Here is a 71746-nt window from a genome sequence, read left to right as displayed (position 1 = left end):
AACTGAGAACGCTGCGAAGCATCTCTCCTGTCACCACTGGTAGTCTCTGGAGAGTCAACATAGTATATACCCTTTTATTAAAGCTATTCATTTTTACATTCTGCTCAACACAGCCTATTCGAGGGTCCAGAGAGGGGTGATATGCACAAGGGCCGTCTTTCAGATCAATATGGATCCTGACCGCCAAGGAGGTAAAAACCTGGAGACAATATAATATCAGTATCAATAGCGGATTTTACCTTTTCAAATAGACAGTATGGGGGGGGGTTAGAATTAAAGGTTACAAGGGAGGTGCTTCTCTTCAGAAACAGATTGAAAGGCTGCAATTACCCTGGTTTGTATCCCAAATGCCACCCTATTCCCTACATAGTGCACTACTTTTGTGGGGAGCCCTATGGACCCTGGTCAAAAGTAGTGCACTAAAGATGGAATAGGGTTCAATTTGGGATGTAAGCCCAGCTGTTCGGCGAAAACCTCCGCACATCATTATCTCTGGGTCTGAATAAACATAAACCCCGTTCCAACACCAGAAACAACTATCACTTTAAGTCCTGGTCACCCCAACCCACCTCAAATCCCCAAGTTAAGACTTACCTAGCAGGGTACCTCGATCACGAAGGAGGTTCCCCCGGGCCAAGGCTCGGCCATTGACGACCCCTGCAACTTTCACAAACATTTAAGTCATTTGGCAGACGCTCTTATCCAGAGCGACTTACAAATTGGTGAATTCACCTTATGACATCCAGTGGAACAGCCACTTTACAATAGTGCATCTAAATCATTTAAGGGGGGGTGAGAAGGATTACTTTCTCCTATCCTAGGTATTCCTTAAAGAGGTGGGGTTTCAGGTGTCTCCGGAAGGTGGTGATTGACTCCGCTGTCCTGGCGTCGTGAGGGAGTTTGTTCCACCATTAGGGGGCCAGAGCAGCGAACAGTTTTGACTGGGCTGAGCGGGAACTGTACTTCCTCAGTGGTAGGGAGGCGAGCAGGCCAGAGGTGGATGAACGCAGTGCCCTTGTTTGGGTGTAGGGCCTGATCAGAGCCTGGAGGTACTGCGGTGCCGTTCCCCTCACAGACATTTACATTACATTACATTTACGTCATTTGGCAGACGCTCTTATCCAGAGCGACTTACAAATTGGTGAATTCACCTTATGACATCCAGTGGAACAGCCACTTTACAATAGTGCATCTAAATCATTTAAGGGGGGGGTGAGAAGGATTACTTTATCCTATCCTAGGTATTCCTTAAAGAGGTGGGGTTTCAGGTGTCTCCGGAAGGTGGTGATTGACTCCGCTGTCCTGGCGTCGTGAGGGAGTTTGTTCCACCATTGGGGGCCAGAGCAGCGAACAGTTTTGACTGGGCTGAGCGGGAACTGTACTTCCTCAGTGGTAGGGAGGCAAGCAGGCCAGAGGTGGATGAACGCAGTGCCCTTGTTTGGGTGTAGGGCCTGATCAGAGCCTGGAGGTACTGCGGTGCCGTTCCCCTCACAGCTCCGTAGGCAAGCACCATGGTCTTGTAGCGGATGCGAGCTTCAACTGGAAGCCAGTGGAGAGAGCGGAGGAGCGGGGTGACGTGAGAGAACTTGGGAAGGTTGAACACCAGACGGGCTGCGGCGTTCTGGATGAGTTGTAGGGGTTTAATGGCACAGGCAGGGAGCCCAGCCAACAGCGAGTTGCAGTAATCCAGACGGGAGATGACAAGTGCCTGGATTAGGACCTGCGCCGCTTCCTGTGTGAGGCAGGGTCGTACTCTGCGGATGTTGTAGAGCATGAACCTACAGGAACGGGCCACCGCCTTGATGTTAGTTGAGAACGACAGGGTGTTGTCCAGGATCACGCCAAGGTTCTTAGCGCTCTGGGAGGAGGACACAATGGAGTTGTCAACCGTGATGGCGAGATCATGGAACGGGCAGTCCTTCCCCGGGAGGAAGAGCAGCTCTGTCTTGCCGAGGTTCAGCTTGAGGTGGTGATCCGTCATCCACACTGATATGTCTGCCAGACATGCAGAGATGCGATTCGCCACCTGGTCATCAGAAGGGGGAAAGGAGAAGATTAATTGTGTGTCGTCTGCATAGCAATGATAGGAGAGACCATGTGAGGTTATGACAGAGCCAAGTGACTTGGTGTATAGCGAGAATAGGAGAGGGCCTAGAACAGAGCCCTGGGGGACACCAGTGGTGAGAGCGCGTGGTGAGGAGACAGATTCTCGCCACGCCACCTGGTAGGAGCGACCTGTCAGGTAGGACGCAATCCAAGCGTGGGCCGCGCCGGAGATGCCCAACTCGGAGAGGGTGGAGAGGAGGATCTGATGGTTCACAGTATCGAAGGCAGCCGATAGGTCTAGAAGGATGAGAGCAGAGGAGAGAGAGTTAGCTTTAGCAGTGCGGAGCGCCTCCGTGATACAGAGAAGAGCAGTCTCAGTTGAATGACTAGTCTTGAAACCTGACTGATTTGGATCAAGAAGGTCATTCTGAGAGAGATAGCGGGAGAGCTGGCCAAGGACGGCACGTTCAAGAGTTTTGGAGAGAAAAGAAAGAAGGGATACTGGTCTGTAGTTTTTGACATCGGAGGGATCGAGTGTAGGTTTTTTCAGAAGGGGTGCAACTCTCGCTCTCTTGAAGATGGAAGGGTACGTCCCAGCGGTCAGGGATGAGTTGATGAGCGAGGTGAGGTAAGGGAGAAGGTCTCCGGAAATGGTCTGGAGAAGAGAGGAGGGGATAGGGTCAAGCGGGCAGGTTGTTGGGCGGCCGGCCGTCACAAGAAGCGAGATTTCATCTGGAGAGAGAGGGGAGAAAGAGGTCAGAGCACAGGGTAGGGCAGTGTGAGCAGGACCAGCGGTGTCGTTTGACTTAGCAAACGAGGATCGGATGTCGTCGACCTTCTTTTCAAAATGGTTGACGAAGTCATCTGCAGAGAGGGAGGAGGGGGAGGAGGATTCAGGAGGGAGGAGAAGGTGGCAAAGAGCTTCCTAGGGTTAGAGGCAGATGCTTGGAATTTAGAGTGGTAGAAAGTGGCTTTAGCAGCAGAGACAGAGGAGGAAAATGTAGAGAGGAGGGAGTGAAAGGATGCCAGGTCCGCAGGGAGGCGAGTTTTCCTTCATTTCCGCTCGGCTGCCCGGAGCCCTGTTCTGTGAGCTCGCAATGAGTCGTCGAGCCACGGAGCGGGAGGGGAGGACCGAGCCGGCCTGGAGGATAGGGGACATAGAGAGTCAAAGGATGCAGAAAGGGAAGAGAGGAGGGTTGAGGAGGCAGAATCAGGAGATAGGTTGGAGAAGGTTTGAGCAGAGGGAAGAGATGATAGGATGGAAGAGGAGAGAGTAGTGGGGGAGAGAGAGCGAAGGTTGGGACGGCGCGATACCATCCGAGTAGGGGCAGTGTGGGAAGTGTTGGATGAGAGCGAGAGGGAAAAGGATACAAGGTAGTGGTCGGAGACTTGGAGGGGAGTTGCAATGAGGTTAGTGGAAGAACAGCATCTAGTAAAGATGAGGTCGAGCGTATTGCCTGCCTTGTGAGTAGGGGGGGAAGGTGAGAGGGTGAGGTCAAAAGAGGAGAGGAGTGGAAAGAAGGAGTCAGAGAGGAATGAGTCAAAGGTAGACGTGGGGAGGTTAAAGTCGCCCAGGACTGTGAGAGGTGAGCCGTCCTCAGGAAAGGAGCGTATTAAGGCATCAAGCTCATTGATGAACTCTCCGAGGGAACCTGGAGGGCGATAAATGATAAGGATGTTAAGCTTGAAAGGGCTGGTAACTGTGACAGCATGGAATTCAAAGGAGGCGATAGACAGATGGGTAAGGGGAGAAAGAGAGAATGACCACATGGGAGAGATGAGGATCCCGGTGCCACCACCCCGCTGACCAGAAGCTCTCGGGGTGTGCGAGAACACGTGGGCGGACGAAGAGAGAGCAGTAGGAGTAGCAGTGTTATCTGTGGTGATCCATGTTTCCGTCAGTGCCAAGAAGTCGAGGGACTGGAGGGAGGCATAGGCTGAGATGAACTCTGCCTTGTTGGCCGCAGATCGGCAGTTCCAGAGGCTACCGGAGACCTGGAACTCCACGTGGTCGTGCGCGCTGGGACCACCAGATTAGGGTGGCCGCGGCCACGCGGTGTGGAGCGTTTGTATGGTCTGTGCAGAGAGGAGAGAACAGGGATAGATAGACACATAGTTGACAGGCTACAGAAGAGGCTACGCTAATGCAAAGGAGATTGGAATGACAAGTGGACTACACGTCTCGAATGTTCAGAAAGTTAAGCTTACGTAGCAAGAATCTTATTGACTAAAATGATTGAAATGATACAGTACTGCTGGAGTAGGCTAGCTGGCAGTGGCTGCGTTGTTGACACTACACTAATCAAGTCGTTCCGTTGAGTGTAATAGTTTCTACAGTGCTGCTATTCGGGGGCTAGCTGGCTAGCTAGCAGTGTTGATTACGTTACGTTACGTTAAAAGAACGACAATAGCTGGCTAGCTAACCTAGAAAATCGCTCTAGACTACACAATTGTCTTTGATACAAAGACGGCTATGTAGCTAGCTAGCTACGATCAAACAAATCAAACCGTTGTACTGTAATGAAGTGAAATGAAAATGTGATACTACCTGTGGAGCGAAGCGGAATGTTGACCGGGTTGTTGAAGTTCTATTCGGTAGACGTTGGCTAGCTGTTGGCTAGCTAGCTAGCAGTATCTCCTACGTTAAGGACGACAATTAGCTATTAGACCTGTGTGAAACCCAGCACATGCATTTCCCTATCTGTGTCTCAGATGGCACACTATTCCCTATATAGTGCACTACTTTTGGCCATGACCCTGGTTAAAAGTAGTGCACTATGAAGGGCATAGGGTGCCATCTGGTATGTAACCCCTGTGTTTATTCTCACAGGAGCCCATGCTGCTATTTTAGTCCAGCGTACATACACAGAGAGACAGACGCATGGATGGAGACAGAAACAAGGGCATGATTTTCTCCCTAAAAATACTATCTGGGGTTTAACAGCCTGCACTTATAGAGAGAGGAGACCTGTTAGCAGAGTCCATTTCTCAACAACATGTATTCATGAAACAACGGAGTTTCACAGATTCATACCACAAACACACAATTACTCAGAGACAGTCATGCTTATTGAGAAATTTTACTGTATACAAAAGGCATAAGCCCGAAAACACTATCCCCTGAAGGCAAACACCAGTCCAGACTTTACAAAACAAGTGATGCCTTGTCCGTCCCCTACACCCCTTGCACCTCGCAAACACACACACACACACACACACACACACACACACACACACACAAACGGACACAGACACACACACATAAACATGAACGGACACACGCACAGACACACACACACAAACGGACACATACACAGACACACACACACAAACATGAACGGACACACGCACAGACACACACACACACACACACGGACACATACACAGACACACACACACAAACATGAACGGACACACGCACAGATACACAGACACACACACCCAAACATGAACGGACACAGACACACAGACACGCACACACAAACATGAACGGACACAGACACACACAGACACACACAGACACAAGGCAGGCGTAAGAGGCAGAAAATACTCCCTATGTACTGATGTCATCCAGCTCCTTAAAACAGGGTAAGTGTAGCAGGAGAGAGTGAGGACAGGGTTAATGGGGGACCTACTATTGGCTGTACCACATGAAGCCTAAGCTCAGGGTATTGTTTTCCACCTCCCTCTACGGAAGCCCCCTGAAAGCACAGTGTCACAGTACAGAATGATCATGCCGCTGGAGGAGGGTTCGGCCAAGGGGGAGGAGTAGAAGGTGAATTGAGACTCGCCCCTCTTGCTGCCGGATGAGCTGTCATTCTACTCGGGAAGCACTTCCTTTTACACAGGTGGGGAGGAGGACATCTGTGAAACCACCCTGCATGGGTAGGGATGGGAGGGGAGCGCCCTAACCCTAACCCGAGTCACTGTTTCCACCCCAGTGGTGGTGTTGGTGAGAACACCAGACCATTAAATAAAACAGTGATTTTAGAGGTCCTGCTCTTCCCATCTTCTGCTCAATGGTTGGATATATTACAAGGCTGTTTCAGGGCTGCGTTTCAGAATACAACTTAGGAAGAAACCACATGGAATTAGTGGTGGGCAAGTTAGGTCCAAAAAACATTATTTTTTTTGGACCTCGTCAAACATGTATTGTGTTAAAGGTTTCATGACGCTTGTATCTAAAACCAAAGTAGATCTTTTTACGATTGTTCTATACATCAGTTGGGGTCTCTATAAGCTACAATATGAGGTCATAAACTTGTAGCTGTTTGGGCTAATAGGGTAAAAATGTTTGCCTTGGGTAAGTTGAGCCAATGGCCATGGGGCCTGGCCTGTGTTAAAAGTGTTTTAAAAAAGTACAAAGGAATTTGTTAGGTGTTAATTAGCCTGTGTTAAAGATGCTTAAAAATACACAAAAAAAATGATTATGATTGTGTTGAATTGTGTTTGGGAAATAAAGATAGACATGGTTTTAAAAACTTGGTAGTACAGCGTATATGGTATAGTATAGTGTAGTTTAATACGGTGTACTATAATATAATGTAGTAAAATATAGTGTAGTGTCGTATAATACATTGTAGTATAAGGTACGGTAGTATAATGTAGTGTGGTATAGTGTAGTATACTATAGTGTAGTGTAGTATAATGGTGGGCAGTGTAGTACAGTATAGTGTAAAATAATATAGCATAGCGTAGTATAATATAGTTTAGTATAATATAGTATAGTGTAGTATAGAATTGTGTAGTGTAATACAGTAGTGTAGTATAATATAGCATAGTGTTGTATAATGTAGTGTAGTGTAGTGTAGTATTATGTAGTGTAGCATAGTGTAGTATTATATAGTGTAGTGTGGTGTGGTATAGTATAATATAAGTATAGTGTAAAATAATATAGCATAGTGTTGTATAATGTAGTGTAGTGTAGTGTAGTATTATGTAGTGTAGCATAGTGTAGTTATATATAGTGTAGTGTGGTGTAGTATAGTATAATATAAGTATAGTGTAAAATAATATAGCATAGCGTAGTATAATATACTATGTTGCAGTATAAAATAGTTTAGTATAATATAGTATAGTGTAGTATAGAATTGTGTAGTATAATACAGTAGTGTAGTATAATATAGCATAGTGTTGTATAGTGTAGTGTAGTATAATATTATGTAGTGTAGCATAGTGTAGTATTATATAGTGTAGTGTGGTGTAGTATAGTATAATATAGTGTAGTGTACAGTCGTGGCCAAAAGTTTTGAGAATGACACAAATATTAATTTTCACCAAGTCTGCTGCCTCAGTTTGAATGATGGCAATTTGCATATACTCCAGAATGTTATGAAGAGTGATCAGATGAATTGCAATTAATTGCAAAGTCCCTCTTCCCATGCAAATTAACTGAATCCTCCAAAAAACATTTCCACTGCATTTCAGCCCTGCCACAAAAGGACCAGCTGACATCATGTCAGTGATTCTCGCGTTAACACAGGTGTGAGTGTTGACGATGACAAGGCTGGAGATCACTCTGTCATGCTGATTGAGTTTGAATAACAGACTGGAAGCTTCAAAAGGAGGGTGATGCTTGGAATCATTGTTCTTCCTCTGTCAATCATGGTTACCTGCAAGGAAACACGTGCCGTCATCATTGCTTTGCACAAAAAGGGCTTCACAGGCAAGGATATTGCTGTCAGTAAGATTGCACCTAAATCAAACATTTATCGGCTCATCAACAACTACAAGGAGAGCGGTTCAATTATTGTGAAGAAGGCTTCAGGGCGCCCAAGAAAGTCCAGCAAGCACCAGGACCGTCTCCTAAAGTTGATTCAGCTGCGGGATCGGGGCACCACCAGTACGGAGCTTGCTCAGGAATGTCAGCAGGAAGGTTTGAGTGCATCTGCACGCACAGTGAGGTGAAGACTTTTGGAGGATGGCCTGGTGTCAAGAAGGGCAGCAAATAAGCCACTTCTCTCCAGGAAAAACATCAGGGTCAGACTGATATTCTGCAAAGTCATTTTCTCTGATTTTCTCCCCTTTCCGATTGTTTGGGGCATCCAGAAAAAAAGCTTGTCCGGAGAAGACAAGGTGAGCGCTACCATCAGTCCTGTGTCATGCCAACAGTAAAGCATCCTGAGACCATTCATGTGTGGAGTTGCTTCTCAGCCAAGGGAGTGGGCACACACAATTTACAAAGAACACAGCCATGAATAAAGAATGGTACCAACACATCCTCCGAGAGCAACTTCTCCCAACCATCCAGGAACAGTTTGGTGACGAACAATGCCTTTTCCAGCATGATGGAGCACCTTGCCATAAGGCAAAAGTGATAACGAAACTCCCCAGACCTTAATCCCATTGAGAACTTGTGGTCAATCCTCAAGAGGCGGGTGGACAAACAAAAACCCACAAATTCTGACAAACTCCAGGGGTTGATTATGCAAGAATGGGCTGTTAATTGACAGCATGCCAGGGTGGATTGCAGAGGTCTTGAGAAAGAAGGGTCAACACTGCAAATAGACACTTTGCATCAACTTCATGCAATTGTCAATAAAAGCCTTTGACGCTTATGAAATGCTTGTAATTATACTTCAGTATTCCATCATCTGACAAAAATGGCCTCCCGGGTGGCGCAGTGGTCTAAGGCACTGCATTGAGGTGCTAGCTGTGCCACCAGAGATTCTGGGTTCGAGTCCAGGCTCTGTCGCAGCCGGCCGCGACCGGTAGGCCCATGGGGCAGCGCACAATTGGTCCAGTGTCGTTAGGGAGGGTTTGGCCGGCAGGGATATCCTTGTCTCATTGCGCACTAGCGACTCCTGTGGCAGGCTGGGTGCAGTGCATGCTGATCAGGTCGCCAGTTGTACAGTGTTTCCTCCAACACATTGGTGCAGTTGGCTTCCGGGTTGGATGGGCAGTGCGGATTGGCTGGGCTGTGTTTTGGAGGACGCATGGCTCTCAACCTTCACCTCTCCCGAATCCATACGGGAGTCGAAGCTTTGAGACAAGACTGTAACTACTACCAAGTGTATACATTGAAATTGGGGTAATTAAATAAATAACAAACATCTGACAAAAATATCTAAAGACACTGAAGCAGGAACCTTTGTGAAAATGTATATTTGTGTCATTCTCAAAACTTTTGGCCATGATAGTGTAGTATAATATAGTGCAGTACTGTATAGTGTAGTATAACATAGTGTAGAGTAGCGTCACAATGAGCTGCAGTGCCGTGTTAGATCACCCCTGGTGCTTGTTTCCTGAGTGTCCCTCCTCATTAATCACACAGGAGGCAGAAGAAGGGCACACACACACACAACATCTCTGTGGTTGAGTCAGCCAGTGAGAGAGGCAGGATCATATAACACAAGGTTGTTTTTCAGTTTGAGGAAGACAACTCCTTCTGGTCTCTGGCCCAGGGGCTTCAAGTCAAACAGGCCTCTCTTCCCCACACCTTACCTCTTCTGGCCTCTGGCCCAGGGGCTTCAAGTCAAACAGGCCTCTCTTCCCCACTCCTTACCTCTTCTGGCCTCTGGCCCAGGGGCTTCAAGTCAAACAGGCCTCTCTTCCCCACTCCTTACCTCTTCTGGCCTCTGGCCCAGGGGCTTCAAGTCAAACAGGCCTCTCTTCCCCACACCTCTTCTGGCCTCTCGCCCAGGGGCTTCAAGTCAAACAGGCCTCTCTTCCCCACTCCTTACCTCTTCTGGTCTCTGGCCCAGGGGCTTCAAGTCAAACAGGCCTCTCTTCCCCACTCCTTACCTCTTCTGGTCTCTGGCCCAGGGGCTTCAAGTCAAACAGGCCTCTCTTCCCCACACCTTACCTCTTCTGGCCTCTGGCCCAGGGGCTTCAAGTCAAACAGGCCTCTCTTCCCCACACCTTACCTCTTCTGGTCTCTGGCCCAGGGGCTTCAAGTCAAACAGGCCTCTCTTCCCCACTACCAACTTAAATACACATGTGCTGTGCTGTATAGAAGTCAAAAGGACTGGACTTCCAGAGTTCTCCCATGGATGTTGGGTAGTAGGGGAGAGTGGGGTACATTGAGCCATTTTGTACATTCAGCATCACTCCATCAAGGTAAATATAGTATTCTTTCTAACAAAGACATCTACATACTGTATTTTTCAGGACATTGTGTGTTCCTGTAAATAATGATAATTCATGCAAACATTACAAATTTGAAAACATTGCTCATCCGAAATAAGTGGTCTCTTGGTACACCCATAACATACATGTACACACTATACACCCATGATAACATACACACACATGATAACATACGCCCTATACACACACAACATACACACACGATAACATAAAACCATGTCTATCTTTGTTTCCTAAACACAATTCAACAATCAGAATAATTTTAATAATTGGTAATAATGGTATTTTAATACATTTTAAAGCATCTTTTAACATACTTTTTCCATTATACTCTGAGTCTTCTCTCTGGAACTTCACCAGCACCAGTCCCTGAGTCCTCTCTCTGCACCATCACAAGCTCCCGTCCCTGAGTCCTCTCTCTGCACCATCACCAGCTCCAGTCTGAGTCCTCTCTCTGCACCCTCCCTCGGCTCTAGTCAGTATCTAGAACAAATGACACCCTATTCCCTATACAGTGTACTACTTTTAAGGGGAGTGCACTATATAGGGAATAGGGTGCCATTTGAGACGTACTAAAAGGTACCCCCAGAGGCCAGAGAGCACAGCCAGCTTCAAGTTTTATTAGTCATATGTATAGGATACACATGGTATACATCATCCAGCAAAATGTTACCTTGCAGGTTCCTTCTGAACAATGCAACAATAATAAGAAATAAGAAGAGATAAGAAAACCAACACAAAGTAAATCCTCAGTAGAATTAACATTGTAATAACCCCACCCTCCAACAAAAACAAATTAAGTAAAAATCAACATGAGTAGGATTGCAATTTCCTGTTTCCAATTCCCATTTTTATTAAAGCTACTAACACATTGACCTAGCAAGTACCAGTATGCACTAAACATTTACAGTATGGTTTTCAGCATTACTGAAAAGTATGCAGGATAAATAGCTACTATGGTAGCACAAATGCAATTGTTTCAAGACAGTGGAAAACAACATTGCCACCAAATGGTCATCAGTAGTATTACAAAACTGGTATAACACTAAGCTGTACTGTAGGCCTACTCGGGCTCCAACCCTGTCATGAATACAGGAATTAAAAGCTTGGGGTCTGTCATTGTACAAGTCTAAGGTACATACATCTAGAATAGTGGTCTCGCTCTCTCTCCCCTCCCGGAGGACCTGAGCCCTAGGACCATGCCTCAGGACTACCTGACCTGATGACTCCTGGCTGTACCCCATTCCAACTGGTTGTTCGGCTGCTCTGCCTGCAGCTATGGAACCCTGACCTTGCCCCGGACCTGCTATTTCAACTCCCTCGGTCTCCATTTTGCTCTCTCACCTGCTGTCTCGACCTCTGAATGCTCAGCTATGAAAAGCCAACTGACTTTAACTCCTGACCTGTTGCACCCTCTATAACCACTGGTATTATTATCTGACCATCTATGAATGTTTCAACATCTTGAAGAATGATCTGGCCTTAGTGGCCATGTACTCTTATAACCTCCACCCGGCACAGCTAGAAGAGGACTGGCCACCTCTCAGAGCCTGGTTCCTCTCTACCCGGCACAGCTAGAAGAGGACTGGCCACCTCTCAGAGCCTGGTTCCTCTCTAGATTTCTTCCTCGGTTCCTGCATTTTCTAGGGAGTTTTTCCCAGCCACCATGTTTCTGTCTCTGCATTGCTTTGCTCTTTGGGGGTTTCAGCTGTGTATTTGTAAAGCACTTTGTGGCAAATTTTGATGTAAAAAGTGCATTATAAAATACATTTGATAGAGTTCATCTATGCAATTTCTAGAAGTTATTGTAAAACCTCACAGTCCATCACTCGCTGTGAGTCACCTAATAAAAATGGACATTGCCGTCACACAGAGTGACAAGTACAGATCGATTCAAACAGGAGTTGATTCTTTATTGAAAGAGCTCTCGTTGGACACCGGTAAGAACAGAGTTGTCTCAGTGTTCTACGTGACATCTCTCCATGCTTCTCAAATGGCACCCTATTCCCTATATAATGCACTACTATTGACCTGCACTATATAGGGAGCCATTTAGGATACGCCCTGCAGCTGAAGCGAGGAAAGCTAGAAGCCACAGTTACATTTTAAACCACATGGATCCATGTTAAATGTTCAGGTGGGCGTATTTTGAAGTTGTACCCTTGTCACAACTTGAGGAAATAGCTTGTAGGAAAGAAATAATAGCATTTAAAAAGAGAAGTCAAAAGAGAAGTCATTGCTAAAAATGTGGAACCTCAACACAGGTCATAGGTCTAAACCGGCCTGTTATACAAAGCTGAAAGTTCTTACAGATAATGAAATATCAGTAAAATGCTAGTCCCCGGTTACAATGTCACTTCTACTGCCCACTCAGAAAATGTAAAACACTATTTTATGAACGATGCACAATTCAGTCACAAAGTCCTTCTTGTGAGACGTCCTGTTCTACTGAAAGAACAAGACCAAACTAAATCCATAAAGCATCTCAGTATAGGAGTGCTGATCTAGGATCAGTTGACACATCTTAATCATATAATTCAAAAAAGGTAAAACTGATCTCAGGTCAGCACTCCTACTCAGACGCTTTACGGGCCCTGGCTATGACCATTGGTACTCTGCATCGACTGCCCTGGGGATTTACCTTAGCCTCTTTTCAAACCAGGAAAATAGGTTAATGACCTCGAGTTCAAACTCTTAGGGACAGTTTCCTGGAGACCAATTAAGCATAGTCCTGGAGAATGTACATTGAAATAGCTTTTCATTCCAGGATTAGGCTTAAAATCGGCATCCAGGAAATTTCAGTTAAACTTCAAAAAGCAGTCTCTCTCTCTCTCACACACACACACCTCTACCCCCACCCCCCTCCCCCCACCCCCTCTCTCGCCCTCTCACACAGAGAGAGTAAAGCAGGAGCCAGAAAACTAAGGAGCAGAAGTAGGGTTAAAATAACATCACCTGTCACGCATCCCAAATGGCTCCCTGTTCCCTATATAAATGCACTACTTTTGACCGGAGCTATATAGGTCTTGTTCAACAGTAGTAAACTATATAGGGGATAGAGTGCCATTTGTGACCAGGATATTGAAGAACCCCCATAATAACTGTAGTTGTAAAGACAGCATGCATTGTTTCTGACTGACCTGACAGCACATTAATAAACTATTTCCAATTAATATGGAAGAACATCTCACACAGAGATGAACACAAGATACAACTCTCACATACATTCCACTGCCAGCTTTACAAAGGGGTGGATATTAGCTTTACAGCAGTGATCAACAAAACAAGGTTATTAACATTTTACACCACAATATCTTTGTATCATGCTGGGGTTGTGAACGCAGCCCTGTTCTGGCCAAACAAGGGGCGTCTTCACAACTCCAAAACAGTTCAAACCTTAATGATCCATACTGATCAAAGTCCACCTCCAGGGAGGTTTAGTAAGCACTACAATCTTTTTATAAAGTGGAGTGGAGACTTCCTCAAAACAAGGCAGGCAGCAAATAGCAGTTCCCTTCTACCAGAGATGAAAGCAACAACTGTACAACTCAACATCTTGGTGTCGACCAAACAGAAACATACAAAGGGCCAGAAGAGATTTGATCTTAGTTGCATGTAGAAAAGCATTATGAAGTTCAAGGGTGGGCGGATACCAGGTCTGTCAAGGAAGACTTGGATGAAAACAAACAATACGCTTTCTGAGGTAAAAAATAAAATAATAAAATAAAAAGTGGAAGAGGAGAAACAGAAATATACAGATGGAAGATATACACTGAGTGGACAAAACATTAAGAACACCTGCTTATTCCACAACATAGACTGACCAGGTGAATAAAAGTGAAAGCCATGATCCCTTATTGATGTTACCTGTTAAATCCACTTCAATCAGTGCAGACGAAGGGGAGGAGACAGGTTAAAGGATGTTTAAGCCTCGAGACAACTGAGACATGGATTGTGTGTGTGCCATTCAGAGGGTGAAAGGGGCAAGACAAAAGATTTAAGTGCCTTTGAATGGGGTATGGTAGTCGGTGCCAGGCGCACCGGTTTATGTCAAGAACTGCAACGCTGCTGGGTTTTCCAGCTCAACAGTTTCCTGTGTGTATCAAGAATGGTCCACCACCCAAAGGACATCCAGCCAACCTGACACAACTGTGGGAAGCATTGGAGTCAACATGGGCCAACATCTCTGTGGAACGCTTTCAACACCTTATAGAGTTCACACTCTGACCAATTGAGGCTGTTCTGAGGTCAAAAGAGGGTGAAACTCAATATTGGGAAGGTGTTCCTAATGTTTTGGACACACAGTGTACAATGAAATAATGATCAAGAGCTGTATATAATTTGTTGAACAGGGATTAATGAGGAATACAATAAAAACCTAAGAAATGCATAAGACACAAAGTGGTAAAATGATCCTGTTCTCGTGCCCGCCATACCATCAGTTAAACGCCACCCAAACACCATCTGAAGGGATTTGTTTCATTAGTCCATTGCTGACAAAGTCACAAAAGGTTTTGCCTGTCAGCACTCAAGTTTTCAAGATATGCAACTTTCAAAATACAGCAATCATCCCCACTTGATGCAGTTGGTATCATATGAGACAAAATGCATCTCACGGGGATGATTTCTGGATTTTGAAAGTTACACATATTTTGGGACTATGTCAACAATGGACTAAAATTGGGGAGGAATTTTCCTTGAAACCTCACCTAACCACCCAATTGATCCGTTTCAAAAGAACAAGGATGAACACGTTTGTGTTCATTAGGGAAAATTTTTGTAAAAATATTTACCAACGGAGAATGAAAAAGGAGCATGTCAAATTGGACATGGATAAACCCTTCCTGTTCCAGTCTGTTTACCTTCATTTGATGCCTAAAGAACATGATAATGGTGTTGGGAGTGTGCAGTAGCACCTCCAGTCCAGGGGAGGGTGCTGGTGGTGAGAGCAGAGCGGTCAGAATACGGGGCACTCCTGGTGAAGCTGAAGGGAGAAGAAGCAGGGCGTTGATTTGGCTCTGTAAGCTGTCTGCTGTAAACTCTACTACTGCTCAGGACCAGGTCCCGTGTCCATAAAGCACAGAAGAATGGGAGTGCTGATCTGGGATCAGTTCCACCTGTCCATGTCATCTTAGTTATCATGATCTAAAACTCAGAGATCAGTACTCCTATTCTGAGGCACTTTATGAAAATGAGCTTAGGCCCCAAACCAGGCCCCCTCCCCTTCCTAGCTGTTTGAAGGGGCATCTTCAGTTCCTCTCCAGACCTCTAGGAGTCCTCATCCTGGTCCTCGCGGTTGCCCACCACCCTTTTTCGTAGCACCTCCTCTGGACGCCCCTCGGGAGACGCTCTCCTCCTCCTCCAGACATCGTCCTGTTCTCCATCTTCATCGTCCTCATCATCCTCTTCTCCGTCCGCCTCCTGCTCCTCCTCCAGCTGCTGAATCAGTCTGGCTTGTTCCATTGTCTGTTTCTCTGGAATGGGACAATAAAGACTATATGAATAACGGGACAATAAAGACTATATGAATAACAGGACAATAAAGACTATATGAATAACGGGACAATAAAGACTATATGAATAACAGGACAATAAAGACTATATGAATAACAGGACAATAAAGACTATATGAATAACGGGACAATATGAATAACAGGACAATAAAGACTATATGAATAACAGGACAATAAAGACTATATGAATAACAGGACAATATGAATAACAGGACAATAAAGACTATATGAATAACAGGACAATAAAGACTATATGAATAACAGGACAATATGAATAACAGGACAATAAAGACTATATGAATAACGGGACAATAAAGACTATATGAATAACGGGACAATATAAATAACAGGACAATAAAGACTATATGAATAACAGGACAATAAAGACTATATGAATAACAGGACAATATGAATAACGGGACAATATGAATAACGGGACAATATGAATAACAGGACAATATGAATAACAGGACAATATGAATAACAGGACTATATGAATAACGGGACAATAAAGACTATATGAATAACGGGACAATAAAGACTATATGAATAACAGGACAATAAAGACTATATGAATAACGGGACAATAAAGACTATATGAATAACGGGACAATATGAATAACAGGACAATAAAGACTATATGAATAACAGGACAATAAAGACTATATGAATAACAGGACAATAAAGACTATATGAATAACGGGACAATAAAGACTATATGAATAACAGGACAATAAAGACTATATGAATAACAGGACAATAAAGACTATATGAATAACAGGACAATATGAATAACGGGACAATAAAGACTATATGAATAACAGGACAATAAAGACTATATAAATAACAGGACAATAAAGACTATATGAATAACAGGACAATAAAGACTATATAAATAACAGGACAATAAAGACTATATGAATAACAGGACAATAAAGACTATATAAATAACAGGACAATAAAGACTATATGAATAACAGGACAATAAAGACTATATGAATAACAGGACAATAACAAAGTCATTATATTACATGCTGTACCCTCCATGCCACTGCTCCTACACTAAAAACAACTGTCCACAACTAAAGAATAGAAAAAAGACATGTCTGTTCTCTGTAAAGACAGATGATAAAAGATGACCATAATCTTCTACATCCGCTCCAAGAGCTCAGCACATAACACAGTGCTACTCAGCACATTTCACAAAGTTACATTTGCAAGGACGTGGATTCTCTGTCATCTCATACTCACTCTGGTAGTAGTTTGGGGAGTTAAATCGTCGTGATGGGAAGACAAAATCTGCAATGAACACCAGTATCTGGAAGAGAAGGCACAAGAGAAGTTGTCTCGGTTGGTGAGGAGAGCAGATGTTACTGTAAAATATTGGGATCTCTCTCTTTCTTTGCCTCCAGTAACTTCCACAGCCTGTCGTTTTTCCAACAAAATACAAAATGAGATGCATTTGCTCCATTGTTTACATGTGTCTTGGTGGTCCACTATGTGAGGGCACGCACATAATACTAAACAATAACACTTTTTATATGACCGGACGCCTTTCACGACACCTTACTTTAAAAAGTACATTAAAATCAAAAGTGTAAGATAAATCAAATCCTAGCTCAATTTAAAATCAAACAAAGACACATCACATAGGGACTGAACATCAAGGAGTGTGACTAACGTACCAGTCCCAGGACGAGGCCAGAGAAGAGAGTGGCCAGTCCAAAGATGACATATGAGCCCCACACTGGAATCCCCAAATGCTCTATCAGGTAGTTATGGCAACGCTGGAGGGGAGAGAACAAGTATTCAACTGTCAGTTTCAATGTCTTTGCAATTTTTTTACAAACAAGCGAAGGATTAAAAATATGCTTGAAATGAAAACTAAACATTAGAAGATAGAGTAACTACAATATAGACTATATACACGGAGTGTACAAAACATTAAGGACAGCTGTTTTTTCTGTGACATAGACTGACCAGGTGAAAGGTGTGATCCCGTATTGATGTCACCTGTTAAATCCACTTAATAATAATAATATAATATATCCCATTTAGCAGACGCTTTTGTCCAAAGCGACTTACAAGTCGGCTGGGGCCACTACTTTTGTAGATGAAGGGGAGGAGACAGGTTAAATAAGGATTTTTAAGCCTTGAGACAATTGAGACATGGATTGTGTGTGTTCGATTTAGAGGGTGAATGGGCAAGACAAAATATGCAAGTGCCTTTGAACGGGGTGGGGCAGCAGGTGTCTTTGAACAGGGTGGGGCAGCAGGTGTCTTTGAACAGGGTGGGGCAGCAGATGTCTGAACGGGGTGGGGCAGCAGGTGTCTTTGAACAGGGTGGGGCAGCAGGTGTCTTTGAACAGGGTGGGGCAGCAGGTGTCTTTGAACAGGGTGGGGCAGCAGGTGTCTTTGAACAGGGTGGGGCAGCAGATGTCTGAACAGGGTGGGGCAGCAGGTGTCTTTGAACAGGGTGGGGCAGCAGGTGTCTTTGAACAGGGTGGGGCAGCAGGTGTCTTTGAACAGGGTGGGGCAGCAGGTGTCTTTGAACAGGGTGGGGCAGCAGGTGTCTTTGAACGGGGTGGGGCAGCAGATGTCTGAACGGGGTGGGGCAGCAGGTGTCTTTGAACAGGGTGGGGCAGCAGATGTCTGAACGGGGTGGGGCAGCAGGTGTCTTTGAACAGGGTGGGGCAGCAGGTGTCTTTGAACAGGGTGGGGCAGCAGGTGTCTTTGAACAGGGTGGGGCAGCAGGTGTCTTTGAACAGGGTGGGGCAGCAGGTGTCTTTGAACGGGGTGGGGCAGCAGGTGTCTGAACGGGGTGGGGCAGCAGATGTCTGAACGGGGTGGGGCAGCAGGTGTCTTTGAACAGGGTGGGGCAGCAGGTGTCTTTGAACAGGGTGGGGCAGCAGATGTCTGAACAGGGTGGGGCAGCAGGTGTCTTTGAACAGGGTGGGGCAGCAGGTGTCTTTGAACAGGGTGGGGCAGCAGATGTCTGAACAGGGTGGGGAAGCAGGTGTCTTTGAACAGGGTGGGGCAGCAGGTGTCTTTGAACAGGGTGGGGCAGCAGGTGTCTTTGAACAGGGTGGGGCAGCAGGTGTCTTTGAACAGGGTGGGGCAGCAGGTGTCTTTGAACAGGGTGGGGCAGCAGGTGTCTTTGAACAGGGTGGGGCAGCAGGTGTCTTTGAACAGGGTGGGGCAGCAGGTGTCTTTGAACAGGGTGGGGCAGCAGGTGTCTTTGAACAGGGTGGGGCAGCAGGTGTCTTTGAACAGGGTGGGGCAGCAGGTGTCTTTGAACAGGGTGGGGCAGCAGGTGTCTTTGAACAGGGTGGGGCAGCAGGTGTCTTTGAACAGGGTGGGGCAGCAGGTGTCTTTGAACAGGGTGGGGCAGCAGGTGTCTTTGAACAGGGTGGGGCAGCAGGTGTCTTTGAACAGGGTGGGGCAGCAGGTGTCTTTGAACAGGGTGGGGCAGCAGGTGTCTTTGAACAGGGTGGGGCAGCAGGTGTCTTTGAACAGGGTGGGGCAGCAGGTGTCTTTGAACAGGGTGGGGCAGCAGGTGTCTTTGAACAGGGTGGGGCAGCAGGTGTCTTTGAACAGGGTGGGGCAGCAGGTGTCTTTGAACAGGGTGGGGCAGCAGATGTCTTTGAACAGGGTGGGGCAGCAGATGTCTTTGAACAGGGTGGGGCAGCAGATGTCTTTGAACAGGGTGGGGCAGCAGATGTCTGAACGGGGTGGGGCAGCAGATGTCTGAACGGGGTGGGGCAGCAGGTGTCTTTGAACAGGGTGGGGCAGCAGGTGTCTTTGAACAGGGTGGGGCAGCAGATGTCTGAACGGGGTGGGGCAGCAGATGTCTGAACGGGGTGGGGCAGCAGATGTCTGAACGGGGTGGGGCAGCAGATGTCTGAACGGGGTGGGGCAGCAGATGTCTGAACGGGGTGGGGCAGCAGATGTCTGAACGGGGTGGGGCAGCAGATGTCTGAACGGGGTGGGGCAGCAGATGTCTGAACGGGGTGGGGCAGCAGATGTCTGAACGGGGTGGGGCAGCAGATGTCTGAACGGGGTGGGGCAGCAGATGTCTGAACGGGGTGGGGCAGCAGATGTCTGAACGGGGTGGGGCAGCAGATGTCTGAACGGGGTGGGGCAGCAGGTGTCTTTGAACAGGGTGGGGCAGCAGGTGTCTTTGAACAGGGTGGGGCAGCAGGTGTCTTTGAACAGGGTGGGGCAGCAGGTGTCTTTGAACAGGGTGGGGCAGCAGGTGTCTTTGAACAGGGTGGGGCAGCAGGTGTCTTTGAACAGGGTGGGGCAGCAGGTGTCTTTGAACAGGGTGGGGCAGCAGGTGTCTTTGAACAGGGTGGGGCAGCAGGTGTCTTTGAACAGGGTGGGGCAGCAGGTGTCTTTGAACAGGGTGGGGCAGCAGGTGTCTTTGAACAGGGTGGGGCAGCAGGTGTCTTTGAACAGGGTGGGGCAGCAGGTGTCTTTGAACAGGGTGGGGCAGCAGGTGTCTTTGAACAGGGTGGGGCAGCAGGTGTCTTTGAACAGGGTATGGTAGTAGATGCCAGACGCACCGATTTGTGTCAAGAACTGCAAAGCTGCTGTTTTTTATTTATTACACTCAACAGTTTCCCATGTGCATCAAGAATGATCCACCACCCAAAGGACATCCAGCCAACTTAACACAACTGTGGGAAGCATTGGAGTCAACATGGGCCAACATTCCTGTGGAACACTTTCAACACCGTGTAGAGTGCATGTCCCCACGAATTGAGGCTGTTCCGAGGGCAAAGTTTAAGGTGAGATTTGAATGGAGAAACCTGATCTGACACACGTATGGAATGTTCTCTCTGCATGGTGTTCTGAAAAATATGGTACATCTTTGGCGTTGTAGGAAAGATACATCGTAAAAAAAACAAAAAATAAAAAAAACTCTGTAAGCCCAAATTCCATCGCTATCGGGAAACCGGGCCCTGGTCAAAGTTCAAAGGTAGTGCACTACATAAGGAGCCATTTGGGATGCAGACAGTGTTAGTGTGGTGTTGGTGTGTGGTGTCTGACAGCTCAGTGAAGGCAAAAGCAGCACTCACCCTAATGAACATTGACAGCTTGAAGAGAGCGGACATTGTGTTCATCCTTCAGGGAGAGAAAAGGGAAAAACACCTTTTAGACATTTTCATTTAGATAATTTAAGAATTACCAGCTAACCTGGTTAAAGTGTCAAACTATCATGGTCCAAACACACCAAGAAAGTTGTGAAGACGGTACAACAACACATTTTCCCCCTCAGAAGACTGAAAAGTTGTCATCGTCGGCCCCAGATCTGCACCATTGAGAGCATCCTGACCGGGTGCATCACCGCCTGGTATGGCAACTGCTCGGCATCCGACTGTAAGGCGCTACAGAGGGTAGTGCGTACGGCCAGTACATCACTGGGAACAAGCATCCTGCATCCAGGTGTCAGAGGAAGGCCCAGAAAAATTGCCAAAGACTCAGGTCATCCAAGTCAGACTGTTCGCTCTGCTAACACACGGAAAGTGGTACCGGAGCACCAAGTCTAGGTCTAAAAGGCTCCTTAACAGCTTCTACCCCAAACCATAAGACTGCTGAAAAACTGATCAGGTCGCCACCCGGACTATTGCCCCCCCCCTTTGTTTTTACACTGCTGCAACTCGCTGTGTATTATCTATGCAGTTACTTTACCCCTACCTACATGTACAAATTACCTCTAACCTATACCTCCGCACATTGATTTGGTAACGGTACCCCTGTATATAGTCTCATTATTGTTATTTTATTGTGTTACTTTATTTAGTAAATATTTTCTTAACTCCGTTTTCACCTGCATTGTTGGTTAAGGGCTTGCGAGTAAGCATTTCCCTATGAGGTCTACACCTGTTGTATTCAGAGCATGTGACAAATAAAATGTGATTTGAAGGGTCGGAGTGGCTGACAGGCACCCTATTCCTTATAGTCCTACCTTTGACCAGGGCTCTGATGAAAAGTATTGCATTATGCAGGGAATAGGGTGCCATTTGGGGAATACAGACTTGGGTGTGTTGGTTGTATGTTTAAACACAAAACGAAGAGGCTGAGTAACTAGTGTAACGTTTGGATATGTCCTGTTGTCCTGAAGTGTAGTGTTTGGATATGTCCTGAAGTGTAGTGTTTGGATATGTCCTGAAGTGTAGTGTTTGGATATGTCCTGAAGTGTAGTGTTTGGATATGTCCTGAAGTGTAGTGTTTGGATATGTCCTGAAGTGTAGTGTTTGGATATGTCCTGAAGTGTAGTGTTTGGATATGTCCTGTTGTCCTGAAGTGTAGCGTTTGGATATGTCCTGTTGTCCTGAAGTGTAGTGTTTGGATATGTCCTGAAGTGTAGTGTTTGGATATGTCCTGAAGTGTAGTGTTTGGATATGTCCTGAAGTGTAGTGTTTGGATATGTCCTGAAGTGTAGTGTTTGGATATGTCCTGTTGTCCTGTAGTGTAGCGTTTGGATATGTCCTGTTGTCCTGAAGTGTAGTGTTTGGATATGTCCTGAAGTGTAGCGTTTGGATATGTCCTGTTGTCCTGTAGTGTAGTGTTTGGATATGTCCTGTTGTCCTGAAGTGTAGCGTTTGGATATGTCCTGTTGTCCTGAAGTGTAGTGTTTGGATATGTCCTGAAGTGTAGCGGTTGGATATGTCCTGTTGTCCTGAAGTGTAGTGTTTGGATATGTCCTGTAGTGTAGCGTTTGGATATGTCCTGTTGTCCTGAAGTGTAGTGTTTGGATATGTCCTGTAGTGTAGCGTTTGGATATGTCCTGAAGTGTAGTGTTTGGATATGTCCTGTTGTCCTGTAGTGTAGCGGTTGGATATGTCCTGTTGTCCTGAAGTGTAGTGTTTGGATATGTCCTGTTGTCCTGAAGTGTAGTGTTTGGATATGTCCTGTAGTGTAGTGTTTGGATATGTCCTGTTGTCCTGAAGTGTAGCGGTTGGATATGTCCTGTTGTCCTGAAGTGTAGTGTTTGGATATGTCCTGTTGTCCTGAAGTGTAGTGTTTGGATATGTCCTGTAGTGTAGCGTTTGGATATGTCCTGTTGTCCTGAAGTGTAGTGTTTGGATATGTCCTGTAGTCCTGAAGTGTAGTGTTTGGATATGTCCTGAAGTGTAGTGTTTGGATATGTCCTGTTGTCCTGTAGTGTAGCGGTTGGATATGTCCTGTTGTCCTGTAGTGTAGTGTTTGGATATGTCCTGAAGTGTAGTGTTTGGATATGTCCTGTTGTCCTGTAGTGTAGCGGTTGGATATGTCCTGTTGTCCTGAAGTGTAGCGTTTGGATATGTCCTGTTGTCCTGTAGTGTAGCGGTTGGATATGTCCTGTAGTGTAGCGGTTGGATATGTCCTGTTGTCCTGTAGTGTAGTGTTTGGATATGTTTTTATTTATTTTTAATTTCACCTTAATTTAACCAGGTAAGCTAGTTGAGAACAAGTTCTCATTTGTAACTGCGACCTGGCCAAGATAAAGAAAAGCAGTTCGACACATACAACAACACAGAGTTACACATGGAATAAACAAAACATACAGTCAATAATACAGTAGGAAAAAAAAGAAAACAAAGTGTTTATACAGTGAGTGCAAATAAGGTCAAATAAGGGAGTTAAGGCAATAAATAGGCCATGGTGGCGAAGTAATTACAATATAGCAATTAAACACTGGAATGGTAGATGTGCAAGAGATGGATGTGCAAGTAGAGATACTGTGGTGCAAAAGGAGCAACATAAATACAGTATGGGGATGAGGTAGATAGATGGGCTGTATACAGATGGGCGGCAGGGTAGCCTAGTGGTTAGAGCGGTTAGAGCGTTGGACTGGTAACCGAAAGGTTGCAAGTTCAAATCCCCGAGCTGACAAGGTACAAATCTGTCGTTCTGCCCCTGAACAGGCAGTTAACCCACTGTTCCCAGGCCGTCATTGAAAATAAGAATTTGTTCTTAACTGCCTTGCCTAGTAAAATAAAGGTTAAAAAAAAATAAAAAAAATGAACAGGTGCAGTGATCTGTGAGCTTCTCTGACAGCTGGTTCTTAAAGCTAGTGAGGAGATGGGAATCTCCAGCTTCAGTGATGTTCGGAGTGATAAGAAGAATACGCTTGGTTAGGAGTAAAAACAGGTTGTGGTTTTAGAGACGACTACACATGGAAGTGGACTGCAGCTATTTATTCACTGTTATCTACTTCTTTAAAACATACTGGCTACATTCAGACTCAGTCACTACATGTTGTAAATCAGGGATAGGTAACTGGTGACCCACAGGCCCCTTTGTAGGGCCACGCATAAAAAAAACACACACACACACACACATATACATACATACATACATATACAGTGCCTTGCGAAAGTATTCAGCCCCCTTGAACTTTGCGACCTTTTGCCACATTTCAGGCTTCAAACATAAAGATATAAAACTGTATTTTTTTGTGAAGAATCAACAACATGTGGGACACAATCATGAAGTGGAACGACATTTATTGGATATTTCAAACTTTTTTAACAAATCAAAAACTGAACAATTGGGCGTGCAAAATTATTCAGCCCCTTTACTTTCAGTGCAGCAAACTCTCTCCAGAAGTTCAGTGAGGATCTCTGAATGATCCAATGTTGACATAAATGACTAATGATGATAAATACAATCCACCTGTGTGTAATCAAGTCTCCGTATAAATGCACCTGCACTGTGATAGTCTCAGAGGTCCGTTAACAGCGCAGAGAGTATCATGAAGAACAAGGAACACACCAGGCAGGTCCGAGATACTGTTGTGAAGAAGTTTAAAGCCGGATTTGGATACAAAAAGATTTCCCAAGCTTTAAACATCCCAAGGAGCACTGTGCAAGCGATAATATTGAAATGAGTATCAGACCACTGCAAATCTACCAAGACCTGGCCATCCCTCTAAACTTTCAGCTCATACAAGGAGAAGACTGATCAGAGATGCAGCCAAGAGGCCCATGATCACTCTGGATGAACTGCAGAGATCTACAGCTGAGGTGGGAGACTCTGTCCATAGGACAACAATCACTTGTATATTGCACAAATCTGGCCTTTATGGAAGTGGCAAGAAGAAAGCCATTTCTTAAAGATATCCATAAAAAAGTGTCATTTAAAGTTTGCCACAAGCCACCTGGGAGACACACCAAACATGTGGAAGAAGGTGCTCTGGTCAGATGAAACCAAAATTGAACTTTTTGGCAACAATGCAAAACATTATGTTTGGCGTAAAAGCAACACAGCTCATCACCCTGAACACACACCATCCCCACTGTCAAACATGGTGGTGGCAGCATCATGGTATGGGCCTGCTTTTCTTCAGCAGGGACAGGGAAGATGGTTAAAATTGATGGGAAGATGGATGGAGCCAAATACAGGACCATTCTGGAAGAAAACCCGATGGAGTCTGCAAAAGACCTGAGACTGGGACGGAGATTTGTCTTCCAACAAGACAATGATCCAAAACATAAAGCAAAATCTACAATGGAATGGTTCAAAAATAAACATATCCAGGTGTTAGAATGGCCAAGTCAAAGTCCAGACCTGAATCCAATCGAGAATCTGTGGAAAGAACTGAAAACTGCTGTTCACAAATGCTCTCCATCCAACCTCACTGAGCTCGAGCTGTTTTGAAAGGAGGAATGGGAAAAAAATTCAGTCTCTCGATGTGCAAAACTGATAGAGACATACCCCAAGCGACTTACAGCTGTAATCGCAGCAAAAGGTGGCGCTACAAAGTATTAACTTAAAGGGGCTGAATAATTTTGCACGCCCAATTGTTCAGTTTTTGATTTGTTAAAAAAGTTTGAAATATCGAATAAATGTCGTTCCACTTCATGATTGTGTCCCACTTGTTGTTGATTCTTCACAAAATAATACAGTTTTATATCTTTATGTTTGAAGCCTGAAATGTGGCAAAAGGTCGCAAAGTTCAAGGGGGCCGAATACTTTCGCAAGGCACTGTATATATATATATATATATATATCACCTTACTGTTAAGAGTTAGAATAGTAACTCTGTTGGGCATCAGCAGTTTTGCCCTTGAAAGCCCATGTCAGCAAAAAGACATTTGGGGGGGTAAGTTAGCTGGCCTATCTAAACTCATATTAATCATGGTCAAATTACAGACCGGGGAACCCCCATTGATTTTGTTTGTCACTCTCACCCAGTTATCATATTAAAAACGGCAAACATCTCTCTCCACTCCATGGCAAAATGTCGGAGGGGGGGGCTCTGACTGCATGTGTGGGTATGGATGTGGGTAAGCAGACCCGCGAGCCACTGCGGCCCCAACCCCATTAAAGTTGCCCATCCCTGTTAAAGTCTTAAGAGGCCTGGCTGAGGGTAAAATGTCACAAATATCCCAACTTCAATTCATCATTTCTCAACAATCCTTTCAGACAGAAAAGTAAATAAACATCCTTCCTTCAAAAGGACCTTTTCATGCATTACATTTCAGTATTTTTTCCCCTCCAGTTTCACACATTAAGGCCCTGTATTGAGAGGAGACTCACATCAATCACTCAATCAATCAATTATGAATCCACTCACATGAAGGAAGATGGTCCAAACCAGGAAGACACGGGCTCAATGCCCTGCCACTTCTTCTCATCAATAAAGCTTAGCAAGTCATCTTTGGTGCGAGCCCCCTGGTACCTCCTGAAAACACCATCCTTACAGCTGACACACACACACACACGGTGTCATCATAGAGATCTATCACAATTAAAGCCAAATTAAGAAGCCAATATTGTGGCATTAAGCACAACAAAGAAACAGTTAGATTATTTGCCCATTGTGCCACTAAGCAATAATTGGGTCATATATTTACAGTTCTTCTACCATTGACAGACAAGGTTTTATAGCGACATATAAGGCTAGTGTCTAAACTGGGTCTAGAATCATAACAGTAGCAACAACAACAAAAAGAACATGCTAGAAAGACACTTCCTCTTCCTGACAAAGTCTGAAGCTAAAGTATATAACAGCATCTCACATTCCAGTGAGGGTTACTGGTTAAAATGTGGTTGTAAGATTATCACATTTCCTGATTAGTCTATGATGGGATGATGGGTGGTGGTTGAGTTTTGTTAGCCTGCGTCTGTGAGACGAACAGGATGTGAGACATTGCTTGAGGCACTAGAGAGAGAACTTACTGGTAGATGGTCGGAAGTGAAGTGATGATGAATCGCCCGCTCAAACCTAAGGCGTGGGTGGGTGGGGGGGGGGGGGGGGGGTGGCAGGAGGAGAGAGCAGAATGTTAGTGAATATGCCTAAATATATCTCTGAATGAGTCCAATATCATCATGTTCTTGACTGATATTACAAAGGGTCTACAAAAACATGATAGACCTAACAAAGTATATGAAATGGTAATAGTGGACTATAGCTGGATCAGATAACATGCGTCGTCTCAACTACAAAACATAGAGGACCTCTCCCCTTCTCATTCCTCTGAAAGCAGTAGAGTGCAGCTGGCCCAAGAGACAGTGATCTTTGGTCTGTTAAGCATTTTACCCACTAAAGGTTAAGGTTTGGATTGGAGAAGCTAGGAAGATCTGTACCATGGGAAACTTCGCGAAACGTGAGAAGGGAAATTATTCATGGGCAGTCAGGAAGCCAGGGATATATACATAACGTACCAGGCTGTTCAGTAACGTCCACCTTCGCTATGTTGACGCCCATGTCCTCACCCCAGTCGGCAAACTCATTCCACACGGGCTGGAGCTGTTGGCACGCCGGACACCACGGGGCAAAACTGCCGGGGACGAGTGAGGTGGGGCCAAACATTGGCATGACAATAACATTAACGTTAGATACCGTTTTTCAACAACAGAAATATCTGACACGGCTATCCAAGATTCAATGACAGCAGGTGTCAACATGTTATGACATGTTATCCATACAACTAACGTTAGCTACCTAACAAAAACACTCAGTAGTCCAGCAGCCTAGCTATCTTTCCAACTCCACCATGCCATGGTCTGTCACATCATTTGAGATTAATCTGAAAGCGTTGATTTTTAGATTGTTAGCTGCAAGCCTATGAAACAGTGTAACGTTAGTTTATTATCTTAGATAGATAGCTTGCTATCTAGCTAGGTGTGGCGTGGTAATCAACAAGCGCCGATTCAAGACTAGAGAACGACCTATTGCAAAGTAACGTTAGCTGTATGTATTGCCAGCCTAACTAATCAGTTAGTTTACCATGCTTGCTACCTAGCTAGATGGACTTACAATTCAATCATCCATTCCCCTGCCAAGATGTCTTCCCAGTTTCCGTCCGTGATTTCTTTGAGGCTGCTCGGTTTGGCCAAGGATGGATGCGACGTCAGGTAAATAAGCAAAACGAGTGAACATGTCAAGAGATTAGATTTTGATCGCCACGGTAAAGAACATAACATAGCGTCGCCAATTTCGTGATCCAGCAAAGGCGCCATGTTTAGGTCAACTAATCTACCGTTTCTACTTCCGTTTACCGAGTTACCTCTGAAACCGCCCTTCTCAGCAGTTTTTTAAACAACTGTAAAATATACTGCTCACATTGACAGCTCTCTAATGTCACAGAAAAACACACAATGGGTGGTATTTTATTTTCTAGTTTAGCAATTTAGCAATACAAAATATGTGTTTATCGCATCTTCCGTTGCGGCTTTTGGCACGCAAATGAAATGTACCATTCAAGACCGCAACGTTTTGCAACGTCTTGAAATAATCAGTTTCTGCATTATGTTTACCACCATTTTTTATTTTATTTTTATTAATAACAAATCAATACATAAAGCACATGAGGGAACACAAGCATACATAGATTACAAACAATAGACAATCGAGCTAGGGGGTACAATATCACATTACAATTACACAAGGACCTTAAGGGACATGCATATACTTACAATTCTAACAGCTTTTTTGTTAGTAGAGCATTTAACCGTCTTAAAATACAGTTCAATTTATTTTTGTAGGGTACGAAAATTTGGTTTTCTGTTTGTAAATTTACATTTGTGTATATGAAATTTGGCCCAAAAAATAATGAAATGAATTGCATGTAAAGAATCCAAACAGTACATCTCTCCACAATAGTGTAAAATCTTCATAAATGTGTTCAATTATAAACCTACTGATGTCTTGCCACAGTTTTCTTACATGCATACAATGCCAAAAAAGATGCACAACTGTTTCTGGGTGGTCATTACAAAAGGAGCAATTTGAGTTGATGTTTTCCTTTAACTTCTTCATATAGTGGTTGGCAGGATAATATTTATGAATAATTTTAAAGGAAACTTCCTTAATTTTGTTAACAAGTAGGTATGTGTGTGGCAACATCCAAACTTTTTTCCAACAGACATTATCAATAAATCCACTCCAATAAGGCATGACATAAGGTATAGATACAACATCCTGCTGAAACAAGGATCGTATCGCTCTGTTGTTGAATGGACCAAAAGAGAAACAAATCTTTCCTACTGATGAGTCAACAGGGTCAACAGAAGGTAGGCTCCGAGGGTCAGTTTATGTTTACCACCAGAAAGTGGTACTGTGACCCATAAAGTGTTTGTGTGTGTGATGCGGTTTGAATAGAGAAAACAATGCATTAAAAATACCTAAAACTATCATTTTTGTGCAATTCATATCAATAGGCTACATTAGGTTTTTCTTTCATAATTTTTTATCTGATGTTAGTGCGTCACCTATGCCTAAACTTTAGGGCCTAACTACATTAGCCAAATACATGCCAATTGCAAATGGTTTTTGGAATTTGGGCAGAACAATTTAGTCGATCCACTGAGGCAAAAAAGACAATGGGAAAGGGGGATGTTTATTATCTATTTCAGTTGGTTTGGCAATGTAAACATGTTTTCCATGTCAATAAAGCCATTTGAATTGAATTTGATATTAAAGCCACGTTCAACTGCTATTCGGAACAAGGAAACTCTGAAATGTTCTACTTGTTAACTGGTTGTAGTTATTATACACGTGTCGGTTCGAGTTTCTTAGTTCCGAGTGAATGCGGCATTAGCTATAATAAAACAACAATGCAAATTCGCATAAATTAAAACAATGCGAACCATAGTAGTTGTAATGTGCATAAACTGAGTTTAGGAGACGTTACAACAATTTACAAGATGAGGATGAGTAACTACAAACCAATACAATACACCAGTTTGAAGACTGATCCCTCCCGGGGACCAACCCTTCAGTACCTTGGTTAGTCACGTGACAAATAAACTGCCGCAATATTCTGGGGGCGGGGACTTTGTTCAAATTCAAGCGTCCAATCAATGGAGAGTTTCTGACAAAGTCACTATAATCAACCAATCAAACGCCACATCGAAGATTACTGGAGATTTTGAATTCTCAGCAGCATTTTGTCTTTCGGAGCGAAATTTCAAGAACAAGAATCACCGCTTTTAGGTGAGTTCAGATTTCTACCTACAACTTTTGTTTGCAACAGGTTGGTAAAGCAGATAGTTAAATTGGGCCCAATATTTATTTTGAACAGTTTTGGTAGTTGCAAATACTACTCTCTGTTCGTCCGTTGTGGTTTTTACTTTGTTTACATTCGATATGAAAAGAGGTCTAGCTAGCGCTAAATTAGGCGAACGGTAGTTTGATTAGCTAGCGTTAGCTATCTAAGCTACAGTGCATAAACGCAGAGAAATAATATATTTGATAAAAGGCAGTAGAGGTATGCCTTATTTATAACCAAGACATATGATTCTAAACGAGTAAGTTGCAGAGAGTTTGAGATTTCTTTTAGTTTTTGATAGTTCATGATTCTCCACTAACGAAAGTACGCGATACATTTGATAAAAATGATTGCTAAATATCACATCCATAAAAATATTTTTTTTTTGGGGGGGGGGGGGGCATCTTCAGTATTTTTTTTTTTAAGGTGTACCTAAATAATTACTTTGCCACATTGAATAGTATGAATAAGGTATTGAATCAATTGATACTCTTAAGCTTTTCCCCAAAATGTTTTATGTAAATATCCCTGTATGTGTTTAACGTTATCTGTTTGATGTGTTGTGTAAAAACAATTGAAAGATTTTTAGATTTGCTTTGTAAAACATTCGAATTTGTATCCTTCAAAATTTATGGAATTTCAGTAACCCCCCCCCCAAAAAAAAAATAGTATTAGAAAACTTGCACTCATTCGTCCCAGGACAGAAAGGAATGAACTTGCTAATAGTTAGTTATACACTGACAAACCTGTCAGATAAACTTTGTCACTAGTTGCCCTATAAATGTGACAAATTCAGGATCATTTTATATGCACTTGGATATTGTATTTTTTATTTATTTATCATCAATAAAATCAAATACATATCTGAATTGTGAAATTCAATATAAAAGTTTATGAATCTGGTGTACAATTTAGTGCTATGTCACTCGCACTGCCTCCATTCAAATATGCATAGCTAGCTAACGTTAGTTTTGGTACTTCTCCCCTCCCAGGATATGCCGTTTGAGGCTTGACGTAGCTAGCTACAGATATTGAAGCAGTATGAGCTGGGTAGTGGACGAGTGGAAAGATGGTCTTTCAGGTAAAGCCCTGCAGAAGATACAAGAGATTGAGGGACAGCTGGACAAGCTGAAGAAGGAGAGGAATCAGAAACAGTTCCAGCTCGACTCACTGGAGGCTGCTCTACAAAAACAGAAACAAAAGGTTGGTGACTTAAGTTATGGTGTTGAATTCCAAAACGTTAACAATACTTTATCCTAGGGGAATTTCTGTTTTTACATTCAGTTTGTGTGTTAGACATTCAAAGTTGTGTGTTCTCCAGGTTGACAGTGAGAAGAGTGAGGCGTCTGCCATTAAGAGGGAGAACCAGGCCTTAGTAGAGTCATGTGACGCCGTGGAGAAGGCCCGTCAGAAGGCGACCCATGACCTGGGGGTCAAAGTGCAACAGGTCAGCAACCTGGAGGGTCAGCTCAGCACCAGCAAGAGGACCATAGAACGACTGGAGCAGGAACTCAAGAAGTGAGTCGCTTGCTCAGTACTACTGTACACTAGGGCTGTACGAGAAATCCGTTGGCTTTGTGCACATACTGGAGATGCTTAGGTAGCCTAGGAATAGGATGGTTACAACATGGTAATAATAACACTGTATTCCTCTCTACAGATATAAGAATGAAAAGGACCGTTCTCAGCCCTCCCACTCCTCTGATCGACAGTCCTACAGCACTCCTCAGAAGACCTTTGCCACTCCTGTTGCTACCCCCAGCTACAGACAGCATGGTAGAGTACCACAATATGGCCCACTTACATTCTGTGCAATTGGCTCATTCATACCCCCCTCCACTCCCCTGTAACTAATCCCCAGGTTGTTGCTGTAAATGAGAATGTGTTCTCAGTCAACTTACCTGGTAAAAATGTATCACGGTGCAGTTGTAGCCATAGTTAGAGTCCATTTAAATTCAGAAAGTAAACCAAATTCTGATTTTGCTTATGTAAAAAGTGCTTTATAAATACGTTTGATTTCAATTCCAAATCGAAAACAATTGGAGGGAATTTCAGTGTACTTCTTGAATGGACTGGAATTGAAAGGAAATTGACCCGAACCCTGGTAGCCGCCTCCATAACTAGTATCATCTGTCTATTTTAAGTGCATGGTTGTGGTGTGAACAGTTTCTCTCCCTCCCAGACTCCAGGCTGGAGGACCTTCAGGAGAGATACAACCAGGAGGTGGAAGAGAGGAAGAGACTGGAAGCCGAACTGAAAATCACACAGGTCAAAGTGAGTTGAAATGCTCAGTAGCACAACCACACAGTCAGATGCAGTGCAGGGACTACATTTGGAGTGGTTTTGTTAGCATGATAATCCACTATGACACTCTGGAACTGAAAGGGGCGGCAGGGTAGCCTAGTGGTTAGAGCGTTGGACTAGTAACCGAAAGGTTGCAAGTTCGAATCCCCGAGCTGACAAGGTACAAATCTGTCGTTCTGCCCCTGAACAGGCAGTTAACCCACTGTTCCTAGGCCGTCATTGAAAATAAGAATTTGTTCTTAACTGACTTGCCTGGTTAAATAAAGGTAAAAAAAAGGTCCCTGTTTCAATTACAGGAGTCTTTTGATGTGCCTTTGAGCAAACCTTAATTTGATCCATGGGTGCCGTACTACTATGACTGACCTTGTAAAGCAACACATTTCACTGCACCTATCTAGTGTATGTGACAATAAAACATCTATACCTGTTGAAAACTAGTCAAACAAATCAAAGCGTTGTTGTTGCTTTGAAGTAGCATAACATATGGTATATACAGATGCGGTTAAAAGTATCGGCACCCTTGCATCATTCACTATTTCTTCTGAAATGGTTTTAAATGGCAAACACTTGGTGTTTAGAGGTGTTATTGTTTGATTTGCAACTGCACAGGACCCAGAAGAACAAATCTAAACTGACACTGTTATTTTTCACTTTAAACTTTATAGTTCACTTTTTAAAGTTATAGTTAGTTTGGTTGGAGGCTGATTCTCATTTGTGTAATTTAATTCACCTGTAGTGCAGGTGCCTATAGGTAAAAATAGCAATTAAACACACTCTTTTTTTAAATAAAATTGCAGGGGTGCCAATAAATTTGACCACATCTGGATGGTGTAATACCAGCCCCTCCAGGACTTTTCCGTTATATCTGTGGGCAAAAATGTTTGATTTTGCTATTGCAGTTCTTAGACTTTGCATGGCAATTTACTATGATTTTTTTATCCAATTTTCCCAAAACTACGCTGACGCATTTTATGTGGTTAAAGTGCAGCGATAAGCTAAAATTGCGATCCCTCCTTTTTGTAATGTTGTGAGCAGACCGTTTTATGCTGTGATATTGCAGTGATTTGTCCAATTTGCAAACCCTCGTAATATGCAGGGAATTGTTGATTTTGCACACAGAAGAGTTGCAATTGCAAAATCCTGGAGGGACTTTAATACGATGCATGCTTCTGTCTCGTCTTCTAGCTGTTGAACCAGTCGTCCGTCAGTCATAAGGACATTGCCACCCGGCAACAAGCAGGCTCCTCCATATTCCCATGGCAACAGCAAGACAAGGGCCGCCAGTCCCAGGGCACCATTGAAACACCCCTGGCTAGGAGGGCAGGGGGTGGGACATCCGCTGGCAGCTTCCTGTGGAACACGGAGGATACACCAATCAAATCCACCCAGCGAATCAGCACATCTGTATCCCAGTTTGATTCTGATGGCTCCTCTCAGCAGATGGAACAGCTGAGGATGCTGAATCAAGGTTAGGCCACGCCCTGTTATACTAATACTATCCTTTAGGCCACGCCCTGTTAAACTAATACTACCCATGAGAACACGCCCTGTTATACTAATACTATCCTTTACAAACCCTGTCAGTAGGCACATTTGTGAGAAAACGTGTTGTAACGGAATGAATTCAATGTTCTGACTGGGAAAATTCCGGTGGTTTCTCAATGTTTGGTCCTGTTTTTTAATGTCCTGTCAGAGCTGAAGAGTAAAGTGTCTGAGCTGGAGCAGCATCTGCAGTCACAGGAGAAGGACGTGAGGATGCAGAGCGGCAGGCTCCAGGAGCTTGAAGGCCAGCTGGACCAGGCTAGGAGAGACCTGACCGACAGAGACAAGACCCTGGGCAAGAGCAGAGATGAACTAAGCAAGGCTACCACTCAGCACGAACAAGCGGTCGCCAAGGTAGGGCATATATGGCATATTCAAAAAATACAATAATTTGCTAATGCATTCCTGTTGTGTTTCTGAGGGCTGTTTTGAACACAATAAAATGTATGAATCATTACTGTATCTCCTCCCAGTGTGTGTCAATGGAGCAAAAATTGAAACAGGTCTCTGAAGAGATGTCCTGCCAGAGGCACAACGCTGAGAGCTGCAGACGAGCTCTGGAACAGAAGGTCAAGGACCAGGAGAAGGAGAGCCAGAAGGTTTGCTCGCTTTGTCCTCTGTTCTTTCAGACTCTGTAGTTAAAATTAATACTGAGAATCCACCTGTGGCAACTTCAATCTCTGTTACCCATGCTGTTTTTTTGTGTGGAACAGCTGTTGCTGAAGGGAGGTGTATAAATTTATGTTTTCCTGTGTTTGTGTGTAGGAGCTGTCCCACCTCCAGAGCAGCCACCACTCCCTAGAGCAGCAGTTTAACCAGATCAAGACCAAGCTGAACCAGGAGATACAGCAAGCCAAGAAAGACCACAACATCCTGCAGGCTGAGATGGACAAGGTAATGGAATACGTTGTGATTATGGCCTGGAGTTATTCATTTCTACATGTCACTGACAACCACTCAAAGTTCACTTCCTGTTACCAAGTATGTCACTTCCCTCCCTGCCAGGTGTCATGCCAGAGGAGCCAGCTGGAGAGAGACCAGGAGGAGCAGAAACAGAAGCTGCTGAGGTCAGAACAGAGCCAACAGGCCAGCCAAAACAAGGAGCAGGACCTCAGGAAGAAATTTGAGGTGGGCCATGATTCATGGAATTTCTCTTTAAACCTGTTGTGTATTCTTCTGTAATGTGTTCATTTGTGGAAAAATGTGCTGGACTAAATAAAATAAAAACACAATGAAACCACACACACACCAAAAAACTACTGTTTTAATATACGCACACAATGTTTCACCCCTAGCCTGGGTGGTCTTTAAGGACATTGGATGTCCTCCATCTTGGAACCAGAAGTAATCTGATTGTTGTGTGTTTAACTTGTGCAGGAGCTGCAGAGAGAGAAGAACACTGTGAGCGCCCAGCTGGACCAGGGTAGCAAGAGGCTCTCTCAGCTGGAGGAGGAGAGGAAGGGCTCCGAGCAGAACCTCAAACGCACCCAGAGCATGCTGGATGACTTCAGAGGTATGTTGTTGGGTTTTGTTTAACCTTTATTTGTCCAGGTACTCATTGATATAAAATCTCTTGTTAAAGTGAGGCTTTGTGTGTGGTTTCCAAACCTATCTATTATGATCTAGCAATGTAAATGTAATGTTTTAAATCCTGTTTGATGTGGAATGAGCTCATTTTCATTCCATGCCTTGTCATGTCATATCTCTGGTTTTGGCTTCCCCACAATACATGTTGTCTGTTGTTCAACAGCCAAAAATGAAGCCCAGTCCGAAGAGCTGAAAGTACTTGTCACTAAACTGGAAAGCCAGACCAGATCGTCAGCCCAAGATCTAGAGAACCTAAAGAAAACGCTCACAGACTCAGAGACCAAGAATGACAAGACTCAGAGTGAACTCAATACCCAAAAACAGGAAGTGGAACAGATCACAAACAAACACAGCGCTCTGGAGAAGGAGATCCAGGAACTGAAAACAACCCTGACCACCACTCAGGGCGAGTTTGTGCAGCTGAAGAAAGAGAACGAGACACTTCAGGGATGGAAAACGGAGAAGGAGACGCTCGTTAACGAGACTGAGGCTGTGCAGCAAGGCTTAGTTGACAAAATCGCCGAGCTGGAGAAGAGTCTGGGCTCGTTGAATGACGATAAAATAGGTCTACAGGAGCAGCTGAAGACTCTGGAGGCTGAGAAGGCTTGTCTATCAGGGCAGATCGACTCCCTGAAGGGAGAACTCCTCAACAAGTGTACCGACCTGGAGGAGAAGGGACGCATGTACGAAGAGCTCCAGAAACAGCTGGAGGAGTCTGACCAGAAACACTTAAAAAACCTGGAAAACGTTGGGTTGCAGATGACCCAGCTTGAGGGACAAGTGAAGGATCTGGAGTCCAGGTTGCAGGTGGAGACTGGCAGGGCGGAGCGGGCCGAAATGTTTCACACTGAGCTCCAGGAGCAGTACCAGGCGGCCTGCGACCTGGCCCGGTCCAAAGATGCTCTGGTGGAGTTAGGCCAGAGCGATGTAGCCCAGCTCAGAGAGAGTCTGGCTCAGACCACAGCCCTACAGGAGGAACAACTGGCCAGATTTACCCAGGAGAAGACCTCCCTCCTGAAGGAGTGTGAGGAAAGCGTAGCATTGAAGGCCGACGAGGTTGAGCACGCCAAGCTGAGTCTGGTTAAGATTCAGCAGGAGCTGCCGTTCCTCCAGGACCAGGTGTCTTCACTGGAGTCCAACCTGAAGATCCAGAAAAGTTTGGGTGTTAAACTACAGGCCCAGTATGACAACATTGTCAATACTAAAGAGGATCTTGTGGAGAAGCTTTCCGAGGCAGAAAAGAGAGGGGAAAGTCTTCAGGGTGAAGTCGATAGCCTCTCAGAGCAGGCGAAGACTGTTGGCTCTCTACAGGAGCGCTGTGATACTCTGACAGCTGCGGCACAGGAGTCCATAAGCGCTCTGCAGAACATGACCGAGACCCTGACCCAGACTGAAACAGAGCTGCACATACTGAGAGACGTGGTTGAAAAACTAGAGGCTCAGGTGAACGAAGCTGAGACCAAGGCCTCAGGTCTTGAGAGGGAAAAGGCAGAGATGTCAGAGAAAGTAGAGAAAATCCAGAGGGAAGCTGAAGAGGTTTCTGTGAAGTATCAAAGCCTTCGGGACTCCCAGGAAGAGGAGAGGAATGGTTTGCTGAAGCAGATCTCTACATTGAAGTACATACTCACTGAGAATGATGCTGCTTCCACCCAGCTGTCTTCTGACCTGAATAACTCCCTGGAAGCTCTGCAGAAGACACACTCGGCTGCCGTGGAGCTCAACTCCAACCTGGAGAGCAGCCTGGTGGAGAAAACAAACCTAATCTCTTCTCAGGAGATGCAAGTCAAAGAGCTCTCAGAGAGACTCCATAAGGAGGCTGAGATCCATGTCACAGAGCTGGAGACTTACCTCCAGAAACAAAGAGGCCTGAAGGAGCAGCTTGAGATTGTAAAGAGCCAGCTGGAGAGTAAAAGCCAGGAGGGAGCTGAGGCTAAGGAGAAGTGGGAGAGGGCCTCAATAGAACTGTCTAAGCTGAGAGAAGATTTGTCTTCTGCCAGAAACAGTGTCGATGAGAAAGGCCGTAAGATCAAGAGTCTGAAAGAGAGGTTGAACCAGGCTGAGTCTGAACAAGACAAAGCTACCGACGCCCTGAAAGAGAAGGTCATCAGCATGAACAAGATCAAGGTCCAGCTGGAGATGCTTCAGATGGACCTGGAGGACAACGAGGCCTGCATGAACACCTTTGACACCCAGATAGAGGAGCTTAAAGGAACTGTGGAGGAACTCAGAGGAACCGTGGCCTCTCTGAACGAGAGACTGGAGGAGAGCGTGACGCAAAGGTCCACCTTGGAGACCGAGCTGGGCTCTGTCAAAGAGCAGCTGTCAGAGAAGAGCTGTGAAGTCACCCAGGTGACAGCAACTCTTGAAGACACTCGCCAGCAGATGCAGGCTGCCTTGTCCACAGCAGGTTTAGTGGAATCACTCCAGACCACTGTTGATGGGCTGATGGAGACACTGGAGGAGGAGGTTAGAAAACATGGCCAACTGGAGATGGACATCATTCAGCTCACTGAGGAGAAGGAGCAGTTGACCGTGGAGAAGGAGCAGTTGACCGTGGAGAAGGAGCAGTTGACCGTGGAGAAGGAGCAGTTGACCGTGGAGAAGGAGCAGTTGACCGTGGAGAAGGAGCAGTTGACCGTGGAGAAGGAGCAGTTGACCGTGGAGAAGGAGCAGTTGACCGTGGAGAAGGAGCAGTTGACCGTGGAGAAGGAGCAGTTGACCGTGGAGAAGGAGCAGTTGACCGTGGAGAAGGAGCAGTTGACCGTGGAGAAGGAGCAGTTGACCGTGGAGAAGGAGCAGGTGACCGTGGAGAAGGAGCAACTTGAGGCTGACTTGCAGAGGCACAGTCTGAACGCTGGGGATGAGAGAGACGCGGTCAAACAGGAGAATAAGTGTCTCCAGCGTACGCTACAGAGCCTGACGGAGAACTACGAGGCTGTTCAGTCTGCGTTTGAGAGAGCGACCCGGCAGAGCGAGGACGAGACCAGAGAGAGGATCGGAACGTTTGAGAGGGAACAAACCGAGCTCCAGCAGAGACTGAGCGGACTGCAGGGTGAACTAGTCCTGTTCAAGGAGCACTATGACAGCCTGATGACTCAGGTAAATCAATAAAGTGGGAGAGCTAATTGTGTATGTGATTTTGTTTTTTAGTGTTTATTTTACAAGGCAGGTCAAATTCTTATTTACAACAATGGCCTGTATTGTATAGGTCCTTGGAAGTAAAATGTGTTTAGTAAATGTATTCTGATTATTATGACAGGCATGCCAGCAGCAGTCTCTCATAGAGCAGCTTCAGACCAAGAGAGACAAGAAGGTCTCTGCAGGAGAGGCGGACGGACCGACTTCCAGACAGACGTCAGGCTCCTTCTTCAACGTCAGCTTCCCCTTAAAAGAAGATACCGTGGAGATGAAACCCACAGGTTTGTTGATGATATGATAAGATATTGAATTTCTAGTAGTTATGCTTTCCATTTAATGTTAATATAATATATGCTTCGGGTTCACAAGGATTTACTTTATTTCATTGATCTCGTCAGCTGAGCAATCAGATGACCTCCACAACTCTGAGGTACCTCAACAGACAGGAAGTGTCGGCAACAATGAGCCAGCTGAAGAGTTCAGTGACTGCATGGATAAAGTCCCTGTAGAGCAGCAGAAGGCGCTCAGTAAAAGCCTAGATGATGATGATGATGTGACCCTCTGCGGTGAACATGTAGCAGTCTCTGAAGCTCCTCGTGACCAGGACCAGTTGGCCCAGAGCAGGGAGGTGGTCAGAAAGCTAGAGGAGGAGCTACAGACCCTCCACTCCCAGCTTGACCTCGCTACCTCTGAGATGACTCTCAGGAAGGAGCTGTGCTCTGAGCTGGAGGTCAAAGTTGAAGAGTTAGAGGTGAAGGTCCAACAGATGGAGAAAGAGATGTGTGGTGCCGCGGAGAAGATTAGCGCTGCCGTAGTGGAGAGACGGACGCTAGGTTGGTTTTTAACTAAACACTATCTCTCCTTTGTTGCTCGCCCCTTCCATAATATAAACAAACGCCATACTGTTGTACTTGTCTTTCTTGCACTAACACTTACTAGCACTCATTTGGCTTATCGCTGCTTTTGTGTCGAAGGTTTTATATTCTCAATAACGGTGAAATGTGGTTGTCTTACCAACCTTAGTTTCATGCAGTAACTGTAAGTTCCTCAGGTTGCTGTTTTCAATCTTTTGTCCTGTGTTTTATGTTTACTCTCAAGGGTGTTTTAATGATGACAATGACATGTATTTATTATTATCAGGTGACCAGATCTCAGAGTTGACAAAAGAAGCAGAGTCCCTGAGACTGGCGCTGCAGACCTCTAAATGTCAGCTCTCTGATGTCATGGAGATGCTAGAGACGCTGGAGATGGCCAAAGGTAAGGACCAGAAACCCAAATTGTGGACCTCTAATTTAATCTTTGTAATATGCCTCATTTTAATAGTGTTTGCATCTAATTGGTTTAATTTTTGTGCTTTAGGCTAATGTATAGAAAGTGAAAAGCTTTTTACTTTATTTATGAATGAATGAAGATCTGATTCTTCCATCCTGAAGGTGGTTGGAGCGAGAGGTTTTTCCAGGTGGAAAGCGAACTGAAGAGGGTTCGTTCTGAGAAGGCCAATCTGGAGAAACACATCCTCTCCATGGAGGCTGATTTGGAGTGCTTGACGGAGCAGAAAGTCACGCTGGAGAGGGAGATGGAGGCTAGCCGCAAAGCTAAATGTGACCTGGCCCAGCAGCTGGCCACCCTCACCTCAGAGAACGGACAACTCAGACAGGAGATAGTGTCCTGCAGCGAGGATAGGAATGAGCTGGAACAGTCAGTGGCACAGTGGAGGGATAAGGCAGAGAGTCTGGAGAAGACAAACGTGGATACTAGAGAGGTTATTAACATCTTAGAGGAAGATATCAGAAATGGGAAGAGGGAATCTGATGTGACTTCTGCTAACCTGGAGAGTCTGCAGATGGAGAGAGGTCAGCTGGTGCTGCAGTGTCAGGCGCTAGAGAAGACCATCGCCCTGCAGAGCGGAGAGAAGAACAACCTGATTAACCAACTGAACAGCTTCAAAGATAACCAGAGCTCTGCGAGCAAAAACACTGAGTCCATGGCCTCTAAGATCCAGTCTCTGGAAGGGGAGATATCTAGACTAGCCCAGTCTCTGGAGTCTTCTCTGCTAGAGAAAGGAGAGATAGCCTCACGCCTCAACTCAACCCAGGAGGAGGTGGCCCAAATGAGGTCGGGCATCGAGAGGCTCCGGGTCCGCATAGAGTCCGACGAGAGAAAGAAAAAACACATGAGCGAACTGCTGAAGGCTGCCCAGAGGAAAGCAGATGCTCTTCAGGATCAGCTCGACAAACAGGAGAGGGAGAGGGAAGACGCTGACCAAAACCTAGAGGAGGCTGTGCTTCAAGCCGAGACGGCCACGGCCCAACTTGAAGAGTTGGAGGAAGAGAAGAAGGAACTGGCCAGTAAGATTGAGGAGATGACCACCGAACTGGACAGCCTGAGAAATGAGAAGGAGAGGCTTGAGGAATTGCTCTCTCTGAAGAACGCAGAGATTGAGGAGATGAAGGCAGCAAACCGAGCTGCCACTGAAGAACTGGAGAAAGGGATGAGAGAGGCGGAGGACAAACAGAGGGCAATGGTGGAAGAGTTACAGGCCCAACTTGGCTCTGTGAGCTCTGAGCTGCAGAAATGCAGAGAAGGCCTGGAGGGACAGAAGGAGAGAATGCGGTCTCTAACGGAGGAATGGGAGAAAGAGCGGGAGAGGCTGCAGTACTTAGTAGGTGAATGGAAGACTGAGGGGGAGAGGCTGAAGAAAGAGGTGGATCGACTGCAGGCTTTGGAGATCGAGCGGGAGAAGGAGAGAGATGCTGACTCTGAGACTGCAGGAGGACCTGGAGGCACAGCAGAGAGAGATGGGGGACATTCGAGAGAACAACAACACCCTGCAGCAAGAGATGGAGAAGCTGCAGGCACTACTGTCGGAGCGGGAGCAGAAAGAACAGGCTCAATCTGCAGAGAGACTAGAACTACAGCAGCAGTCAGAAAGCTACAAGGTCAGTCGTTTTCTATAGTCCTATTGATATCATGTAGAATAGCCTATATTCTTAGTATTTGGGGTTTTCATTCATCCATACGAGACTGGAATGATCTTGGTACTTAGTACTTTTCAACCACGGTTAACGTGTTGGAAACAAATGTGTTAAACTGTGCCGGTCTTCTGGTTCAGCAATGCAGTGTGTCAGTCACACTATGTATGTCCTCTTTCTAACACACTACGGACTCCTCCCTAGTTATCCCTGGAGGAGGTCACCTCGGAGAAGGAGGTGCTGAAGGCACAGCAGGAGGAGGAGGTTGCAGCCATTAGGGGTGAGCTGACCTCGGAGCAGGAGGTGCTGAGGGGACAGTTGGCTGCAGCGGAGGAGGAGGTCAGAGGTCATCTGTCAGAGCTGAGCAGTCTGAGAACCAGAATGGAGGAGCTCAGCACTACCATCATACAGCAGGACAGCAGCAAACGGGTATACAGCCCTTGTCACATTGTTGCTTTACGGTCTGGAAATTCATTGCATTAAATTAGGAGTGAAAAACACTTGAAAATGTATTACTTTTTAATGTGTTTTATCTGTGAGTGATTGTTATGGTAACTAATATTTTTTTTTATCTGTGTCCTGTCTGGAAGGTATCGGAGCTGAGCTCCAGAGTGGCCCGTCTGACTAAGGAGAGGGACTCAGCCCTCGGTAAGGTTAACCTGTGGATGAACTCCTGTAAACAGTTGGAGAAGGAGCGGGAGGCTCTTGTACTGGAGACCCAGAAACTACAGGCCAGCCAGACATCAGGTACCATTATCTACTACATTACCATCAATGATAAATATCATTGATATATGAAAACAGTAGGGGCCCCAGAATTGAACCCTGGGGAACCCCACATGAATACTTACATTATTTGAAACAAGTGGTGGAAAAAGTACCCAATTTGTAAAACTTGAGTAAAAGTGAAGATACCTTAGTAGAACATTTCTCAAGTAAAAGTCACCCAGTAAAACACTACTTGAGTAAAAGTATTTGGTTTTAAATATACTTAAGTATATTTTAGCAATTACATTTACTTTTGATACTCAAGTGCTGAAAGTAAATGTATAAATCATTTCAAATTCCTTATATTGCAAACCAGATGGCACCATTTTTAAATGTATTTTATTTACGGGTAGCCAGGGGCACACTCAGACATAATTTACAGTGCATTTGGCAGAGATACAAAAATTTGCCGTTTTGAATCCAAAATAGGTGACCTCCATGGTTCGTGTAGATCCGATGCGAAAGTTTAGTGGGGGGGCCTTTGGATCAGTACTGGCTGTAAGCGAAAGAGTGATGCGCGTTTGGAGCGATACTGTCTGTGTCCAAGGCTCAGCCAATCGTTCACATCACAATGCAACACGCGACTGAAGAGAGAAGAGACAACCAATTCGCTAGTTACAGCATCAGCTTTGTAAAGACGAAGAGTAGAAAGGCAGTTTGTCAGTAAACAGCAGCGCGTCCCCTGAACCATAACCCAAGAGGTAACGGTAGATGAGAAGCCTGACCAGGGGTGAGAAGGTGATGAAGCGTACTTCATGAGCTGTAACTGAAAAACAACTGGCATTTGGAAAGTTTGAGGTGGGCGAGAAAGTGTGGTGGTACAAGTATTGTTAAGTAACGTTATCTTGCTAGCTTGATCAAATTATCCGTTAGCTAGCCAGAGAAATGTTGAGCAACATTAGCCAACTTAAGTGAACAAATAATTGTGTTTATGGTGTGAAAAAATGTGCAGGCTAATAACATCAGACAGCTAACGCCAGCTAGCTAACGTTAGTAACCTAACCAATTCGCTATAGTGTTAACTGGTTTACGACTCCTTGCGTTACTGGACTCTGGTAATCTGTGTGAAATGTTAACTGGTTTACGAACTAACTAATATCTGTGAACTAATGTTTTCCCTCTACAGTATGTGGTTAATTTTCAGAATGAGAGAGTTTGGTGAAAATAAGGCGTTTGTTGTTTAAACAAGTGGATTCAGGGATCAAGTGTCGCTGGGCCTGGCTTAAGCTGGGTAAAAAGGGCTATGACAGGTGTACTCTGCCTGAATAAGATCAATTATGCCAATAAAGGCACATTGCTCTGCTGGCACATTGTAGAACAGATATCCACAGGCAGAAAGTGTAATAATGTGCAGTTTAGTCCGAAGACATTTTGCTTTTGTTGTGTTGAACTTGACAGTAACACTTGTGAGTGAAGGGGGATTATAAAATGATTTACTCAGCGTACATTATTTTTGCACACATGTAGCCTTGTGCCCTTGATCGACGTCTACTATAGTGGCCAGTATAATAGAGCAAAAATAGAATGCCTGTTTGTTTCATTATATTTCTACTTTAAGATGGGGGTTTTTCTTTCCCAAGTACAATATTTAGATTGTGTGTGTGTGTGTGTGTGTGTGTGGTCACAAGTGTTCTATTATAAAGGCTGTCATGGCTAACTGCAATATTAGTGTATCGTTCTTTCTCATTTGCGGTAAAGTCTAGGCAACAAATAAGTATATAAAAAATGTTTTTTAAAAACTACATCAGTATTCAGACCTTTTGCTATGAGATGCGAAATTGAGCTCAGGTGTATCCTGTTTCCATTTTTTTTTTTTTTTTACCGGGCAGAACGACAGATTTGTACCTTGTCAGCTCGGGGGTTTGAACTTGCAACCTTCCGGTTACTAGTCCAACGCTCTAAACACTAGGCTACCCTGCCACCCCCCATTGATCAACCTTGAGATGTTTCTACAACTTGGAGTCCCCCTGTGGTAAAATCAATTGATTGGACATGATTTGGAAAGGCACACACCTGTCTATATAAGGTCCCACAATTGACAGTGCATGTCAGCGCAAAAACCAAGCCATGAGGTCAAAGGAATTGTCCATAGAGCTCCGAGACAGGATTGCGTTGAGGCACATCTAGGGAAGGGTACCAACAAGAACACAGTGGCCTCGATCATTCTTAAATGGAAGAAGTTTGGAACCACCAAGACTTCCTAGAGCTGGCCGCCCAGCCAAACTGAGCAATCGGGGGAGAAGGACCTTGGTCAGGGAGGTGACCAAGAAGCCGATGGTCACTCTGACAGAGCTTCAGAGTTCCTCTGTGGAGATTGTTGTCCTTCTGGAAGGTTCTCCCATCTCTGCAGCACTCGCTTTAAGTTTGCCACCTAAAGGACTCTGACCATGAGAAACAAGATTCTCTGGTCTGATGAAGCCAAGATTGAACTCTTTGGCCTGAATGCCAAGCGTCACGTCTGGAGGAAACCCGGTACCATCCCTATGGTGAAGCATGGTGTTGGCAACATCATGCTGTGGGGATGTTTTTCAGAGGCAGGGACTGGGAGACTAGTTAGGATAAAGGAAAAGCTGAACGGAGCAAAGTACAGAGATCCTTGATGAAAACCTGCTCCAGAGCACTCGACTATCCCCATCCAACCTGACAGAGCTTGAGAGGATCTGCAGAAAATAATTGGAGAAACCCCTCAAATACAGGTGTGCCAAGCTTTGTAGCGACATACCCAAGACTCGAGGCTGGTCTGGGTCTGAATATTTATGTAAATGTGATATTTCAGGGTTTTTTAACACGTTTGCAAAAATTCCAAATCCTGTTTTTGCTCTGTCATTATGGGGTGTGTGTGTGTGTGTGTGGATTGATGAGGAAAAATATACATTTCATCCATTTTAGTATAATACTGTAGCATAACAATGTGTAAAAAGTCAAGGGGTCTGAATACTTTCCGAATGCACTGTACAAACTAAGCACTTCTGTTTGGTGAGTCCTCCAGACCAGAGACAATGGGGATGACCCAGGGATGTTCTCTTGATAAGTGCATGAATTTAATTTTCCTGTCCCGCAAGCCATTCAAAATGCAAGTTGTACTTTTGGGTGTCAGGGAAAATGCATGGAGTTAAAAGTACATTGTTTTCTTTAGGGATGTAGTGAAGTAACAGTAATTTGGTCAAAAATATAAATAGTAAAGTACAGATATCCCAAAAAACTACATAAGTTAAAAAATACTTTAAAGTACTACTTAAGTACTTTACACCACTGTCTGAAAATACTTCAGATTGTGGAACATCATATTAGATTTAATTGACAGGGACAATGCACATTAATCATAATTTTAGTAAATGTTGCTAAAAACAGATTTAAAAAAATGTTTCTCCCTTTTTTTTCTCCATGTAAAACACAAACCCATTTTTATGTAAAACCTCCCTGTCGTTCCAGCAGGTGAAGAGAGCAGTGATGAGGTACAGAAGAGGAGCTCTGAGGAGGTGCAGGCTGAACTCAAAGAGTTGAAGAAAGCTCTAGAGGAGAGGAGTGAGGAGGTGCAGGAGCTCAGCAAGACTCTAGCAGAGAGAAGCAGGGAGTTGGAGGCGCAGAAGAGGAGCAGTGAGTCTGAACTGGAGGAGCTTACTGAAGCCTTGGAGGAGAGGAGCAGGGAGGTGGACGAGAGCATGGATAAATACTGCAGCCTGATGGTCCGTGTCCACAAGCTGGAGGAGACCAACGACACGCTGGAAACACGCCTAGAGCGCCTTGTCACGCAGACCACTAGCAGCACGGCTAACAACGCTAGCAACACGGCTAACAATGCTAGCAATAAAACACCCAGGCGAAAGTCAGGCAGGAGGTCAGCCTCCAGGGCACAGGAAGCACTCATACCGTTGGGTCCCGCAGAGACAGACTCTGAGAACATGGTGCCTGCTGGTCAGGGTCAGGGGTCGTTGGGGAAGAGGGGTTGTGGTGTTCTAGCAGCTAGTGACAACAGCAACACTCCATTTAAAGCCCAGGAGGCCCTGCTGAACACTGCCAAGAGGATCAAAGCAACAGCAACCACGCCCAAACCAGGAAGTAGACAGGAAGAGGAGGAGTTTAGGCCAGAGGGACTTCCTGAGCTGGTGCAGAGAGGTGAGACCTGGGAACATGGATTCCAACAATAACTTTGTTCTTATTGAAGCACAATAAACCTGAGCTACTACTATTAGCCTCATGTTCGGTTTGTCTCATGTCTCTCTCAGGGTTTGCTGATATCCCTCTAGGAGAGGCCAGTCCCTTCATCATGAGGAGAACCGCAGTGCAGCGCTGTAGCCCTCGTCTGGCCGCCGCACGACACACTGCCGCCACCCCCTCTGTAACCCCCCAACACAAGGTGAGTTACACACACACAAGACGGAGCACCTGCGGATTGTCACATGTAGCCAGAAACACAGCCCCACACTACACATGAGACACACACACACACACACACACACACACACACACACAGGGGGCAGCAGAGTCCTGAAGGTGAGACCCACACTGCAGTTAAATTACAGTGGGTCATTGTTCAGCAGAGATTGATATAAGCCATGGGAGAGATGGAGGGTAGAGAACAGACTTGTCACTGAAAGAAGGTGAGAGATGGTTGTATTCAGTCAGTCAGCCGGATGTGACCCTAGCCTGGGTCACATCTGCAATGGGGACCCTCTTTCCTCGACATAGAAAATCACTCTTGACTACAGCTCGCTGGAGACCTGATAACATACACATTCACTCACACACGTCAGTAGCTACGTTTCCATCCAATTGGTGACCAGATTTTTTGAAAGATGCCACCATGTCAAATGAACAAATTGTCTGCATTTTATAGAATTGTACTGGCATTTCCATCAGCCTGTTGTGACTTCTATTTGTGAGACGGCTTCCTCTCTCATGCCTATTCAGGAATGGCACTTAAAAGAACACCCTCTCCATAACTTCAGTCTAATGAAAGATCACATCCATATTGGGCACATATTACCTTGTGGTGAAGCCTCCCTGTGGTAGTTGCAGAGCACAGGAGGTTGGTGGCACCTTCAATGGGAAGGACGGCCTTGTGGTAATGAGTGGAATGGTATCAAATGCATCGAACTCGTGGTTTCCATGTGTCTGATGCCATTCCATTTGCTCTGTTCCAGCCATTATTATGATCCGTCCTCCCCTCTGCAACCTCCAGTATCGCAGAGGAACTTTGTTATGCTGTAACTAGTTTGTCATACCACCAGGTACCTTAGAAGCCGGGGGGGGTGGACCACTTCACTTTAGGAAGACGGGGGGGTGGACCATTTCACTTTAGGAAGACTGGGAGTGTCCACTCATGTCTCTGTCCATAACATGACCATTTAAAACCCTTTCCTCCTCTTGCAGGTGCTGGAGCCCCTGTCCCTTCAGAGCCCTGTCGGCATGGCAACTCTGTCTGACAGCCCTGGTGGGAAAGGCCTGTGTGTTAGTCCCACCTCCAGTGGCGAGGAGAGGCGTGGCCATCGGTCCCTGAGCACACGGAAGACTCCGGAACAGAGGGAGAAACGCAAAGAGGCCATGATGACAGCATCACGCCAAGAGGAGAACTGCCAAGTGCAGTAACATAGCAACTAACTAACCTGTACAAAGCCAGTAACACCCCAAACCAATGTGATGACAGAATACTGGAGGCAGAATGTCTGTAAACTTCATTACTAATGTAATTTATCTGTCTGCTGGCTGTGGTACAGGTGAAATGCCATTCTCCAATGTAAGCTGTAGATATTAAATGTTTCTGTGTTTTTGCTCTGAACCTGTTTTATACTTTCTATTCCTCCCTATTTACTACTACTGTTAATAGCACAACAATAAACGTTTTGTTTTAATCTGTTATAGGGCTGGTTTTCCAGACCCAAATGAATCCTACTGGACTAGAAAGCATGCTCGATGGAGAATCTCCATGCCATTGGAACTTAATGTGTGTCTGTAGAAACTATCCCATAAAGTCGTATAAGATAAAACTCCAATACCTAGTTCTGTAGCGTTACGGGTCTTTTCTGTGTCAATAACTAATAATTCCACTTCAGCTCATTGGTTGTTCATAATGATATAACTGCTGTTTTACTAAACATTGTGATCACATTTGCTTGACTGCGTCTCTTTTAACCCATGGTCTGTACATGTGATTTCATTTTGCTTTATCATACGTGCTATTTTCTCACTCTTGGTTGTATTCAGTCAGACGGCGACTAGTCTGTCGACACACACACCTCGACTCTTACCTCTCACACACACACACAGCTCAGGAACTCAATAATCCTGTGTTTTGAAGCCACAGGGAGAGAGATCTCACTGCACAAAATACCCCTGTATCAAGATCTGACACATTCTGATACATCATATTTCAATGTGTATCTGTGTCCAACTCACACGACGTATCAAAATGCTTCGGCCCACGTTGATGCATCCTGTCAATCACCAATCATATTTGTTGACACATCCAAACATCTCAAGTATGCATTTGATCCCTTATTGACTAATTGTAACGGTGCTCGTTGCTGTCACCATGAAAATCCCCCCCCACTCTCCCAAAAAAAACAAATGTTACAGTGGAACCCAGACCTACAGACCAGGGCTTTTGATAATCAAACTTAATACAGGGTCTAAAAAGTGTGAATGAAATGTCCCCCTGTGGGGGCAGTATTGTACAAGTTTTCTATTTAAACAGGGAAGTTTATACCTTAATTTCAAATCTTGTCAGTCAAATTTCAAGATGTAATTTATAGGCCTGCGGTACTTGCTGCAGCAGACACTACAAAGAACTATCATTTATAACCCAACAAACAAACGTAATATGGTGACGAATATTTTATTTGTTTACAGTAACAAAAACCACAAACCTTGTTTCACAAATCAGTGTAACTCCAGCACTCACAAATAAAGAATGAAAAATATATCACCTCCACCCTACTCGAAACCCGAGACCCACTCCAATTTGCTTACCGCCCCAATAGGTCCACAAACGACGCAACCACACTGCACACTGCCCTAACCCATCTGGACAAGAGGAATACCTATGTGAGAATGCTGTTCATCGACTACAGCTCAGCATTTAACAACATAGTACCCTCCAAGCTCGAGACCCTGGGTCTCGACCCCGCCCTGTGACCGGCCGCCCCCCAGGTGGTGAGTGTAGGTAACAACATCTCAACTCCGCTGATCCTCAGCACTGGGGCCCCAAAAGCGTTCGTTCTCAGCCCTCTCCTGTACTCCCTGTTCACCCACGACTGCGTGGCCATGCACGCCTCCAACTCAATCATCAAATTTGCAGACGACATTACAGTGGTAGGCTTGATTACCAACAACGACGAGACGGCCTACAGGGAGGAGGTGAGGGCCCTCAGAATGTGGTGCCAGGAAAATAACCTCATACTCAACGTCAACAAAACAAAGGAGATGATCGTGGACTTCAGGAAACAGCAGAGGGAGCACCCCCCTATCCACATCGATGGGACAATAGTGGAGAGGGTAGTAAGTTTTACGTTCCTCGGCATACACATCACGAACAAACTGAATTGGTCCTGCAACACAGACCGCTTGGTGAAGAAGGCACAGCAGCGGTTAATCGTTGGGGCGGCAAGTGGTTAGAGCATTGGACTAGTAACTGGAAGGTTGCAAGTTCAAATCCCCGAGCTGACAAGGTACAAATCTGTTGTTCTGCCGCTGAACAAGGCAGTTAAGCCACTGTTCCTAGGCCATCATTGAAAATAAGAATTTGTTCTTAACTGACTTGCCTAGTTAAATAAAAGTAAAATAAATAATTAATTACTACATTGTCGGAACTAGAAGCACAAGCATTTCGCTACACTCGCATTAACATCTGCTAACCATGTGTATGTGACAAATAAGAGTTGAGTTGAAAATAGCTGTGCAGCAGCAGATAGTTGGACACATTTTCAGTACTAGCCTCGCATGAACAGTGCTAGCCTCACATGAACAGTGCTAGCCTCACATGAACAGTACTAGCCTCACATGAACAGTGCTAGCCTCACATGAACAGTACTAGCCTGGTCTGAACAGTGCTAGCCTCACATGAACAGTACTAGCCTGGTCTGAACAGTGCTAGCCTCACATGAACAGTACTAGCCTGGTCTGAACAGTACTAGCCTGGTCTGAACAGTGCTAGCCTCACATGAACAGTACTAGCCTTGCATGAACAGTACTAGCCTCACATGAACAGTACTAGCCTCAGGCTAGCTGGATTATAAAATGAATGGGTTTATTTGAAATCCCTGTTATAAAATATGCATGAAATGCATCCTCCAATAGCAATGTCTGCCTGTGCCCACACATATTGTCTCAAGAAATTGTTATATTTTTAATACCCTCAAACACCAAATTAGGCCATCATCACTGTCAATCATGAATGATAATTCTTCAAGTTTTACCGGTGGAACTACATCTGCATAGCAATCATTTGATTGATCTCAATCAGTTTCATGGGAACAACCAATGGATTTGGATTTTCTTGAATTACTGTTTCGTGGAAGAATTAGAGTAGAGGATGTTAACCAACTATTAGCCTTTATTGTATTTTGTTTAAATCAAAGCATATATCCTGCTTGGAGTTTTGGCGCATGATAAATTGTGTTTTACTATTCATTTTCAGCTAAACAGACTAAAATCTTATTTGAAATTAGGAGGTATTTTTGGTCTACCTGTAACTTTATAAGCCTACACTGCTATGTGTTTATGTTCAGTTCTGTAATGGAAAATACTAATTCATTGTTATGTGATCATGTGAGATATTGATTCAGCTTTCATCTAACTTTACTAAATGAGCACCATTGTGGGAAGTGATAATCTTCTATTTGTAATGATAGGTGATGATTAGGGCTATTAGGTGTAGACAACAGGTCTGAATGAGTGGAACTACTGGGTGTAAAGACAACAGGTCTTAATGAGTAGGACTACTGGGTGTAAAGACAACAGGTCTTAATGAGTAGGACTACTGGGTGTACAACAGGTCTTAATGAGTAGGACCACTGGGTGTAAAGACAACAGGTCATAATGAGTAGGACTACTGGGTGTAAAGACAACAGGTCTTAATGAGTAGGACTACTGGGTGTAAAGACAACAGGTCTTAATGAGTAGGACTACTGGGTTTAAAGACAACAGGTCTTAATGAGTAGGACCACTGGGTGTAAAGACAACAGGTCATAATGAGTAGGACTACTGGGTGTAAAGACAACAGGTCTTAATGAGTAGGACTACTGGGTGTAAAGACAACAGGTCTTAATGAGTAGGACTACTGGGTTTAAAGACAACAGGTCTTAATGAGTATGACTACTGGGTGTAAAGACAACAGGTCTTGATGAGGGTTGTTTTAAGGGATTGGACCGCCCTTTGTGACTCTAAAAGGACAGCCTTGATTTGATTAGCTTGAGCACATGATTAGAATATACCCTATTACAGAATAAAATATTAACAGGGGTGAACTATCAATTCATGTAATTTATTTGCATAGATTTAATGCATGTATTCATGCATATCAATAATCTAGAACCTAAATGCATTATTACATCCAACTTGGCCCAATTCACATTTCCAATTTCCCACCCTGACATAGCCTACCAAGCTACAATGGGCCCTGCGTCTCCAAAGCAATGACAGCAGGCTCTCTTTGCGGTGGACACTGGTTTGGGTGCCCTCGGTAGAACAGTGTCTCTGTTACCAAGTGGTCACATATCGTTCTGGGTTCCACTGCACAACAGCAGGTCGGTGGAGTTTTATGAACATCAAGGCAGACACTGTGAAAACGATTGTTTCCCCAACAGGCCTCTGCAGTGCACACATGTGGCCTACAGTTCTTCGTCATTAGCCAGAGAGTAGACAGGGAAGAAACCACCATCTACCTACCCCTAGACTGCTGTAGTCTACATATTTATTTGGTTTGTAATTGTCATTTTCATGGAATTCTTGTGGGGATGAAATATATTTGATTTAGTATTGATCTAAATAAATGTTCCTTGTATTCTCAAATGGAAACAAGCGAGGGCGCTCAGGCTCTCTCAGCACTACATATGCTTACTTGTGAAGCGAGGGCAACTGCACTGCATTATTTAATCAATAAAGATTGCAGCACCCTCACCCCCAAGCTACTTCCAGTGGCTATGTGCCCGGTGCCCCGAGCCTCGGGCTAGTGGGCTAGATCCTACTACCCCGGTCTGAACAGTTCTAGCCTCGGGCTAGTGGGCTAGATCCTACTACCCCGGTCTGAACAGTTCTTGCCTCAGGCTAGTGGGCTAGATCCTACTACCCCGGTCTGAACAGTTCTTGCCTCAGGCTAGTGGGCTAGATCCTATTACCCCGGTCTGAACAGTTCTTGCCTCAGGCTAGTGGGCTAGATCCTACTACCCCGGTCTGAACAGTTCTTGCCTCAGGCTAGTGGGCTAGATCCTATTACCCCGGTCTGAACAGTTCTTGCCTCAGGCTAGTGGGCTAGATCCTATTACCCCGGTCTGAACAGTTCTTGCCTCAGGCTAGTGGGCTAGATCCTACTTGCCCCGTCTGAACAGATCTAGCCTCGGGCTAGTGGGCTAGATTAATATCCATATTATATCCCCCTCTGTTGTTGTTCTCTCTGTCTACTGTGTTGTTCTGTTGTTGTTCTCTCTATCCATTGGATTAGACAGTAAATAGATTTGTTCTACTGTAAATGGGTTGGCTGTGCTGAAAAGATATTTTAGCCCTGTGTGTGTGTGTGTGTGTGTGTGTGTGTGTGTGTGTGTGTGTGTGTGTGTGTGTGCGTGCGTGCGTGCGTGCGTGCGTGCGTGCGTGCGTGTGTGTGTGCTTCTCTATTCAACCTGGAGTGTCATTACATGTATAAAGAAAATCTGTATTCAGAGGGTTTATTGCAGTATTTGGGCCTATTGTTTGATAATTACCTCAAGTCAATGTATTGATCCCTCAGCCTCCCGAGTCTAGCTTTTTGTAAACAGAACTACTGCTATATGAGCAGAATTAGATTCATTTATTGATTGATGACTGTTTGACTATACGCCACAATGGAAAGGCTGTCAGTATAACTGAAGTTGTAGGGTTCTCCATTGACCTAGACCCTGTCTTCTCAGTCTAGGCTTAAAAACAGACGCCTCACAAGTCCTCAACTGGCAGCTTCATGAACTAGTACCCCGCAAAACACCAGTCCCAACATCAACAGTGAAGAGGCAACTCCAGGATGCTGGCCTTCTCGGCAGAGTTCCCCTGTCCTGTGTCTATGTTCTATTGCCCATGTTAATCTTTAATTTTTATTGGCCAGTCTGAGATATGGCTATTTCTTTGCAACTCTGATTAGAAGGCCAGCATCTCGGAGTCACTTCTTCATTGTTGATGTTGAGACTGGTGTTTTGCGGGTACTATTTAATGAAGCTGCCAATTGAGGACTTGTGAGGCGTCTGTTTCTCAAACTAGACACTCTAATGTACTTGTCTTCTTGCTGGGGCCTCCCACTACTCTTTCCACTCTGGTTAGAGCCAGTTTGCGCTGTTCTGTGAAGGGAGTAGTACACAGCGTTGTACGAGATCTTCAGTTTCTTGGCAATTTCTCACATGGAATAGCCTTCATTTCTCAGAACAGGAATAGACTGACGAGTTTCAGAAGAAAGGTCTTTGTTTCTGGCCATTTTGAGCCTGTAATCGAACCCACAAATGTTGATGCTCCAGAAACTCAACTAGTCTAGAAGGCCAGTTTTCAGCTGTGCTAACATGATTGCAAAAGGGTTTACTAATGAGCAATTAGCCTTTTAAAATTATAAACTTGGATTAGCTAACGCAACTTGTCATTGGAACACAGGAGTGATGGTTGCTGATAATGGGACTGTACGCCTATGTAGATATTCCATAAAAAATCTGTTGTTTCCAGCTACAATAGTCATTTACAACATTAACAATGTCTACGCTGTACATCTGATATATTTTATGTTATTTTAATGGACAAAAAAGTGCTTTTCTTTAAAAAACAAGGACATTTCTAAGTGACTCCAAACTTTTGAACGGTAGTGTATATGAAAGTACAGTTGAAGTCGGAGGTTCACATACACCTTAGCCAAATACATTTAAACTCAGTTTTTCACAATTCCTGACATTTAATCCCAGTAAAAAGTCCCTGTCGTAGGTCCGTTAGGACCACCACTTTATTTGAAGAATGTGAAATGTCAGAATAATAGTAGAGGGAATGATTTATTTCAGCTTTTATTTCTTTCATCACATTCCCAGTGGGTCAGAAGTTTACAAACACTCAATTAGTATTTGGTAGCATTGCCTTTAAATTGTTTAACTTGGGTTTAATGTTTCGGGTAGCCTTACACAAGCTTCCCACAAGAAGTTGGGTGAATTTTGGCCCATTCCTCTTGACAGAGCTGGTGTAACTGAGTCAGGTTTGTATGCCTCCTTGCTCACACACGCTTTTTCAGTTCTGCCCACACATTTTCTATAGGATTTAGGTCAGGGCTTTGTGTGGCCACTCCAAAACCTTGACACTGTTGTCCTTAAGCCATTTTGCCACATCTTTGGAAGTTTACTTGGAGTCATTGTCCATTTTTGGAAGACCTATTTGCGACCAAGCTTTAACTTCCTGACTGATGTCTTGAGATGTTGCTTCAATATAGCCACATCATTTTCCGCCCTCACGATGCCATCTATTTTGTGAAGTGCACCAGTCCCTCCTGCAGCAAAGCACCCCCACAACATGATGCTGCCACCCCCGTGCTTCACGGTTGGGATGGTGTTCTTCGGCCTGCAAGCATCCTTCTTTTTCCTCCAAACATAACGATGGTCATTATGGCCAAACAGTTCTATTTTTGCTTCATCAGACAAGAGGACATTTTTCCAAAAAGTATGATCTTTGTCCCCATGTGCAGTTGTCCCTATGGCTTTTTTATGGCGGTTTTGGAGCAGTGGCGTCTTCCCCGCTGAGCGCCCTTTCAGGTTATGTCGACGTAGAACTCGTTTTACTGTGGATATAGATACTTTTGTACCTGTACAGCATCTTCACAAGGTCCTTTGCTGTTCTGGGATTGATTTGCACTTTTCTCACCAAAGTACGTTCATCTCTATGAGACAGAACGCGTCTCCTTCCTGAGCGGTATGACTGAGTAATTGCGTACTATTGTTTGTACAGATGAACGTGGTACCTCCAGGCGTTTGGAAATTGCTCCCAAGGATGAACCAGACTTGTGGAGGTCTACATTTTCTTTTCTGAGGTCTTGGCTGATTTCTTTAGATTTTCCCATGATGTCAAGCAGAGGCACTGAGTTTGAAGGTAGGCCTTGAAATATATCCACAGGTACACCTCCAATCGACTCAAATGAAGTCAACTGGCCTATCAGAAGCTTGTAAAGCAATGACATCATTTTTTTTAATTTTCCAAGCTGTTTAAAGGTACAGTCAGTTTAGTGTATGTAAACTTCTGACACACTGTAATTGAGTTACAGTGAATGATAAGTGAAATAATCTGTCTGTAAACAATTGTTGGGAAAATTACTTGTGTCATTCACAAAGTAGATGCCCTAACAACTTGCCAAAACTATAGTTTGTGAACAAGAAATTTGTGGAGTGGTTGAAAAACGAGTTTTAATGACTCCAACCTAAGAACATGTAAACTTCCGACTTCAACTGTATGTGGACACACCTTCAAATTAGTGGATTCAGCTTTTTCAGCCACACTCATTGCTGACAGATTAATAAAATCGAGCACACAACCATGCAATCTCCATAGACAAACATTGGCAATAGAAAGGCCTTACTGAAGTGCTCAGTGACTTTCACTTTGCTGATGCGCGTAACGTGTAACAATCATCTTTGCTTGATTGGAACACTCACTGCCGAGTTCCAAAAAGCCTCTGGAAGGACAATAACTGTTTGTCGGGGGCTTCATGAAATGGGTTTCCATGGCCGAGCAGCCGTACACAAGCCTAACATCACCATGCACAATGCCAAGCGACTGTTAGAGTGGTGAGAAGCTCGCCGCCATTGGATTCTGGAGCAGTGGAAACGCAATCTCTGAAGGGATGAATCCCGCATCACCGTCTGGCATTCCGAAGGAAGTATCTGGGTTTGGCAGATCCCAGGAGAACGCTACCTGCCCGAATACATAGTGCCAACTGTAAAGTTTGGTGGATGAGGAATAATGGTTTGGGGCTGTTTTTCATGGTTTGGACTAGGCCCCTTAGTTCCAGTGAAGGGGAATCTTATCGCTACAGCAATGACGTTCTAGATGATTCTGTGAGTCCAACTTTGTGGCAACAGTTTCGGAACAGTCCTTTCCTGTTTTAGCATGAAAATGCCCCCATGCACAAAGCAAGGTCCATACAGAATTGGTTTGTCAAGATCAGTGTGGAAGAACTTGACTGGCCTGCACAGAGCCGTGACGTCAACCCCATCGAACACCTTTGGGATGAATTGGAATGCCAACTGTGAGCCAGGCCTAATCGCACAATATCAGTGCCCGACCTCACTAATGCTCTTGTGGCTGAGTGGAAGCAAGTCCCTGAAGCAATGTTCCAACATCTAGTGGAAAGTATTCCCAGAAGAGTGGAGGCTGTTACAGTATAGCAGCAACGGGGGGACCAACTCCCTATTAATGCCCATGATTTTGGAATGAGATGTTCGAGGTGCCACATCCTTTGATCACATAGTGTATGTATACATTTACACATGCGGAAAAATGCACAAGAATGGGTAAGAATATGTAAGAACAGCAATCTATAATGTCAATTGTCCTTATTATCATTTATTGGCCTACTGTTGTTTTATATGTCAAATAGCCACCTTTTAGTGAATGAAAAAATGACATCTTTGTGTAAATATCTATATTTTTTGATACACCAGATGTATGTCCTTGAACTGATTATTTTAAAATCACACACGTACACACACCGAGAACCGATGTACAGAACACTTTCTCTCTTCCAAAGCGAGCGGATGCAGTCCCGGAGAGCCACGCAGCGCTGTCCATGTTGCTGATCCTGTCTGTGGAAGTCAGCAGTAAAAGCTGAGCCAATAACAACTGGACCTGGGAGATGCGCTGGCACAGGATATGATGCGCTAGCTTGGCCAAGCAATGTTTTGACTGGCACTGAGATGGGTGTTTGAGTGGTGGGAATTGTGTGTTTTGACAGCCGCTGACACAAGTGTGTGTGTCTATGTTCTTTCGTTATGACTGATGTGTGTGCGGTGTTGGTGTATGCATGAGCTGCTCTATTTTCTCCCCGGCAACACTGTCTAAGCAACCTTCGCCGGGGACAATGCCTGGGCCAAGCCACGGCAGGAAGGTGAGACTGGTGAACGAGGGAGAGAGGGAGGAGAGGGGGAACCAGGGATCCCGGGAGATGTTGTGGTACTTGGAGAGCAGGGATGTGTTTACCAGATTAAAATGGGATTCCTAGACAACTCCCCTGACACACATTCTGTCTTGAGTGTCTCTGTCCCTCCATCTTTCTAGCTCTCTCTCTAATTATGTCCTTAGGTTGAGCCAAACAGAATGGTCAATTTAAAACAAGACATAATTTCCTCTCTCACAGGAAGGAAGCTCCAGTCTGAGTTCTCCATAGAGAACGATAGAGGCCGCTAGTGGCCAACAGGCCGTGTTAGCATTGACAGCGCCATTGAGGGCTTCCACTATTTTAATGCGGTCAACACATACCTTATTTTAAGTGTTTCTAAAATCCCCTATGGGAGAAATTTATGGTGGAAAAAACTATGGGAACCATTTCCCTGTTTGACCGCTAGGTTTTATGGGTATGTGGCGCTCTATGGCATTGTCCATGCTGTCACAGACTCTAAAATGGCACAAATACAAAGATGAGTCCTCTATCTATCTCTATGGAGTGCTCATACTGGTGGTCACCAACAGCATGCTGCTGCTACAACACTGGTAGCTTTGTTTTGACTTGTGACTGTCATTTACTGTAAATACACTATAAATACAGCTTGACCTAAATTGAAATTCATGGTTTATAGGCATCTTCCTCCAGGGGATGCTTTTAAAGGTCGGACCTTGGCCTTTTGACAGAGACTCAGTAGTGAACAGCCTTTATATGAAACCCAACCCGAATGTAGATACAGTAACATGACTCTGGAGAAGACTGTTGGTTATATGGCCGCATTAGGTACAACTTCTGTATAAGCAGGACATACTGATGGCCTGGGGGTAGAGCTGATGATGTCTTTGTCACGCCCTGATCTGTTTCACCTGTCGAGTTGAGTTGAGTTGAGTTTATTTTTATTTTTACAGGGACAGTGCACATTAATCAACGTTTCAGTAAAAGTGCCGGTTTTAGCCAGCCGGCTAATTTTCAACCGCAGTCCCTGGGCAGGTTATTAAAAACAATTACAATATAGACAATAGCAACATAGAACAAGCAAGACATAGCAACATAGGACAAGCAAGACATAGCATACAGACAGAGCAACATAGGACAAGCAAGACATAGCATACAGACAGCAACATAGAGCAAAAAGCAGCAAGACAAAATTCATAAAAGCAACAAAGTGTTTCCACACCTCACAAGCTACAGACAACAGACAACATGGAAAGCGGCAACACACAGCTAGGGACCATGTTCACAAATCTGATTGACCTTTAGCCATGTCTTCAAGCATTTTGTGAAAGTGTGATATGTGGTGCAGTTATGTGTGTCTGATGGCAGTGTATTCCAGACATGGGAAGCTCTCACAGAGAATGCAGATTTACTAAAGGTGCTTTTCCTTAGGGGAACTATACAGTCACCTCTCATGGCAGACCTTGTGGATCTGCTGCCATATGTCTGGGTTTTCTGTTTAACAAAAATAATGAGTGGAGGGGGAGCCAGGCCATTAAGGATCTCGAATACAAGACATGCGTCGGTGTATTGCACAAGATTTTCCCAACTCAAGAGCTCATGCTTTCTAAGGATGTGACAATGTTGATGGCTATTGGGCTTCCTATCAAGCACTTTGAGAGCCTGTTTGTAGACAGACTGAATAGGTTTTAATGTTGTACAGCAAGCTTGGGCCCAACTAGTCAAGCAGTATGTTAAGTGAGGGAGTATCATAGAGTTGAAGTACAGTCTTGCTACCTCTGTAGTCAAACAATTTCGTATAAATCGGAAATTAGCTAGGTTGAATTTAGTTATTTGAATTACCTTTTTCACATGCTTTTTAAAAGAGAGGTTGGAATCAAGTATGATGCCAAGGTACTTAAAATTGGATACCACCTGGAGCTTCTCCCCTGACACATAGACATCTGGCTCAGTAGCATCTGTTGCCCTCTTTGTGAAGAACATGCAAACAGTTTTTTTCACATTGAGATGCAAACACGAGTCACTGAGTCACTTTGTAACCTGGACCATTACAGTAGTGAGTTCTTGTGCAGCTTGTTGTTTGCTCTTTGCATGCACATATATCACTGTATCATCTGCATACATTTGAACTTCAGACCCAGTACAGACAGAAGGCAGATCATTAATGTACAGGCTGAACAGGAGGGGCCCCAGTATTGACCCTTGGGGCACGCCCACATCATAGCTACTAGTGGGCGACAGCTCATTGCTCACTCTGACACACTGAGTTCTGCCTTCAAGGTATGATTTCATCCATCTCAAGGCATCAGGGGAAAAGTTGAACTTGGACAATTTTGTGATGAGAATCTCATGGTTAACAGTATCAAAAGCCTTCCTTAGGTCCAAAAACACAGCCCCAACAGCACCCCCTTTGTCCATCTTGGACTTCACATTTTCCAGAAGAAAGCAGTTGGCCGTTTCTGTGGAGTGTTTCGCTCTGAAGCCAAACTGCATGGAGTGTAATGTGAAGGGGCTGTTGTTGAGGTGGGCAATCAGTTGTTCTGCTACACACTTTTCAACAACCTTTGACACCACAGGTAGTATACTAATGGGCCTGTAGTTACTCACGTCAGCAGGGTCGCCTGATTTAAAGATGGCCGTTATTATGGCCGACTTCCATACCCTTTGTCTCTGTCTTTGTGATTGTTTCCACCCACCTCCAGGTGTCACCCGTTTTCCTCATTAGTCCCTGGGTATTTATTCCGGTGTTCTCTGTTTGTCTGTTGCTAGTTTGTCTTGTTTTGTGAAGTCAACCAGCGTGGTTTTCCGTGCGCCTGCTTTGTCTTAGCTCGCTTTTGCTAGTCCTCCTGGTTTTGACCCTTGCCTGCCTTGACTCTGATCCCGCCTGCCTGACCGTAGTGCCTGCCTGCCACTCTGTACCTCCGGCACTCTGACCTTGTTTATGATATTTTGCCTGTCCACGACCATTCTCTTGCCTGCCCCTTGGATTATAATAAATATCAGACTCCAACCATCTCTATCTGGGTCTCGCCCTATGCCCTTATAGTCCTATTACACACACACACACACACACACACACACACACACACACACACACACACACACACACACACACACACACACACACACACACACACACACACACACACACACTATAGTGCTTAATTTGAACAGGATCCGGGCATCTCATTTGGAAAAATTCGGATAAAAGCGATCAAAGTTAATTCGAGTTGCTTCTTCGTTAATTATCCTGCCCCCAAAAAAAGCGTAATGTGGAATAAGTGTATTTATGGTTTGCGTAACATTGTAACCTACAGTATGTGTGATACGGATTGGTCTGTATATCTCACAACTAGAATGAGATGACTTTTCTATGATCTCTGATAGACATGAGAATGCAACTCATCTCTCCTGCCTTGACCTTTAATGTATTTCCTTATTGATTCGTCGCCGCGCGAAGGATTCTGAAATAACTGTAGCTCCCCTGTTAAGTTGAAATACATTTGCCGAAGTTATAGAATTATTATCTGTTCAGAGAAAGGATTACATTCAGAATAGCCTACTACACCACGAGAAGGCCTACAATTTAACCACAGAGGATCAATCATTTATTGTGGAGTGTTACCCAATAACAAGAAATTGTCTGCAGTCGGGAACGCGCGGCAAATCTGCCAGGGAACAAACAGCATGTAGACAACTGGCCTTTTGCAATATTTCAAATGCAATCGCGGGCAAACACAGGTTGGATAAGACTCTATGATGTAGGCTACCAACAGATTTGATCAACTTCCAAATATTGTTTTAAAGTAAAACAAGAGTGAGAGAGATGGGTTTTTGGCACGAGCGCATCCAATCTGTGTATTTGAAATATTGCAAAAGGCCAGTTTTGTCTACGTGGCGTTTGGTCACAGACAGACGAGCTGCGCGTTCCCCACTGTAGGCACATTTATTTCAATGTATCAGGGGAGCTTCAGTTCCTTCAGAACCCCTCGCGCCAATGATTCTATAAGAAAATAAATGATGAAGGTCAACGCTGGAGAGATGAGAGTTGCAGGCTCATGTCTATCAGAGGAAAGAGGGAGAGAGATAGAAAAGTAATCTCATTCTAGCTATGTGAGAGATACAGGCGCATGTCTCACACATGTTACAATCTTGCGCAACCCATAAACCCTGGCCGCCCAACCCGAATAAACTTTTAGAATATTAACCCTTACCCCGGGCTGAAAATCAACTTTTCCACATTGTTTTTGTTGTTGTGGGGGCAGGAGATTTAACGACGAGGCAACTCAAATGAACTTTGAATTATTCTTTTATTTGAACTTTTACATCGACAAGATTTAAAATGATTTTTCATGCCATGAGAATGATCAGATCCGGCCAAATAGATTCCGGAACAAAACAGTCCAAAACGGAGAGGTGCCGGATCCGGTTCCGGCAGCATCTGGCTCAAATTATGCAGTGGATATTTCACTCTACAATTCACAAAATGACCTATTGGTTTCTTTACCCTGCAGGCAGTCTATGGATAAAGTATGACATAAATCCATGCTTTGCTTTAGTTTCCACAGGCTAACTGTTTCAGCAAGAACGAGCTGGCTGTATTTAATGGTCATGTACTCTTATCTCCTGGTACAGATAAGAGGACTGGCCACCCCTCTGAGCCTGGTTCCGCTCTAGGTTTCATCTTAGGTTCCTGTTTTTCTTGGGAGTTTTTCCTAGCTACCGTGCATATAAATCTCCAATGCATACTTTTGGGGATTTTAGTCTGAGTATCTATATAAGGCTCCCAAGAGGCGCAGCACTGCATCTCAGGCGTCACTACAGACCCTGGTTCGATTCCAGGCTGTATCACAACCGTCTGTGATTGGGAGTCCCATAGGGCGGCGCACAATTGGCCCAGTGTTGTCCGGGTTTGGCTGGGGTATGCCGTCATTGTAAATAAAAATGTGTTCTTAAATAATAAATAAGCACTTTGTGACAACTGTTGATGTAAAAGGGGATTTCTTTATGAAAAAAAGGGGATTTCTTTATGAAATACATTTGATTGATTTATTGATTGTTAGCATTTGTGGCACAAATCCCATTCAAGTCATGGAACCAATATCAGCGTTTTTCACGCATCACATTCAAATCATCTATAAGTTACTTTTTTAGCTTCTTAAATACATTTTTAATAGTTCTGGATCATTTGGACATGATGCACATTAAAATGCTAATATCAGGCCCATGACTTGAATGGGATTTGTGCCACAAATTGCTAAAATGTTAGCATTTGGAAACAGTACCAGGAAAACTAAACCAAAGCATGGACTGCTGTTGTTGAGAGAACGCAGAGGGAACATTACGTACAGTGGCATCTGAGAACATTAGAACATAGAGCAGCATCCCATACAGAGACATCCGAGAACACAGAACAGTAGTCAATAATACCAAATCAAACTAAATCAAACTGTATTTGTCACATACACATGGTTAGCAGATGTTAATGCGAGTGTAGCGAAATGCTTGTGCTTCTAGTTCCGACAATGCAGTAATAACCAACGAGTAATCTAGCTAACAATTCCAAAACTACTGCCTTATACACATACGTGTAAAGGGATAAAGAACATGTACATAAAGATATATGAATGAGTGATGGTACAGAGCGGCATAGGCAAGATGCAGTAGATGGTATCGAGTACAGTATATACATATGAGATTAGTATGTAAACAGAGTGGCATAGTTAAAGTGGCTAGTGATACATGTATTACATAAGATATAGAGTACAGTATATACGTATACATATGCGATGAATAATGTAGGGTATGTAAACATTATATTTGGTAGCATTGTTTAAAGTGGCTAGTGATATATTTTACATCATTTCCCATCAATTCCCATTATTAAAGTGGCTGGAGTTGAGTCAGTGTGTTGGCAGCAGCCACTCAATGTTAGTGGTGGCTGTTTAACAGTCTGATGGCCTTGAGATAGAAGCTGTTCTTCAGTCTCACGGTCCCAGCTTTGATGCACCTGTGCTCCTGTGTACGCCGAGGAACTTAAAACTTACTACCCTCTCCACTACTGTTCCATCGATGTGGATAGGGGGGTGTTCCCTCTGCTGTTTCCTGAAGTCCACAATCATCTCCTTAGATTTGTTGATGTTGAGTGTGAGGTTATTTTCCTGACACCACACTCTGAGGGCCCTCACCTCCTCCACCTCCTCCCTGCAGGCCGTCTCGTCGTTGTTGGTAATCAAGCCTACCACTGTTGTGTCGTCCGCAAACTTGATGATTGAGTTGGAGGCGTGCGTGGCCACGCAGTCGTGGGTGAACAGGGAGTACAGGAGAGGGCTCAGAATGCACCCTTGTGGGCCCCCAGTGTTGAGGATCAGCGGGGTGGAGATGTTGTTACCTACCCTCACCACCTGGGGGCGGCCCGTCAGGAAGTCCAGTACCCAGCTGCACAGGGCGGGGTCGAGACCCAGGGTCTGGAGCTTGATGACGAGTTTGGAGGGTACTATGGTGTTAAATGCTGAGCTGTAGTCGATGAACAGCATTCTCACATAGGTATTCCTCTTGTCCAGATGGGTTAGGGCAGTGTGCAGTGTGGTTGAGATTGCATCGTCTGTGGACCTATTTGGGCGGTAAGCAAATTGGAGTGGGTCTAGGGTGTCAGGTAGGGTGGAGGTGATATGGTCCTTGACTAGTCTCTCAAAGCACTTCATGATGACGGAAGTGAGTGCTACGGGGCGGTAGTCGTTTAGCTCAGTTACCTTAGATTTCTTGGGAACAGGAACAATGGTGGCCCTCTTGAAGCATGTGAGAACAGCAGACTGGGATAGGGATCGATTGAATATGTCCGTAAACACACCAGCCAGCTGGTCTGCGCATGCTCTGAGGGCGCGGCTGGGGATGCCGTCTGGGCCTGCAGCCTTGCGAGGGTTAACACGTTTAAATGTTTTACTCACCTCGGCTGCAGTGAAGGAGAGTCCGCATGTTTTGGTTGCGGGCCGTGTCAGTTGCACTGTATTGTCCTCAAAGTGGGTAAAAAAGTTATTTAGTCTGCCTGGGAGCAAGGCATCCTGGTCCATGACTGGGCTGGTTTTCTTTTTGTAATCCGTGATTGACTGTAGACTGCCACATACCTCTTGTGTCTGAGCCATTGAATTGAGATTCTACTTTGTCTCTATACTGACGCTTAGCTTGTTTGATTGCCTTGCGGAGGGAATAGCTACACTGTTTGTTTTTGGTCATGTTTCCGGTCACCTTGCCCTGATTAAAAGCAGTGGTTCGCTCTTTCAGTTTCACGCAAATGCTGCCATCAATCCACGGTTTCTGGTTTAATCGTTGCTATTGGAACGACTTCTTCAACGCACGTTCTAATGAACTCGCTCACCGAATCGTATTTGTCAATGTTGTTGTCTGACGCAATACGAAACATATCCCAGTCCACGTGATGGAAGCAGTCTTGGAGCGTGGAATCAGATTGGTCGGACCAGTGTTGAACAGACCTCAGCGTGGGAGCTTCTTGTTTTAGCTTCTGTCTGTAGGCAGGAAGCAACAAAATGGAGTCGTGGTCAGCTTTTCCGAAAGGAGTGCGGGGGAGGGCCTTATATGCATCGCGGAAGTTAGAATAGCAATGATCCAAGGTTTTACCAGCCCTGGTTGCGCAATCGATATGCTGATACAATTTAGGGAGTCTTGTTTTCAGATTAGCCTTGTTAAAATCCCCAGCTACAATGAATGCAGCCTCAGGATGTATGGATTCCAGTTTGCAAAGAGTCAAATAAAGTTTGTTCAGAGCCATCGATGTGTCTGCTTGGGGGGAATATATATGGCTGTGACTATAATTGAAGAGAATTCCCTTGGTAGATAATACATTCGACATTTCATTGTGAGGAATTCTAAATCAGGTGAACAGAAGGACTTCAGTTCCTGTATGTCGTTGTGATCACACCACGTCTCGTTAACCATAAAGCATACGCCCCCGCCCCTCTTCTTACCAGAAAGATGTTTGTTTCTGTCGGCGCGATGCGTGGAGAAACCAGCTGGCTGCACCGACTCCGATAGCATCTCTCGGGTGAGCCATGTTTCCGTGAAGCAAAGAACGTTACAGTCCTGATGTCCCTCTGGAATGCTACCCTTGCTCGGATTTCATAAATACATCCTGGCATTTATAAGATTAATCCCAGTTCTACTGGAAACTACATCCTCTCCACTGCTTTCTGTGTCATGGTTTCTCTTCTTCCTGTGTATCATGATCTCGCTTCTTCCTGTGTCTCTCTGTATCATGATCTCTCTTCTTCCTGTGTCTTTCTGTATCATGATCTCTCTTCTTCCTGTGTATCATGATCTCTCTTCTTCCTGTGTATCATGATCTCTCTTCTTCCTGTGTCTCTCTGTATCATGATCTCTCTTCTTCCTGTGTCTTTCTGTATCATGATCTCTCTTCTTCCTGTGTATCATGATCTCTCTTCTTCCTGTGTCTCTCTGTATCATGATCTCTCTTCTTCCCGTGTCTTTCTGTATCATGATCTCTCTTCTTCCTGTGTCTTTCTGTATCATGATCCCTCTTCTTCCTGTGTATCATGATCTCTCTTCTTCCTGTGTATCATGATCTCTCTTCTTCCTGTGTCTCTCTGTATCATGATCTCTCTTCTTCCTGTGTCTTTCTGTATCATGATCTCTCTTCTTCCTGTGTATCATGATCTCTCTTCTTCCTGTGTATCATGATCTCTCTTCTTCCTGTGTGTCTCTGTATCATGATCTCTCTTCTTCCTGTGTCTTTCTGTATCATGATCTCTCTTCTTCCTGTGTATCATGATCTCTCTTCTTCCTGTGTATCATGATCTCTCTTCTTCCTGTGTGTCTCTGTATCATGATCTCTCTTCTTCCTGTGTCTTTCTGTATCATGATCTTTCTTCTTCCTGTGTCTTTCTGTATCATGATCTCTCTTCTTCCTGTGTATCATGATCTCTCTTCTTCCTGTGTCTCTCTGTATCATGATCTCTCTTCTTTCTGTATCTTTCTGTATCATGATCTTTCTTCTTCCTGTGTCTTTCCACTGCTGACCATTCAGATCCTTGACCCTCATCCTCCCGCTCCATATCATCAGAACTTTCAGCCATTTCCAACCATCCGCCATACGTTCCTCGCCATACGTTCCTCGCCATACATTCCTCGCCATACGTTCCTCGTCATACGTTCCTCGCCATACGTTCCTCGCCATACGTTCCTCGTCATACGTTCCTCACCATACGTTCCTTGTCATACGATCCTCGTCATACATTCCTCGTCATACGTTCCTCGCCATACGTTCCTCGTCATACGTTCCTCGTCATACGTTCCTCGTCATACTTTCCTCGCCATACGTTCCTCGTCATACGTTCCTCGCCATACGTTCCTCGTCATACGTTCCTTGCCATACGTTCCTCGTCATACGTTCCTCGCCATACGTTCCTCGCCCCCATTGAGGAAGTCACCGCTCTCTCCCTGCTGTTGTTATGCCCGACAGTTTTGTGCCTTGGCTGTGTTTATTGTGGGTCCTAGAGCTGGCTGTTTTCTAGTCGGTGGTTGGGTTCTGGCTTGCTGCCTATAACTGTGGTAATCGTACAAACTGTGTGATTCAATCTAACTATCACCCTGTGCGGATTGATAGATTTTTTTGCTGATTCCTCACGAAGCTATTTTATTTGCGTGAATTTTAACTGACTTTTTCAGAAAAAGGTGTCTACCAATATCTGTGGGGAACTGACCTTTTCCAGATTGGTGACTACCACCTTCAGAAACTACGGAGAAATGTTCATCCTATGTAGGATCTGCAACTATTTTGCACAGTTCCGGGATAATATTGGCTGACCAAATGTCCAATGTAGAAACTTTCAGCTTATTGAGGAATATGTGTCTGAGCTGGACTTCCAGAGTAGGCAAATGGAGATATTGCAATGTATCCCACCCCCCCCCCACACTCCTTGGAGAATAAAGTTGCAAGAATGCTTTATGAGGAGCTGGCCGATGCCACGGTTATCGATCCTGCATCCCAGTGGAGGCATGTCACACAGTGTAAGCCCAGCGCAAGGCGGCAGTCTTTGGTGAATGGGGCTGAAAGGGCTTTGGGGGAATCACATCCTGCTGACCAACAGTTTTGCCCACCTGATTCCAGAGGTTCCTGCTCCTTCATCCTCTACCCTGTCTTCTGAGGGTCCAGCTCAGCGGGTTTCTACCACAGGCCGTACCCCCCAGGTGCCCTCTCACATCAGGCCTCGAGGGTGTCTGAGGTTCCAGCCTCCCCTCTGGTCCTCCGTCCCCCATCTCCTGTCGGTCCTCAAGGAGGCACAGTAAAGGCTGGACGTCCATGGCCACTCACCTTCCTCCAGCCATCATCATTGGTAGCTCCATGGTGAGGCACACCTCAGTTCCTGGAGCAAAAACCCTGTGCCACCCAGAGGCTACGGTGAAGGATATCACAGGATTTCTTCCATCTGTCCTACAGCCAAGGGCTGCTGCTGTCGTAGTGCATGTGGGATTAAATTACATCTAAAAGGGTAAATCAGAGGTAATGAAAAAGGATTGTATTGAGCTGATCAACACCCTGAAAGGCTCTGAAAAGCAGACGAATATCTCTGGCCCTGTGCTGTCACTGGGTCGTGGCTGTGAAAGGTTCAGCAGGCTCTTAGCACTTCATATCTGGCTGACGACTACTGCCACTCTGTTGGCATAACTTCTATTGACAATTTCAACACTTTTTTGGAAACAAAAGGTCTCTATATAGGTGATGGATTCCACCCAAACTATCGAGGAGCCTAGACTCTCTCTTCACATTTCAAGGCTGAGTTAAGGTATTGACTCAGAGTTAGACCAAGCCCCGCTTAGCACCTGTGCCTCATGACACTCACCTGGACTCCATCACCTCCTTGATTATCTTCCCTATATCTGTCACTCCCCTTTCGTTCTTTCCTCAGGTGTTATTGACTTTGTTTTCATGTCTGTGCGTTGTTTGTGTTTTGTGTTTATTTTATTTATTAAAACACTCACTCCCTGAACTTGCTTCCCGACTCTCAGCGCACTCACATGTTGTCCTCTAGTTCTGGCAAGAATATTCCAGATGGACTACATATTTATTAATTGGATGGTTCTCCCATTGATCAGGTTCCTGCCTACAAATATTTGGGCATTTAGATTGACAAAGACTTAATGTTTAAAAAACATACGGATGAGCAAGTTAAAAAGCTAAGATTTAAAGTGGGAATGTATGGAAATGGAAATGTATCTTTCCTCTCCCTAAATAGCAGGAAGGAGATTGTACAGTCAACTTCCCTGCCAGTTCTTGACTGTGGTGACACCATTTATCTGAACGCAGCAGCCACTACTCTTAAACCTTCGGATGCCGTTTACCATAGTCCCCTTTGCTTTATCACTGATGATAATAATACACATCACTGCATCCTGTATCAAAAGGTTGTCTGGTCCTCATTAAAGTCCCGTAGGCCACATCATTACTCCCTCTTTGTTTACAAAGCTCTACTGCACAAGCTTCCAACATCTCTCACTTCATTGTTGAAGCATGAAGACATGATTTACAAAACATGTTCGCAGGGTTGGTTAACTCTTGAGGTTCCTCAGGTCTTCACTGAATTGAGTAGATTGGCTTTGAGTTTTAATGCGCCCCACTGCTGGAACAATCTGCAGATGATGTTCTGGTGCTGCTTGGGCAGTTTAGGGTATTGATTGAAGACCTGGTAGCTGAGCGATGTTTTAACTGTTGCTTGTATCCTATAAAATGTGTAAATTGTAAATTGCAGGGCTGCCTTGTAAAAGAGACCTTGGTCTCATTGGGATTCCCTGTTGAACTAAAGGTCAAATTAACTATTCAAATACTGTGAATTATGGATATACTACATGGCAGGCCTATAGTACTGTTAGCTGGGTAAAGAGTTAGGCCTACAGTAGGTTACAGTAGGCTGAGTAAAGACTTAGATATACTGTGCAGTAGGATTCTTCTCTAGTAATAACAGCTCCTGTTGTTGGGTAGCCCTTCACACTCATACCCACAGGGCCTTGCAAAAGTATTCATCCCTCTTGGCGTTTTTCCTATTTTTCATTACAACCTGTATTTTAAATTGGTTTTTAATTTGAATTTAATTTAAAGGACATACACAAAATAGTCCAAATTGGTGAAATTAATTTTAAAAATATTTTTCTTATTTTTCTTTATTTGTAATACATAAATACAGAAAAGTGGTGCATGCATATGTGTTCACCCCTTTGATATGAAGCCCCTAAATTAGATCTGGTGCATCCAGTTACCTCCAGAAGTCACATAATTAGTTAAATAAAGTCCACCTGTGGGCAACCTAAGTGTCACATGATCTCAGTTGATATACACCTGTTCTGAAAGGCCCCAGAGTCTGCAACACCACTGAACAAGGGGCACCACCAAGCAAGCGGCACCATGAAGACCAAGGAGCTCCAAACAGGTCAGGGACAAAGCTGTGGAGAAGTACAGATCAGGGTTGGGTTATAAAATAATATCCAAAACTTTGAACATCCCACAGAGCACCATTAAATCCATTATTAAAAAAATGGAAAGAATATGGCACCACAACAAACCTGCCAAGAGAGGGCCGCCCACCAAAACTCACGGACCAGTCAAGGAGGGCATTCATCAGAGAGGCAACAAAGAGACCAAAGATAACCCTGAAGGAGCTGCAAAGCTCCACAGCGGAGATTGGAGTATCTGTCCATAGGATCACATCAAGCCGTACACTCCAAAGAGCTGGGCTTTACGAAGGAGTGGCCAGATAAAAACATTGTTAAAGAAAAAAATAAGCAAATACGTTTGGTGTTCGCCAAAAGGCATGAGGGAGACTCCCCAAACATACTGTATGGAAGAAGGTACTCTGGTCAGATGAGACTAAAATTGAGCTTTTTGGCCATCAAGGAAAACGATACATATGGCGCAAACCCAGCACCTCTCATCACCCCAAGAACAGCGTCCCCACGGTGAAGCATGGTGGTGGCAGCATCATGCTGTGGGGATGTTTTTCCATCGGCAGGGACTGGGAAACTGGTCAGAATTGAAAGATTGATGGATGGCGCTAAATACAGGGAAATTCTTGAGGGAAAACTGTTTCAGTCTTCCAGAGATTTGAGACTGGGATGGAGGTTCACCTTCCAGCAAGACAATGACCCTAAGCATACTGCTAAAGCAATACTCGAGTGGTTAAGGCCAAACATTTAAATGTCTTGCAATGGCCTCGTCAAAACCCAGACCTCAATCCAAATGAGAATCTGTAGTATGACTTATAGATTGCTGTACACCAGCGGAACCCATCCAACTTGAAGGAGCTGGAGCAGTTTTTCCTTGAAGAATGGGCAAAATGCTCCAAGCTTATAGAGACTGTCGTGGAAATATTCGGTCAATCATATTTCACAAATACCGGAGCATGTGAGTTCAAACATACTTTTATTACATCAATTTAACAAAAGCCGAGCTGGTTCATGAAAACAATTGCCTTCCAGTCTTTGCACAGACTACTATTTGTCCTCCTTATGTCATACTCATAGTAACTCCTCTTAATGGCTCATCACCTCTGGCATTTAGCCACCATTATCATATTACCTTCATATTAGGACATGCAATCTGTAGAGTCACAGAAATAGTTTAATGTATGTAGGACCATAGCAACAGACCATGGCACTCTACAGGAATAACCAATACATGTCCTCCTGCTAACTCCTCTGAAAGGGACACCCCTGTTCTGGAAAATACCCAGGAGGTGTAACCATAGCAACAGACCATGGCACTCTACAGGAATAACCAATACATGTCCTCCTGCTAACTCCTCTGAAAGGGACACCCCTGTTCTGGAAAATACCCAGGAGGTGTAACCATAGCAACAGACCATGGTACCCTGCAGGAGTAACCAATACATGTCCTCCTGCTAACTCCTCTGAAAGGGACACCCCTGTTCTGGAAAATACCCCGGAGGTGTAACCATAGCAACAGTACATAGT

The 71746-nt window shown here is 44.6% G+C and overlaps 2 protein-coding genes across 3 annotated transcripts; one reads left to right on the top strand and one right to left on the bottom strand.

Moving 5' to 3' along the window:
- Nucleotides 1-12026: 12026 nt before the first annotated feature.
- Nucleotides 12027-28290, bottom strand: LOC135525539 (thioredoxin-related transmembrane protein 1-like). The gene is made up of 8 exons (XM_064953213.1): nt 27901-28290; nt 27306-27421; nt 26820-26865; nt 26215-26343; nt 20729-20774; nt 17333-17434; nt 16899-16965; nt 12027-15608 (listed from the first exon to the last, which is right to left on the bottom strand). Exons 1-8 carry the CDS (start codon nt 28101-28103, stop codon nt 15403-15405), a joined length of 915 nt encoding a protein of 304 aa, XP_064809285.1. The 5' UTR covers nt 28104-28290; the 3' UTR covers nt 12027-15402.
- cenpf (centromere protein F) lies at nt 27368-48552 on the top strand. Of its 2 annotated transcripts, XM_064953203.1 has the most exons (22): nt 30013-30078; nt 31126-31336; nt 31455-31651; nt 31794-31909; nt 32316-32407; nt 33623-33905; nt 34131-34333; nt 34453-34578; nt 34745-34873; nt 34985-35107; nt 35357-35492; nt 35730-38665; nt 38826-38985; nt 39103-39537; nt 39845-39961; nt 40138-41408; nt 41455-41643; nt 41881-42105; nt 42267-42423; nt 45877-46560; nt 46671-46801; nt 47818-48552. In XM_064953203.1, exons 2-22 carry the CDS (start codon nt 31175-31177, stop codon nt 48031-48033), a joined length of 8088 nt encoding a protein of 2695 aa, XP_064809275.1. In that variant the 5' UTR covers nt 30013-30078; nt 31126-31174; the 3' UTR covers nt 48034-48552. The 2 variants fall into 2 exon arrangements, with proteins under 2 accessions (XP_064809274.1, XP_064809275.1); XM_064953202.1 differs by lacking the exons at nt 30013-30078; nt 42267-42423; nt 45877-46560; nt 46671-46801; nt 47818-48552 and adding an exon at nt 27368-27439 and having other exon boundaries at nt 40138-41643; nt 41881-42039.
- Nucleotides 48553-71746: the final 23194 nt, after the last annotated feature.

The sequence above is a fragment of the Oncorhynchus masou genome, chromosome 32 (genome assembly GCF_036934945.1).
Source record: "Oncorhynchus masou masou isolate Uvic2021 chromosome 32, UVic_Omas_1.1, whole genome shotgun sequence".
NCBI classification, from domain to species: domain Eukaryota; kingdom Metazoa; phylum Chordata; class Actinopteri; order Salmoniformes; family Salmonidae; genus Oncorhynchus; species Oncorhynchus masou.
Note: the sequence above shows the minus strand (reverse complement) of the source record. Positions and strands in the feature narration are given on the sequence as shown.

Excerpts from the sequence above, each read along its gene's own strand:
- LOC135525539 (XM_064953213.1), bottom strand. The coding sequence starts at position 28,103 with ATGGCGCCTTTGCTGGATCACGAAATTGGCGACGCTATGTTATGTTCT. Across the intron at positions 16,966-17,332 it reads CTGGCCTCGTCCTGGGACTG|ATACTGGTGTTCATTGCAGA; the intron begins GTACGTTAGTCA and ends CTTCTCTTCCAG. Across the intron at positions 15,609-16,898 it reads CTCCCCAAACTACTACCAGA|AGAAACAGACAATGGAACAA; the intron begins GTGAGTATGAGA and ends GTCCCATTCCAG.
- cenpf (XM_064953203.1), top strand. The coding sequence starts at position 31,175 with ATGAGCTGGGTAGTGGACGAGTGGAAAGATGGTCTTTCAGGTAAAGCC. Across the intron at positions 35,108-35,356 it reads ACCTCAGGAAGAAATTTGAG|GAGCTGCAGAGAGAGAAGAA; the intron begins GTGGGCCATGAT and ends TAACTTGTGCAG. Across the intron at positions 35,493-35,729 it reads CATGCTGGATGACTTCAGAG|CCAAAAATGAAGCCCAGTCC; the intron begins GTATGTTGTTGG and ends GTTGTTCAACAG.